Below are 72,089 nucleotides of genomic sequence, written 5' to 3'. Positions count from 1 at the left end.
ATTTTTTTCCCTTTACATCCATTTTCACATTATGTCAAGGATAACAAGAAAAATTTAGTGATAAGATATACTTCATGAATACAAGAAATTATGCATAGTAAAAATAATATCATACAAGAAAAATCATAATTCATTTGACAAAAAGATTATCAATTCATGCATTTGAATAAATATTTTTAAACCATCATCACTTCAACTCATCATGCATAATTTTAAAATGTAAAATCATCAAACATGATACAAACATTTATTTTCAAAACATTCATCATTATTTTCAACCCATTCAATTTCCTTTCTCCCCTTTGTCATTGTAAATAAGAAAGAAGAAGAGGGAAATTTTTAGTTGGTGCAATTCATTTCCTTCTTACATCAATGCACTAAGCATCACATAAATACAAAGGTAATCATATGAAAATTATGACATGAAAGATGAAAGATCAAGAAAGATCAATTTCTAAATGATTCATCTTAACAAATCTCCTTTTCTAGTAAATAACAAAAAGAAATCTTAAGAGATTCAAAAGAAATTTTAAGTCATGAATTCCGAAAAAGATATTCTCTTTAGTAAAACATAAAAAGAAACCAGGAGAAAAAGATCTCAAGATCTTTAATAGTTCAAAAGATTCATAAAATAACACAAATAGATTCATTAATCTCTTTTTGAAAAATCGATAAGATAGAGAAAAAGAAATTTTTCAAGGAGAAAGCTTTCCTCTTTTCACGTGTTTTAATTTATGTGATTTACATGTTTCAATATCACATGATTGATTTTATATAAGCATGCCCAAATTTTATGCCAAATAAAAACATGTATCAATGTTTAAAACTAAAAAAGCAACTTTCATTACGACAAATATTAATAAGCCATAACTCATCGAGCATAATTTTGAAATATAAACTTATTAAGTATGACTTCAAATCATCATTACATTATTTCATCAAGCAGAATTTCATAAAGTGTTTTTAATTAAAATCATTTTGTCTGTTGTGGTAATGCATTTGCCTTCTTTACATCAATGATTCAATCATATCATGAGATATACAAATCATAAATACAAAGGAATCATGTCATGAAAGATATAAGATCAAAAGTATAACACATAATTCCAAAAACATAGGATTTTAAATCATTATACATCATTAAATCATCAAGTGTGTTTTCATTAAACATAAAATATTTTTAATCAAAATCGAAAAGCAATATTGAAATCATTAAGATACACATTATTGCTTCTTAAAAACATACATAAGATTAATCTTATTATGTGTACAAGCATTAGATCTAACATTTTGTTCCTTTATCATAAAACATACAATTTTCATTATCATTTTCAAAATTAACAAAAAAATGATATATTTTTTTATTTTTTACTAACTAATTTAAAAAATAACTCATGAAAAAACATCAAGTTATTTCAAAATAAACTAAGGAGATTTTGATTACCTCATCATCGAAAGCAGATAAGGCATAGTTTGCCACCTTGCCTTTGTTGGTTTTTTTCTTCATCTTCGGATGAACTCGATTTGTCCCAGGCCACCTTGAGTGTTTTCTTCTTCTTTTGTAGCTTCTTCTTTTTAGGTTCATTTTTCTTCTTTTATTCTTGTTTTAAGAATTTTTTAAGCTTTATAGTTAAGAGTTCAAAGTCCTCATCACTTGAGCTTTCACTCAAGTGGTCTTCATTTGTTCTAAGTGTCAAATCCTTCCTGTTCTTTAAAAGGTTGTTCTCAAGTTTAATTGCCACATAAGTCATTTCATAGGTCATCAAAGACCCGATAAGTTCTTAAAGTAAAAATTTATTTAAATTCTTTATCTCTTGTATTACAGTTACTTTCGAATCCTAATTTATAAAAAAAGATTGTAAAACTTTATTAACAAGTTCAAGATTTGAAAAAAATTTACCAAGTGCTTTTAAACCATTGATGACATCCGTAAAACGGGTGTACATGTCTATAATGGTTTAGCTTGGTTTCATACAAAATAATTCAAAATAATGCATCAAAATATTGACTTTAGAATATTTAACCCTACTTGTGCCTTCGTGTGTGATTTCAAGAGTGTGCCAAATATCAAAAGTCGTTTCGCAAGTAGAAACCCAATTGAATTCATTTTTATCTAAGGCGCAAAATAGAGCATTCATAACTCTAGCATTTAAAAAAAAAAGTCTTCGTTTCTAAATCATTCCAATGGTTCATTGGAAGAGAAGACCTTTGAAAACCGCTTTCAACTATATTCCATAAATTCAAATCCAAAGAAAGAAAGAAAACTCTCATTCGAGTTTTCTAATATGTGTAGTCCGTCCCATTGAACATGGGAGGACGAATGAGAGAGTGACCTTCTTAAAAGCCGAAAAGAGTTATTTCTCTTGGGTGTTAAACCAAATGAGAAATAACATGGCTCTGATACTAACTGTTAGGAACGAGTCGACACTAAGAGGGGGGGGGGGTGAATTAGTGCAGTGGATAAAAATTACGTCGGTTCTAAAAATCTTTCGTATGTTGAAAGCTGATCGGAAAGATATTAACTTGGAAGCGTAGGGGATCGTAGTGAAAGTAATAAGAAGGCAATTTACAGTTAAATTAAATTATTTATTCAAATTCAAATCGTCAAATAAAAAGTCGATAGTGTAATCTTGTAAAGGTTCTCTCTTGAACTTGTCAAAAGGAGAATCGAGTTGTAAGGGTGGTTGATCTTCGCCCATTGAAGGAAGATCGTTAGTAGATGCTGGTGGCCTCGATGGAAGGGGAATCGATGGAGTGGATGTAGGTCATAACGACCGAATCACTATAATTTGGTTTGCATTTCTGTTTTGCTATTTATCTTAACTGCAAATTGCCTTACTTGCTTTACATCCACTACACTCTTCCATATGTTTTCAAGTTAACATCTTCTAAAACGGGTTTAATCGGAATGAAATTTTGAACCAACATAATTTTATCCACTGTACTAATTCACCCCCCTCCCCTCTTAGTGCCAACTTGTTCCTAACAAGTCCAAAATTGTGGTGCTAAAAGTTACAGCTACAAGATAATTTAAATCTCGAAATTTTTTATGATTTGAATTTTTTGGCTCCATCTTGAAGCCATTTGGGCTATAAATACCCCCGACTAAAGCTTGGTTGGTGCAAGAAATAAGTTATGAAGTTTGTAAGGGTTGTTACTCTCTTTGAGCATTGGTTGAGTCTCTTCCTCCTCCTTAAGTTTAAAAGTGATTCTCAAATGTATGAGGTGTGAGGTCTCTTATAAAAGAATGAGTGTGGAGGTGCTCTCCTGAGCTTGTTAAAAGGAGAAGTGTTATAATAAGGATAGTTGATCGTCACCCATTGGAAGAAGATCAATAGTGAAAGCCGATGACCTTAAGAAAAGAGGAATTGAGAGTGGACATAGGTCGGGATGACCGAACCACTATAAATCTGTTTACATTCCTTCTCTTGCATTAATTCATTACTGCATACTGATTTACTTACTCGCGACCCTTACTCGCTCTTTTTGCTAATCACATTTCCAATATGGATTTATCGATTGAACTTTTTGAAATCGATTTAAACTTTTTATAGCAGTAATTCACCCCTCCCCCCCCCCCCCCTTCTTAGTGCCATTACGATCATAACAAAAATCGATCATACATAGCATGTAATTAAAAAATGATCATCATATAGACAACATGGCTCTGATACCATTATTGGGAAACCATCAAAGGTGCATTACATGCGTAGTGAAAAACCCCAACAAGGAGCATTAGATCATCGGGTGATGACCGTGAGTATAAAACTTGAAATTACAAAACCACACTAAGAGGGTGAGATGTTCTCACCTAAGGGAGCTCGTATATCCCCTAAAATACAGATCCTGATCCAACGAATAAAGAAGTTCTATCGAACTCCTCTCTAACGGTGATCCATATAGTGGACGACAATGGCAATGCACCTCTTCCTCACTATGGGTTCTCTCCTCATGACAACGCACCACCATGTAGCAACAGTAAGCAAGAAGGGGTTGGCCCTCTTATTGTCCTCTCACTATAGGGAGGGGGCGTTGAATCTCGGATTTTGATGATGAAATCAATTATCATTTGTTTGTCTAATCTATATGTTGAGATAAGTGTGCAGGATTAACTATGATGGCAGTAAGACATGCAGCAGGTGTTGAGCCGGAGTTAAGAACAAGATCATGTTGGGAGTTCAAGAGTTCGTCGGAAGTCCAGACATTCGTCGGAAGATCTGCGGGAACCATCCGAGAAGTCTAGGAGCTTGCCATAGAAGCTAGTCGGAACTCATCAAGGAGATCATCGCAAAGTCCAGGAGCCTACCGGGAGTTCACCGGAGCATCGCCGAGGGTTCGTCAGATGTTTGCCGGAAGTTCGTCGGAAGCTCGCCGGAAGAAGCGATTGACGCAACGGAACACGAATTATAGTAATGATGTCTTAATTGTCATAGTTAGTTTGTAGATTAAGTTAGGATTAGGAGGTGATCCCACTAACTCAATCAGGGGCCAATTGGGCCCTTAATAGACCCAAATTGGGTCGAATGGAATAACCCATTCAGACCCAGAATTCCTGGCAAGCGGTGGCACCACCTAGGAGACTCGGTCTCCCAAGAGTTCTGGGCGGTAGTACCTCCCCTGTCAGGCGGTGGTATTGCTGGCAGTTATTACTGCCAGCGGTGGTACCGCCCCTGTCAAGCGATGGTACCGCCTGAACTCGGTCTTTGAGCGTTGGCAGGCGGTAGTACCACCTAGACTGAGCGGTGGTACCACTCAGTGATAGATGATATGCAGTAGTATTGCCCAATTATGGTGGTGGTACCGTCAGGACCCCAGAAATCCGAGAATGGATACTTTTAAGCTCCATTTTCAAACTCATTGGGGCCTATATAAACCCCACCCTTTTCTGCATGAAAGGGCACCGAAATCTTGCTTTAATCTTGAGTATTTGAGGGCTTAAAAATATTATAAAATCCAGAGTTCTCCTACTTCTTTCTTCTAAGTGTTAAGATCATTCAAGAGAGGAGTGAAACTTGTAAGGATTGTCTCCTAAGCCCATCAAAAGGAGAAAAGCTGTAAAAGGGTGGTTGGCCTTCGCCTATTGAAGGAAGGCCTTTAGTGGACGCCGACGACCTCGTCGGAGGAGGAAGCCGAAAGTGGATGTAGGTCATGATTGACCGAACCACTCTAAAATCTCGATTTGCATTTACTTTGAGCATCATTCTTTACTGCAAACCTCTTTAATTGTTTACTGCCTTTAAGCTATCTTTACGATCTTACTTCACCTTCAAAGTTAAGCATTTCCGAGTTTAGTTTTCAATGTACGAAAAGATTTTCCGAAACCGACATTTTTATCCACTACACTAATTCTGAAACCGACATTGATGATAGAATGAATTGCTAAACACTTGAAATGTTTGCATTAATGATAAGATATCTAGAGCTTAATTTGTAATTTTACAAATTGATATCTTACCATATGATAAATTGCTATGATTGCTATCCTTCACATTTGAAATATAAGACTTGAAAATGGATGTCATGCCTCGACATCATTTTTAAATTGCTACACCATGATACGAATCATGATGGGGGTATTGATAAGTTTAAATGAAATTAACTTATCAATATGTCTCTTGAATTCAAAGGCTTTGAATTCAAGAATGACTTATCTCAAGTATGACATATAGATAGTGGGAGTTAAATCAAAAAGGGGGAGATTGTTGAATCTCATATTTTGATGATGAAATCAATTGTCATTTGTTTGTCTAATCTATATGTTGAGATAAGTGTGCAGGATTAACTATGATGGCAGTAAGACATGCAGTAGGTGTTGAGTCGGAGTCAAGACTAAGATCATGTTGGGAGTTCGAGAGTTCGACGGAAGTTTGGACGTTCGTTGAAAGTTCTACGGGAACCATCTAAGAAATCCAGGAGCTTGCCATAGAAGCTCGTCAAAACTCGCCAAGGAGATCGTCGCAAAGTCCAAGAACCTACCGGGAGTCTGCCAAAGCATCGTAGAGGGGTCGTCGGATGTTCGCCGGAAGCTCACCGGAAGAAGCGATTGACGCACCAGAACACGAATTATAGTAATGATGTCTTAATTATCGTAGTTAGTATGTAGATTAAGTTAGGATTGGGAGTGATCCCACTAACTCAATCAGGGGCCAACTGGGCCCTTAACAGACCCAAATTGGGCCGAATGAAATAGCTCATTCGGACCCAGAATTCCTGGTCGGCGGTGGCACCGCCCAGGAGACTCGGTATCCCAGGAGTTTTAGGCGGTAGTATCACCCCTATTAGGCAGTGATACCGCTGATAGTTATTACTGCCAGCGATAGTACGGCCTGAGCTCGGTCTTCGAGCGTTGTCAGGCGGTAGTACTGCCCAGACTGAGCGATGGTACCACTCAGTGACAGATGATAGGCAGTAGTACCACCCAGTTATGGTGGTGGTATTGCCAGGACCCCGAAAATCTGAGAATGGATATTTTTAAGCTCCATTTTCAAACTCATTGGGGCCTATATAAACCCCCACCCTTTCCTGCATGAAAGAGCACCGAAATCTTGCTTTAATCTTGAGTATTTGAGGGCTTAAAAGTGTTGTAAAAGCTAGAGTTCTACTCCTTCTTTCTTCTAAGTATTGAAATCATTCAAGAGAGGAGTGAAACTTGTAAGGGTTGTCTCCTAAGCCCGTAAAAAGGAGAAAAGCTATAAAAGGGTGGTTGGCCTTCGCCTATTGAAGGAAGTGTTGAATCTCGTATTTTGATGATGAAACCACTTGATATATGTTTATGATTTAATCTGCGTTTTGAGTAACGCAAGATACTTTGATCAGGATGAGACAATTAAAGCAGGAAAATCATGTTATGCTGGAGGAACATGTCAGAAGATTGGACGTCGGGCCGGTGGATCGGTCGACGTATCGACAGAAGGCTTCGGGCCGTGGACTCGGGCATCGGGCCAAGAAGAGCGGGTATTGTGCCAAGGATATCGGAGTTGCAGAGCCAACTGGCCGATTGGGCAATAGGCCGCAGGAAAGGACGATGCGCCGAAGAATCGGACGAAGCGTCGAGGGACCAATGACATGCCGGACAACTTGGTTAATTGCTTAGGATTAATTGTCTCGATCGAAGTTTTTGTTTTGAGTGTGCATGATTAACTACGATGGAAGAAAGACATGCAGCAGGAGTTACGCCGGTATCAAGACAATGATCATGTTGGGAGTTCGAGAGTTCTACGGAAGTTCGGACGGTCGTCGGAGGTTCTGCGGGAACAAATCCGAGAAGTCCAGGAGCTTGCTAAAGAAGCTCGTCGGAACTCGCCAAGTGAATCGTCGCAAGTCCAGGAGTTTGCCGGAAGTCCGCAGGAGCATCACCGAGGGTTCATCGGATGATCGACGGAAGTTCGCCGGAAGCTCGCCGGAAGAAGCGATTGACGTACCGGAGCAAGTTACAGTAATTGTCTTAGGATTTATCGTAGTTAGCACTAATGATTAAGTTGAAAATGGGAGGTGATCCCATTAGCTTAATCTTGGGGCAATTGGGCCCCTGAAAAACCCAAATTGGGTCGAATGGATCAACCCATTCGGACCCTGGTTGCTGTGGGAGGTGCAACCGCCCAAGCCAGGAGGTAGCACCGCCTGGGCTAAGTCTCCCAGGGAGACTGGGCGGTGCAACCGCCCCAGCCAGGAGGTGCAACCGCCTGGGCTCAGTCTCCGAGTGAGACTGGGCGGTGCAACCTCTCCTGACAAGAGGTGGCACCGCCTGAGCTCAAGTTTCGAGCTCTGTCAGGCGGTGCAACCGCCCCAGTCAGGAGGTGCAACTGCCTGAGCTCAATCTTCGAGCTCTGGCAGAGAGGTGCAACCACCCCTGACAGAGGTGGCACTGCCCAGAGGCTCAGTCTTCGAGCTCTGCCAGGCGGTGCAACCGCCCCAGTCAGGAGGTGCAACCGCCTGATCCCGGAATTCCGGGAATTGACAGTTTTGAGCTCCAAATTTGAACTGGGTTGGGGCCTATAAATACCCCACCCATTCAGCACAGAAAGCACACAGACATACACCGAAATCTTGATCCTTTCTGTGATTCTTAGAGCTCAAAATTGTTGTAAAGGCCAAAAGTTCTTCTCCCTCTGTTCTTCCAAGTTCTGAGTTGTAAAGAGAGGAGAGAAAATTTCTATAAGGGTTGTCTCCTAAGCCCGTCAAAAGGAGTGAATCTGTAAAAGGGTGGTTGGCTTTCGCCTATTGAAGGAAGGCCTCTAGTTGACGTCGGTGACCTCGTCGGTGGAGGAAGCCAAAAGTGGAGTAGGTCAAGATTGACCGAACCACTCTAAATCTCGGTTTGCATTTCCTTTGAGCATTTTACCTTCACTGCAAACTTCTCAATAGCTTACTGCCTTCTGCGATTTTACGAACGAGTTTCTAAGTTCAGAACTTTCCGAATCTGCGTTTAGACGTAAATCAGCTTTTCTCGTATGATCATCATATTTCAGTTTACGTTTACGTTTTGATTTCAATCATAACTGTTTACTACCTTTTGCGATCTTACAAATAAGTTTCTAAGTTCAGAACTTTCTAAATCTGCGTTTAGATGTAAATCGGCTTTTATCGTACGAACGTCGCATTTCAGTTTGTGCTTGTATTCTACTTTCCATCATAAACTGCAAACTGCCTTCGTAGATCTACTTTAACGTCATCTCGCTTAATCTCAAGTTAAAGTAATCTTAGAATCGGCTTTCACATCGAAATCGTTTTTATCGAACGAACGCAGCTTTCGTTTTAATCGCTGAAAAATTTCCGCTGCACTAATTTAATTCACCACCCCCCCCCCCTCTTAGTGCTCTTGATCCTAACAGGAAGGCCTCTAGTGGATGTCGAACCACTTTAAAATTGCCGTGCTCTCTGGTTTGCATTTACTTCCTGTTATTTACATACTGCAAACTGAATCATTACTTGCCTACTACTTTCACTTTATATTCGAACGAGAACAAGATTTCAAGTTATCTTCCGAGTTCGATTTTCAAGTTAAGTTTTCGAATCGGTCTTTCGTCGGAAATAATTTTTTATCATACGAATGTTTTAATCGAGACGATATTTTACCACTGTACTAATTCACCCTCCCCACCCCACCCACACCCCCGCCCCTCCCCTCCTCTTAGTGCGCTTTTGATCCTAATAGGGGGCTCACAGCATGGGAGAGATGGGAGGAAGAGACGAGGAGGCCGGTGACTTTAGGGGTCTAGCCTATGATCCTTTGAGCACCACTTCTATTTATAGAGAGCTCCTTCATGAAAACCCTAATGGATCCTTCTTAATGGGTATTAGATCCCTATCCAATAACTACTGGCTTAATGGGTATTGAATCCTCATCCAATAACCCCTTTAAGCTCCATACTCTATTAGGTCTCACCTAATGAATCCATTAAAATAAGAGTAAAAGAGGCTTATTGGATATCCCATATCTAATCCTCTATTCGTCGAGTCGTCCACCATATGTGTGAGATCCTCCAGGCCTAATACTGAGCTGGCCATAAGTTGCACCCGTCAGAACCCCTTTTGACTCAGAACTTCTTCTGACTCAGTGAATTATTATCCCCATAATAATTCACTCAACTCATAGACTATGGATGTACTAAGCCACTATGCCATAATCTATAGACAATACAAGAGGATCTAATCCATTGGACCTATCTATCCTTAGTTACCATATATTTAAAGTCTCTCATCCATCTAATATCCTAGAGATTGTATACTGGGCATGGTGTTGTCAAGCCTATATGAGATCTATCCAATTCTCTTATCAAATTCTCCCAGAGAACTCATTCTCTCTCAATCCGAGTGGCCCTAGCTAGGGATTTGCTTAAGTGAAAATATAAGAGATATTCCTCTCATGATACCGAGAGTGGATGATCCTTTATTAATACCCAATTGCCTTTTAAAGTTGATTGTTATTCCCAATAACCTTTTGTACTATATCCAGAACTTCTAAACCTATAAGTCTGGTATCAAAGAATGAAGTACTTAAACAAGGCATCATTGATGCCTCAAGTCTAAGGATCATATACATAATTGAGACTACATAATCGTTGTCTGACAATAATGTATCATTAACAATCCAGTATTCTGTAAGCGAATTATTCAATGAACTCAGCACCTACACTATATCCCTAGTTAAACAACTATAAGACCAATAGCTTCCATCATATGGATGAGTATATAGTATATCGATATATTTGATTAGATGTTCTTTTGAAGTAACCTACGACCATAAATATTTAGAATTTATATTTAAAGGTGAATTGGTATCTCATCATAATCTAATTCTCATTCATAGACATCACAATCTATTTATTATATAATATAAAGTAAAAAAAATATCATAATTAAAAACAACTAAAAGAGATTATTATTGAATCTCAGATTTTGATGATGAAACCAATTGATAAGTGTTTATGTTTTAATCTGTGTTTTGAGTGACGCAGGATGCTTCGATTAAGATGAGACAATTAAAGTAGGAAGAATCATGTTGTGTCGGGGGAAAACATGTCAGAAGATTGGACATCGAGCCGGAGGATCGGTCTACATATCGATAGAAGGCTTCAGGCTATGGATTCAGGCATCGGGCCAAGAAGAGCAGATATTACGCCAAGGATATCAGAGTTGCGAGTCAACTGGTCGATTGGGCAAGAGGCCGCAAGAGAGGACGATTCGTCAGGGGACCAATGACATGCCGGACAACATGATTAATGCTTAGTATTAATTGTCTAGATCGAAGTATATTTTTACATATGCAGGATTAACTACGATAGCAAGGTATGAAGCAAAATGAAGTCCCGGAGTCAAGGACATGATTTCGTTAGGAGTTTGAGAGTTCGTCGGAAGTTCGGACGTTCGTCGGAATTCCGGACGTTCGTCGAAAGTTCTAGCGGAACCAACTGAGAACTCTCGGAGCTTACCAGAGAAGCTCATTGGAACTCGCTAAGAAGATCATCATGAAGTCCAGGAGCTTGTCGGGAGTCCGTCGGAACATTACCGAGAGATCGTCGAGAGTTCGCCGGAAGATCGTCGGAAGCTCGCCGGAAGAAACCAAGGCATATGGACTTGTTTAGCTTAGCAAATGTCTTAGGAATCGTAGTTAGCACGTAATTGGGTTTGGATTTGGGCCAACCCAATTAGGGGCCAACTAGGCCCATGAAAGGATTGTGTTGGGCCCAATGAGAGGCCCAAACAATGTCCCAAGAGGTGACACCATCGTGGCACAATCTTCGAGATTGTGTCAAGCGGTGGTATCGCTAGTCTGGGCGGTTGTACCACCCTTGACAGGTGGCCAAGCGGTGGTACCGCCTATCTGGGTTGTGGTACTACCCAACACAGCATCCCAGGTGGTGGTACCGCCCAGTGTAGTGTCAGATTGACACTAGCGGTGGTATTGCCCAACGCAGGCGGTGGTACCGCCCATGCTCGGGAAACCCGGGATGAGATGTTTTTAGGCTCCAAGTTTGAATCAACTTGAAGCCTATAAATATCCCTCTTATCCCTGGTTAACCCACACAAGCACAGAGAGTTCAAAAAGGGAAAAACATTATAGAAATCTCTTGTGAGAATCCTCCTTAAGTTCTAAGTGTTAGAAAAGTTTGAGAGAGGAATAAGTACTTGTAAAGGTTATCTTCTAAACCTGTGAAAAGGAGAAGAGGGGTGTAAGAAGGAGGTTGATCTTCGCCTATTAAAGGAAGATCGATAGTAGATGCCGGTGGCCTCGACGGAAGAGGAATCAACGAAGTGGATGTAGGTCACAACGACCGAACCACTCTAAAATCTGGTTTGCGTTTACTTCTTGCTATTTACCTTACTGCAAACTGAATTTCTCATTCACTACGTTTCCGTATAATTTCAAGTTAACATCTTTACGAAACCGGTTTTATCGCAATGAAGTTTTTGAAGACGTAATTTTTACCGCTGCACTAATTTACCCCTCCTTTTAATGCCGACACCTTTCCTAACAATTATATGATAAATTATATGCGCTAGGGTACCTATTGTACATGAAATCATTATCAATATATTTTCTTATATAAGTAGAACCCTTTAACACTTGTTTCCAACCGCTAATTGGCCTCCAGAGAGTTCATCAGAAATTTTTTCTTTTAGAAGTCAGATTTTTATTCTCCCTTGTTTATGATGTAATTAGTTTAATTAATAAATAAATATTTACTTTTTCAAAAAAAAAATTGCAACAAGAAATTGTTTACATTATCTTCGTGAGGACTTAATGGACTCGTCATGGCTGTTGTTGAGCATTGCAAACATCCTGAGCTTCCTTAAGTCACACAAGGCGTGTCAGAATTTTAATACCTCATCTCATTCGAATGTGTTTACATGCCATGCATGTAGGTATTCATTATCATCAAGAATTTTATCCTAATATGTGCAATGTTGTCTCTTTTATAATCCTTGTTGTCAATATCCTATCAATGATAATGTAATAATCTAATTATACTCGAATCTCAAATTATTCTATTATAAAAATTAACTTGCTACCATCAATTAAAGGTTAAAAACTTGATATCAATAGTATTCTGACAAATCCATTATACATATTCAAAGTTTTATAATGAAATATTTGCTCTTATAAAATTTTAATTTAATATATATGTTTACCATCCCTCCGAACAGGTGGATGAGTGAATTCTATAATTTTAGGGTTTCATCGAATATACGAAATAATTTGGGCTAACAGGATGGATATTAGTGTAATTTTTGAAATGTATTGATTAGATTGGATAAAATCTTGATAGATCATATAGATTGGATAAAGTCTTGATATATCAAATCTCATTTTCTGATATTTAGGTTAACAAGAATAAATAAGAATTATGGATATTAAATTATACTTAAATGTAGAGGATGATACAAAAATCCCGAAAACCCTTGCTGGCCTGCGCCGTTCTCTTCTCCTGGCTTATGGAAGCACCGCGTCATCCTACATCCGTATCCAGTGTGAGCCGGGATACCGAAAGACACCTTCCGATTGGTTGTTTTGTGTGGGTCCAACAAAGAGAGTTATGAGGACCTTTCTGGTAGCGCATTCTTTCGTGCGTGGTGAATGGGACCGGACACAGGTGACACACCCCTTCCCCACTCACCCACTTAAAAATGCTCCGACCGGCCGGCCATTCCCATGGCTTCTCCTCGCCCGCTACCCCGAGTATGTCCCCTCTTCGCTCTCTTCCTCTCTCTTCTCTTTCTCGTTTTCCTCCTCACATGGGCGGCCGGCTCTTCTCCGCTGGAGTCATCCCACCTATATCGAGTCCTCCACATCCAAGAACGGGAGCGCTTACCGCCCGCCATCCAGGTGGCCGCCGCCCGTGGCCTTCTCGCCCGCCCTATTCCACGTTTCCAGCTTCGAATTCGAGATCGTTTCCAAGGTCGGCAAGTTCTTGATAATGTCTCTTACTAAGACAGACGATCAAATAATGTGAATACGTAGAATTTATTTCCTAAACTTGTTGCAGGACTAAGCGTTTCTGCATTTCTTGAAAGGTTTGTGTTGAATCGAGGCTTTATGGGTTTGATTCTTGATGTGCTCTGTATGTGCTAGATCGTTGGTTCTTGGATTTCTTTAGGAGGGTTAAATTATCTGGTTTCTGCTGAATTGGTTTCCTTCTTCGTCCATTTCCCCGAGTCTTGGGTTCCTTCCTCTCTCTCTTGTCTTTCTCCTAGGCCTCGTCGCATGGACGAATGGCTCTTCTCCGCTGGAGTCCTCCAATCTATATAGAGTCTTGCCGACATCCAAGAACGGAGGCCCTCGCCGCCGTCATCCAGGTGGCCGCCGCCCCTGACCTCCTCGCCCGCCTCCTCCTTTATCACGTTTCCAACTTCGAGTTTGAGATGGTTTCCAAGGTCGCCGACGTCTTTATTGCTAATTTCTCTTACCTTAGACAGACGATCAAATAATATGATTCCGTAGAATTTATTGCCCAAACTTGTTATAGGACTACGTGGTTCTGCATTTCTTGAAAGGTTTCTGCTGAATTGGGCTTTTATGGATTTGATTCTTGATGTGCTCTAGTGTGCTAGACCGTTGGTTCTTGGATTACTTTAGGAGAGTTGAATTACCTGAATCTTCAAAGGAGGAAAAAATTGACAAGTGGAAGTATTGGCGTCATTGTATAGAGGATCATGGTATGTTATTCAAGAAATTCTTGCATTTCCATGCACTTTGGCAACATCTTCCACATTCAAGCATGTACAGAAAATTATTACAAATGTTTGACCACCTTGCTTATTTGCCACTTCTTGTTAAGGGTGGATTACAGGCAGGAATTTGTATCAACGGTTGATCTCCTGTGTAAGAATAGTAACTAGTGGCTACATAGTATCTAACAGTGACACTTCTGAATATTACAGTGGATTCAGTTGATAGTTAGATTACGTGGAAGCAAGAATGATGTAGGTCATGTAGCACAATTGTTTGTGTCTACAAGGAAAATTCTATGCATCAGTTTAGAACCTGATGACTGTTGATCATTTTAGTTTTCGTGATTAACATTAGGATGCAATAACATTTTCCAAGAACTAATTGCAATTAACAGAAAATAATTGCAAAGAACATAACTGAAGCTGCTGGATTGTTTCCAAGAACTCTCAGGAACCATTTTTGGTAAGTGCAGAGTCGTTCTTATGATGAACTAAGTAATACATCTAAAATCAACCAACACTATATTGTGTTAAATTGAAAATTTGGACCAGCGACAAGATAGACTGATCAATGAAGCAGCAAATGGTATAGATGCATGAAGAACAAAACAAGCCATTGTCTCATCGAAACATCTGAGAATGCAAAATCTAGGACAGATAGTGTGCAGATAACGTGAAAAATTCAGGACTCAGTTCGAAGGTTAAATCGACTCTAGCATCAAGGTCATAAAGACAAAAATTAGAAGGATAGAGATTTAAGTAACTGTTGTATATGGTTGGGTTATTTTGGTGCTTAGGTCCTCAAATATTCTTTTAGTAATTGATGAGGAACTTTGTTATTTCAAGTGGATGTAGCTACCATGACCTCGTTGATGCAATTGGAAGAAATGGAAAATTAGTAGCAAATGGTCATATCGAAAAACAATCTTGTTGATGTTAAAGTGCTACTGTTAACTTAATTAAAGGAGTCTACAAGTTAGTAAATATTTTGTGGGGAAAAGCAAAAAAGACAATTGTTCAATATCCATAAGGGAATTGATTTATAGGAGGTTTTTCAGCAAGATACAAAGGACTGGCTTTTGGCTGATAATTAAATTGGATCTGCACTCTTCATTAGTGTATTTTACTAACTCCTTCGTGATTAGACTATATTAAAAGATCTAACATTTTCTGATGTGTCATGGACAATTGAATCTTGCTAATACTCAATGATTATGCCTTTTAAGTGTTCTGCAAACTCATTTATCTTTAGAAAGATAATTGGGACATGGGTAAGGGAACTTAACATGTGTAACAAGTTCAAGTAGTTAATTCATGTTTAATATATTCTATTCAGTAATAGGTTCAAACAAGTATAAAAACTTTTGCTAGATGAAGGCGAATATAATATCCAATAGAGATACGTGGCAGATGAATACTTGAAATTTTAGATCGTTTAGTTGCGTCTATTTGTTGATTGGAGTATTGTGTCAATCCTCTTTCAAAGTTTTATATTAATCAAGATATCTTTTGTATCTATATGATTGTAGTAATTGTCAACATCCAGATCATTTAAATGTTCAATTTTCTCATCACTGTATTCTCTGCTAAATGGATAACACTTCACTGGACTTATTTTTAAGGAAACATGTGGTGGAGTAGCATGCTTCATTATTAGCAACCATTCATCATTAAGTACAAAAGGATTCCCAGAAATACTGTAAGTACCATTAATTGTTTTTCATATTTATATTGATTCATTCTTTTGTTCATTGATGGTATAGGTTGGTGATTTTGTAAATTGAAGATTAAAATGCTTATTTGCTTTGTTCTTTTATCAGATTGAACTTCACTGACAAAATATAGAAAAATCCATGAAGAATATGGTCCTCAATGAAATTGCTAAAGTATAAGATTAGTAAAACAAGGCTAGATTGGTAATATTGTTAATTGGTTACTACATTATTGTTTTGGTCTTCCTCATAAGATGTATGATGGCAACCTCCTTATTTTTGATGGATGCTAATTTTTACTACATTATTATTTTGTTTTTCCTCATAAGATGTGGGAGGGTGACCTTCTTATTCTTGTTGAATGCTAATTTGGCACCAAGTCATCAACCAGGGTGAATAAGTTGGGAGTCAAATTACTTAAATGTAGCTTGGTTGTGTTTTCTGTATGTTCTGTCATTTGTTGTGTTGGATACAGTATGCAGAGGTATTCTTTTGTACTTTGTTGACATTTTTTATTCATTGGGTAAAGATGAAAGGGAGCTTGATTCTTCTATATCTGATTGGTTTTACTTACTGCTTTCCTTGGTCGATGCTGAAAATCCATCTAGTTGGCTTTCTTTCTTCCTTCTAATGGTTCTGTTTGTTAGACTGTGTCCATCAAGATATTGTGTGGGACAACATCTGGATGTCTTGGCCAATAAATTTGTTTCTAATTTATGGAACTCCTTTCCATCAAGATTTATGGATATCGGAATTTTGGTACAGAATTATGCTACTATAAGTTTTTGTATATGGTTTTTCAATTTTTTTTTTGTTAGTGAAATATGAAAGTATTTAAAAAATACTTCAGATGCTTATCCTGTAATTGTGCCTCCTAGTTGAAATACTCTCTCAATGTTTTAACAGAATCCAAGGGACAAGTGGTGTTGAACTTTCTGCTGGTCTCCATTGGTACTTAAAACCAAGGTTCGCAATACCGTACCGTACCAGTATTTCGACCTGGGCTCGGTACCGTTACGGTACGGTGTACCGAGCGGTACACCCAGGTGTACAGAGCACTGTAGCACTGCAACGGTGCACTGCAACGGTGCACTGTGCTGCTACAGTCGGACCGGTACCGGGCGGTTCGCGTACCGCTGGCCTGGTACGGGCAGTACGATTCGGTACGGCAGACACTGCTTAAAACACTGGTGTCTGATACACATATCTTGGGAAAAGACCGGTGGTCTACAGTTGTCATCTCTACCAAAAGTGGGCTCCCTTCCGCATGTTCCTTCGGCTGGTATTTTGGTACAAAGACCTGTTCCGTTGAGTTACTACCAGAATGCTGTTACATCCAGTTGTAAGTTACTTTATATTTGTTTTTTAAGTTGATTTGGCGCTTAATAGCCCCCTTAGTTTGGTCTAGAAGTCCATTAATGTGAGACAGAAGTATCTATTTTCATCTTGATAGCTATTATTTGAAATTCACTTTCTAGTTTTTATATTACTTAAAAGCTACACATAAAGTTGAAACGAGTTTAATCTAGTCTGAAAATCCAAGAAACCAACTTTGGGCATGTGGACATTTTTTCTTTTAGTTTCGTAAATTTTAGTGAATACTACTACAAATTATTTGAGCATCTTATGTACTTCGGTACATTATTTATCCTCAAAAGAAGAGAAATAAATGGATAGTTTCACTGTTTTTACTATGATAATAATTAAGAAAATGGTTCTTAACATTGCTTAGACACCAACTCAAACTACAGTGCAGCAATGGCACAGCTGCCTGATTGTTATTTGAACAACATAGCTATTAGTTAAAATAAAATACGAAAGCTGGAACAAAGAGGTAAAATTAACGTGATTATAACCTCCATGAAGTTCCATCTTTATATCATTCACTTCAGAGCATATAATGGAGGTTCACATTTAAAAATGAAATAGATTTTTTTGTTTGATTTTTTTGGATTAAATTTGCTGAACTGAGTGCTAATTTGCTCCACTTTCTGCTTTATACATGGTTGCTTGTCACCATCTATAAGCATATCAGACTCCATAATTTGTTATAATCTGGCCTCAGGATATTTGTGCTTTCTATATGTTTCTAACTGAAATTTGGTTGGGCCAGAAAATGTTTGTACTGTATGTGGATTCAGCAGCTACATAGGTGCAGATGTTACATGTACAATCATGGTAGTTGCCTCCAAGTTCTAACATTTTACAATCATAAAAGTTAAACGTACTGAAACATGTGCTAAGAGATAGTCAATCTGTTAGAATGTCATAGTCCTTAAGTCCATCTAGGTCAATTAGCTATTTTTAGTGATTACATTATCTAGAATGTTTCTTCATTATGCATCTAGTAAAAAATTGTTTCGCAAAAGAAATGAGGATATGCTTAATAAATCATTAATTTCATGAATAGATTTCTCTCCACTATTAGTTGGGCAGCAGGAAGTGACATTTTCCAAGAATGGCAAGTTTGAGCCATTTGATTTATAGTCATTTCAGTGTCTTTGGACCATGGAGAGTCATCATCTGTTGTATGCTTAAACTCATCTAAAATATATAGTCAGTTACCATGACATATGTTTGTTGCCATTTAGTTCCATTCCTGGTGACCTCTTGACTGCTGACTACCTGGTTATTGACCCCTCCAGCAACTAGCTACCAAGTTGTCGGTCATCAACAGATAACTATCCATAACTGTTCGGCCATCAACGTGTCAGTGTTGTCAATCCATTTAAATTGTCTGTTAAACTTTTTTTAATGCAAATGGTTCAATTTACTTTAAACATTGAATTCTGTCATATAACAACAAGTTCAATTAGTTTATGGTTATATTTTGTAAATGCTTTCACTTCTCCAGCATTTCCTTGGTGCATTGAGTGCATTTTAACTGACACATTGCGTGAGCTTTTTACTACTTTGCGCTGCCCTTGTACTCGTTTTACATAATGTTGGCATGCCCTTGTGCTAATATTTGTCCATGATGGTAACATTCTAGTGTGAGTTTGTGTTGCTTGTACTTGCGACCCTTGATTTTGCTAGAACCTTTACGGTGTTTGGATAAATTGGCTAAGATATTGATGCATAGTTTATGATGTGAAATGCCAGCCCTTGGAACTGCCTCGGGTGGCATTCTAGGGTATGACACCCCAGTTGTATGCTATTTATATTTGTTTCTTCTGTGTTGTGAACTTTGTTTTTTTATTGTGTTAAGATTCGTATGCATGGTGGAGTTGGGAAAGATGGGAGAAGGAAATTGATTGGATGGTTCTCCAAGGGGTCAACTTACCACTTGCTTTCAATGGGCAAGAAGCCATTTGGCAGAAAGTTTTTGAGGTACAATACTTTTCTTTTTCTTTTATCAGTGTCCTTTGCTATTAGTTTGTCAAGGTATAATACCTCAATATATGTACCTTTTCTATCAAACATAGAGCAACAAATGATGTTTTGCCTGGACTGGTATGTACATAACAGTCCTGGTGTGTGAACCAGTATGTGGACTGCCCCCGTTTTGGACAGTTCAACCTGCCCATATAAAATGTAAAAAATATGTTTGCACCCTTGCCCTAATCGTGCACGTCATGACCTTGTACATTGTTGCTTTGCACCACCTAGCGCATACACCTATTCTCCTCTTCCTCCATTGCCTCCTTTTCTTCCTTCCTTTACTGTGCCTTCGCCTTCTCCTTCATCTTCACTCGTACATACCAGTGTACTGGTACCGACCGGTACAGGTCTGGCTAGGGAATGATATGCATCCAGTATGCACTAGATGACAATCCTTTTTATATAGTTTGAGATGTTAGCTCCTTACGGATGTAACTTTGCGTGCTGTTTTTTTGTACAAGACAATATTTTGCTTCTCATCCCTGTACCATTATTTTTAGCTCTCTCATCAGTCCATTGACGATTTAAGACTCTACTAACAATAGGTCAACTATGGAGTACAACTCACAATGAGGAGTTCCTTTGGTGATTTGACAGTATTTGATACTGGCTGTCAATCTAATGTCAATACCCTGGAGCAAGGTTTTAAATGCCGGTCCGTACCGACGTATTGAGCTCCACTCGGTACGGCACGTATCGGTATGTACCGTCGGTATGCCAGGGTATACAGATGGTACATCCAAAAACTTAAAAATACCTCCACTTACCATGCCTCAACAATGGTTGAAATCTAGGGCGGTATTGGTCAGTACGCCTCGGTACCGGTCTGTTACGGACAAAATTGTAAATATGGCTTTTAATGTAATGCTTATGTATGTTCGTGTATTTTGGTTTGTTCATGCGTTGCACAACATGTAGAGGGACGGTCGAATGCTTAACAACCCCATTTTGGTTGAGTTTGGTTAGGACAAGGGGAATAGATTTGAAGGTATATTTTGAGAATTGTCACAACAAATATAACATTGTTTTCACTTGTTCATATTACTTATGCCTTCTTACATGCTAGTGGGATTGGCAACATAAGTTGATTACCGGAGTCATCAATGGTGTAATGTTGACACCCGGGAATGAACAACAATAAGACGAGGGAAGAGGACATAATTCAAACTCTCTATTTGACTAACACAAAATGCAATAGGAACAATCCTTAAATTGGTATTTTACTAACTAAGGATTGGTTATTGGAAATTGAAAATAACTAGTAATGATGGATATAATAAAATCGTGACTATCTTGATGGTGTTGAGATGTGCCTTGGTGAATGGATATTTAAATTATACGAATATATTAATGATTCAATGGTTCAATGATGATATTGCCACTACTGACTATTTTAACAGAATAGTTAGTGACTAAATTCTAATATTTGTTTAATAAGTAAGTTGTTTATGATATAGAGTTTATTGATTTGTCTTATCTTAATTTTGTTAATTTTTATAAGAAAATTAGGAAGAAATTTAAAATTTACATTATATTAAATGACTTTCAAGATGCTTACACGTAGAGTCGAACCGGAGATCCATCAATTGTTCAACAACGCACTAACCATTAGGATATCAAATAAGAGATCTATCAATTGTGCTATAACGCACTATAACCATTAGGATGTCTCAACAGAGCCTCTTGGTCTGAGCTCATGAAGAAAACAAGTCAGTGTGTCAATAACTTTCAATAAAATAATTTATGCTTTGGACAATCTTTGTCATTTGAAATATCAGGTAAAGTTGCATTTGATCACTATTTGATTCAGCTTTTAGAAATCCTCTTATGTGCTAGTGATGGGCTGAAGCAACCTCAAAAATTTTGGCTAGTACTATTACACATTTATATGAAAATGAAGGCCAAACAAGCCTTTATGTTTGGATACCATCTTGATTTAAGCTATAAAACTTTTTTCTTTCTACCATTCCTTCTTTATCCTTTTACCTAATAGTAAAGCATTGGTGAGCATGGTTTGATGTACTGCCTAAAAGTGTACTAGATGAGCGGTACATACTGCTGATTGGTACGTGGACCAACCATTTTCGGATGGTAAAGATGAGCATTGGTGAGATGGTTTGACATACCAGTTGAAAGGGTACAAGATGAGCGGTATGTATCGGTTCGCCTGTTGATTGATATATTGACCAACCATTTTTGGATGGTACACTATAAGGTTGGTGTACCGGATGGTATGCCTCATGTATCACCTAATATGGTCACCATTACTGATCAATGCGGGTTGGTAACAGTTGGATTTCAATGGTACCAATCAACATTTGGGTCAAATTAGTTTCAATAGTTAGTTCAACCGTTGTGTCACGAATGATCGTCGTGCACTCGTAACAACTTCGTTCAACGAACCGTTCGTCGCTTTTGCATGCTTGTACAGAGACATGATAGCCTGTTTTGCCTTGGTTTTGTGTTTTTCTTGTAAAAAAATACATGTTCGAACAGGTTGCAACGCTACAGTGCAATTCGGGAAGTCGTATATGCTGGGCTTCATTAAAAAACTTGGCGGTCATAAATTTTGCACAAAGTCAAGGTTTGATAGGTTCTTTTTGGGCCATCTCAAAAATTCAAAAAATTGATCATTCCCAAAATATTTGCCTTAGGGAAGTCCTATGAGAATGGTTTCACAGAAAAACTTGATGGTCATAAAGATTGCGCAAAGTCGAGGTTCAATTGGTTTTTTATGCACCGTTTCGAAATTTTATTGACCATTCCTAACATATTAGCCCAAGAATATTTGGGCATAATGTTGACCATTCCCAACATATTAGCTCAAGAAAATTTGTACAAGCCAATTAGGTAGCCCTAGGGAGAAGCCACCGTCGCCCCTGCCCTAAGTCACCCTCGCACTCGCCATTAAAGGCACGGGAGTGTGTGTTGCCCGCGAGGTGCCCTTGCCCTCACTCTCTTCTTGCCTCCTATCGCAAGGGTCGCCTCTCTGCCTCTTCTTTGGTACAGGACTATCAATCATTGGGATTTTAGCCCTAGAGAAATTGTATATGCCTGGATTCTGGAAAAAAATATGATGGTCATAAAGCTTCTACAATGTCGAGGCTCGATTGGTTTTTTGTGCACTATCTCGAAAATTTAAAATATTTACCTTTCCCAACACTTTTCCACAAGGGAAGTTGTATAAGCTTAGGTTCAAAAAAATAAAAAATAACGATCATTAAGATTGCCCAAAGTCGAGATTCGATTGTTTTTTGTTCACTCTCTCAAAAATTTACAATATTGATAATTTCCTAAATATTAGCTTTCAGAAAGTTGTATAAGCTTAGTTTCGCACGAAAACATGGTCGTCATAAAGTTTGTGCAACGTCGGGGTTTGATCAGTTGTTTGTGCATTCTTGAAAATTCAAAAAATTGATCATTATCAACTTATTTGCCCAGGGGAAGTGGTTTGTGCATGATTTCACAAAAAATTATGTTAGTCATAATATTTGCACAAAGTCTAGGTTAAATCGGTTTTCTGCGCACCATCTCAAACATTCAAAATTTTGATCATTCCCAGCATTTTAGCATTATGGAAGTTGTGTGAACCTGGTTTCGCATAACGATTATAATATTTGCGCAAAGTCGAGGTTTGGTCGATTTTTTGAGCATTATCTCAAAAATTCAAAACATTGATCATACCCAACATATTATACCTGTGGAAGTTGTATAAGCCAGTTTTCGCAAAGAAAAAACGATCATAAAGTTTGCGCAAATTTGAGGTTCGAACAGTTTTTGCCCACCATCTTGAAAATTCAAAATAATAACCATTCCCAACATATTAGCCCAAAGGAAGTTAGTTGTATAAGCTTGGTTTCAGAAACAAACTTATAGCCATAAATTTTGCATAAAGTCGAAGTTGAATTGGTTTTCTACGCACCGTCTCAAAAATTCAAAAAATTGATCATTCCAAACATATTTGTCCATGAGATGTCGTACGAGCATAGTTTTAGAAAAAAAAATGTGATAGTTAAAAGTTTTTGCAATGTCGAGGTTCGATCGATTTTTTACATACCATCTAAAAAATTAAAAAAATTGATCACTTACAACATATTTGCCCTAGGGTAGTCAATATAAGCATAGTTTCGGAAAAAGACATGACAGTCATAAACTTTACGAAAAATCGAAGTTTAATTGGTTTTTTGCGCACCATCTCGAAAATCCAAAATATTGATTATTGCCAACATATTAGCTCCATGGAAGTTGTTTAAGCTTAGTTTTTCAAAAAAATATGACGGTTATAAAGTTTACGCAAAATCGAGGTTCGATCAGTTTTTTGCGTACCGTCTCAAATTTTCGAAATATTGATCATTCCAAACATATTAGCTCCAGAGAAGTTGTTTAAGCTAGGTTTTGACAAAAGACGTGACGGTCATCAAGTTTACAAAGAGTTAAGGTTCGATCGATTTTTTGTGCACTCTCTCAAAAATTTAAAATATTGACAATTCCCAAAAAATTTACCTTCAGGAAGTCGTATATGTTGGGCTTCGTTAAAAAACGTGGCGGTCATAAATTTTGCACAAAGTCAAGGTTTGATAGGTTCTTTTTGGACCATCTCAAAAATTCAAAAAATTGATCATTCCCAAAATATTTGCCCTAGTGAAGTCTTATGAGAATAGCTTCACAGAAAAACTTGACGGCCATAAAGATTGCGCAAAGTCGAGGTTCAATCGGTTTATTATGAACCGTCTCAAAATTTTATTGACCATTCCTAACATATTAGCTCAAGAAAATTTGGCATAATGTTGACCATTCCCAACATATTATCTCAAGAAAATTTGTACAAGCCAAGTAGGTAGCTCTAGGGAGAAGCAACCGTCGCCCCTGCCCTAAGTCACCCTCGCACTCGCCATTAAAGGCACGGGAGTGTGTGATGCCCACGAGGTGCCCTTGCCCTCAGTCTCTTCTCGCCTCCTATCGCAAGGGTCGCCTCCTTACCTCTTTTATGGTAGAGAACTATCAATCTCTGGGATTTTAGCCGTAGGGAAATTGTATATGTATGGATTCTGGAAAAACATCTGATGGTCATAAAGCTTCTGTAAAGTCGAGGCTCGATTGCTTTTTTGGGCACTATCTCGAAAATTTAAAATATTTACTATTGCCCAAGGGAAGTTGTATAAGCTTAGGGTCACAAAAAAAAATGACGATCATAAAGGTTCCCTAAAGTCGAGATTCGATTGTTTTTTGTGGACCCTCTCAAAAATTTATAATTTTAACAATTTCCCAAATATTAGCTTTCGGAAAGTTGTATAAGCTTAGTTTCACACGAAAACATGATCGTCATAAAGTTTGTGCAACGTCGGGGTTTGATCAGTTGTTTGCGCATTCTTGAAAATTCAAAAAATTGATCATTATCAACTCATTTGCCCTAGCGAAGTCGTTTGTGCATGGTTTCACAAAAAATTATGTAAGTCATAATATTTACACAAAGTCAAGGTTTAATTGGTTTTCTGAGCACCATCTTAAACATTCAAAATTTTGACCATTCCCTACATCTTAGCATTATGGAAGTTGTGTGAGCCTGGTTTCGCAAAAAAACATGACGATCATAAAATTTGCTCAAAGTCGAGGTTTGGTCGGTTTTTTTAGCACTATCTCAAAAATTTAAAACATTGATCATGCCCAACATATTAGACCTATGGAAGTTGTATAAGCCAGTTTTCGCAAATAAAGAAACGGTCATAAAGTTTGCGTAAAGTCGAGGTTCGAACAGTTTTTACACACCATCTTGAAAATTTAAAATAATAACCATTCCCAAGATATTAGCCCAAAGGAAGTTTGTTGTATAAGCTTGGTTTTAGAAACAAACTTACGATAATAAATTTTGTATAAAGTTGATGTTGGATTGGTTTTCTACGCACCGTCTCGAAAATTCAAAAAATTGATCATTCCAAACATATTTGTCCATGAGATGTCGTACAAGCATAGTTTTAGAAAAAAAACCTGATAGTTAAAAGTTTTTGCAATGTCGAGGTTCGATCGATGTTTTGCGCATTATCTAAAAAATTTAAAAAATTGATCACTCCCAACATATTTGCCCTAGGGTAGTCAATATAAGCATAGTTTCGGAAAAAGACGTGATAGTCAAAAACTTTGAGAAAAATCGAAGTTCAATTAGTTTTTTGCACACCATTATTGAAAATTCAAAATATTAACCATTCCCAACATATTAGCTCCATGGATGTTGTTTAATCTTAGTTTTTCAAAAAAATATGACGGTTATAAAGTTTACGCAAAATCGAGGTTCGATCAGTTTTTTATGTACCGTTACAAATATTCGAAATATTGACCATTCCAAACATATTAGCTCTAGGGAAGTTGTTTAAGCTGGGTTTTGCCAAAAGACGTGACGGCCATCAAGGTTGCAAAGAGTTAAGGTTCGATCGGTTTTTTTGTGCCCCCTCTCAAAAATTTAAAATATTGACAATTACTATTAAATTTGCCTTTGGGAAGTCGTATATGCTTGGCTTCGTAAAAAAAGGTGGCAGTCATAAATTTTGCACAAAATCAAGGTTTGATAGGTTCTTTTTGCACCATCTCAAAAATTCAAAAAATTGATCATTCCCAAAATATTTCCCTAGTGATGTCCTATGAGAATGGTTTCACAGAAAAACTTGACGGTCATAAAAATTGCGCAAAGTCGAGGTTCAATCGGTTTTTTATGCACCGTCTCGAAATTTTATTGACCATTCTTAACATATTAGCCGAAGAAAATTTGGGCATAATGTTGACTATTCCCAACATATTAGCCCAAGAAAATTTGTACAAGCCGAGTAGGTAGCCTGAGGGAGAAGCAACCGTTGCCCCTGCCTTAAATCACCATCGCACACGCCATTAAAGGCACGGAAGTGTGTGATGCCCGCGAGGTGCCCTTGCCCTCAGTCTCTTCTCGCCTCCTATCGCAAGGGTCGCCTCCCTACCTCTTCTCTGGTAGAGAACTATCCATCACTAGGATTTTAGCCCTAGGGAAATTATATATGCCTGGATTCTGGAAAAAAGTATGATGGTCATAAAGCTTCTACAAAGTCGAGGCTCGATTGGTTTTTTGTGCACTATCTCGAAAATTTAAAATGTTTACCATCCCCAACACTTTTGCAGAAGGGAAGTTGTATAAGCTTAGGTTCAAAAAAAAAAAAATAACGATCATTAAGATTGCCCAAAGCCGAGATTCGATTGTTTTTTGTTGACCCTCTTAAAAATTGCCGTCATAAAGTTTGTACAACGTCGGGGTTTGATCAGTTTTTGCGCATTCTTGAAAATTAAAAAAATTGATCATTATCAACTTATTTGCCCTGGCGAAGTCGTTTGTGCATGGTTTCACAAAAAATTATCTCAATCATAATATTTGCAAAAAGTTAAGGTTAAATTGGTTTTATTAGCACCATCTTTAACATTCAAAATTTTGACCATTCCCTGCATCTTAGTATTATGGAAGTTGTGTGAGCCTGGTTTTGCAAGAAAACATGACGCTCATAAAATTTACGCAAAGTCGAGGTTTGGTCGATTTTTTGAGCACTATCTCAAAAATTCAAAACATTGATCATGCCCAACATATTAGACCTATGGAAGTTGTATAAGCCAGTTTTCGCAAAAAAAGAAACGGTCATAAAGTTTGCGCAAAGTCGAGGTTCGAACAGTTTTTGCACACCATCTTGAAAATACAAAATAATAACCATTCCCAACATATTAGCCCAAAGGAAGTTTGTTGTATAAGCTTGGTTTCAGAAACAAACTTACAATCATAAATTTTGCATAAAGTCGATGCTGGATTGGTTTTCTACGCACCATCTCGAAAATGCAAAAAATTGATCATTCCAAACATATTTGAACATGAGATGTCGTACGAGCATAGTTTTAGAAATAAAACGTGATAGTTAAAAGTTTTTGCAATGTTGAGGTTCGATCGATTTTTTGCGCACCATCTCAAAAATTTAAAAAATTGATTACTCCCAACATATTTGCCCTAGTGTAGTCAATATAAGCATAGTTTCGGAAAAAGACGTGACAGTCATAAACTTTACGAAAAATCAAAGTTCAATTGGTTTTTTGTATACTATATCGAAAATTTAAAATATTAACCATTCCCAACATATTAGCTCCATGGAAGTTGTTTTAGCTTAGTTTTTCAAAAAAATATGACGGTTATAAAGTTTACGTAAAGTCGAGGTTCGATCAATTTTTTTGCACCGTTTCAAATATTCGAAATATTGACAATTCCAAACATATTAGCTCTAGGGAAGTTGTTTAAGCTGGGTTTTGTCAAAAGACGTGACGCCCATCATGGTTGCAAAGAGTTAAGGTTCGATCGGTTTTTTGTGCTCCCTCTAAAAAATTTAAAATATTGACAATTCCCAATAAATTTACCTTCGGGAAGTCGTATATGCTGGGCTTCGATAAAAAACATGGCGGTCATAAATTTTGCACAAAGTCAAGGTTTGATAGGTTCTTTTTGGACCATCTCAAAAATTCAAAAAATTGATCATTCCCAAAATATTTGCCCAAGTGAAGTCCTATGAGAATGGTTTCACAGAAAAACTTGACGGTCATAATAATTGCGCAAAGTCGAGGTTCAATCGGTTTTTTATGCACCGTCTCGAAATTTTATTGACCATTCCTAACATATTAGCCCAAGAATATTTGGGCATAATGTTGATCATTCCCAACATATTAGCCTAAGAAAATTAGTACAAGCTAAGTAGGTAGCCCCAGGGAGAAGCCACCGTCGCCCCTGCCCTAATGACACGGACTTAGCTGGTTTTGCCTAAGCCGTGCGGCACCCTTGCGTGTCCGTCCGCAAAGGTCAGCCTCCCCGAAGCCTCCCATTGTCCCTTAGGACCAACAAAAGAGAGAACGGGTTAAAGAGAACGCCTCAATCGGGATCCACAAGCAAACATGTCCGAAAAACACTTCATAGACAATGCAAATTACAAACAGACTTTACAAGCTCTGAACAGTGGCACAACAAAGGGTAAAATGGTCCATTACAGACCGAAAAGCTCTCGCACGTGTCCACATGACACAACCTTTATTTACAAGCCTAAAGAGGCCACCAACCCAACTAAAATGGGACTATTAAGCCTTCGGCCGCCCCTTTACATTCTGTACAAGGCATGAACATGCCAAAAGACACGGACATACATAAGCATTACATCAAACACCTTGTTTAGAAGTTTGTCCGTGACATTCTCCCCCACTTATCCCTTCGACGTCCTTGTTGAAGCCTTTGTGAACACTACAACTCTTCGCCTTTGCCGAGTCTTCAATCTTCCGCTCCAGCTGCAATGCGCCTCCTGGCTCCCAGCTGCTCTCTGCTGCTGTTTTTGAGTAGTCGAACCTTTGATCCGCCATGCTGCTTCAACTCGCCAATAACTCTGACTCTGGTGTGGGGTTAGCTGAGTTGTGTTAATCCTTGTTGATTCCTGCGGATCTCCCAGATGAAGGAAAAGACCATCCTTGCTGCGCCAGTCTCTCAAAAATTCCACATGCTGCTTGAACTGGGTGGATGCTTGTTGGAGCTTTAACGAGCATCGCCTCGCAAACTTCTGAAGTTTTGGGTCCTTCCTCCACAAAATCTGCTCATCGACTCTTTTTTCAGTTAGTTGTCACATCCAAGTAGGTTCGCATCACTTCCGCTTTCGATTGGCATTTCGTTGGGAAATGAAGCGGACAATCTACTCTCAGTAGCACTGATCACCGTTGGTGAGGATTTGACAACTATTGTCTTCCGTTATCTTCGAAGGGTCTTTGAACTTGTGCAGAGCTCCTCTGTTGGATGGATAAGAGAATTGGGGTACTCGGTTTCGCCCATTCTCTTAAGAGTTGAGAAGGCAAAGGTTACTTGACTTCGCCCGCCTCCTCGAGGTTGTACTTCATGCATCGAGCCGGTTACTGGTCTTCGCCTGCTCTTTGCTCACACTTCTGAAGCACTTGAAGTGTTTGCACTCCTTGCGTTGAGTTAACTACTGTGATTCACCTTCTCAATGCCATCGAACTTTTGGAATGCGGGAAGTTTTCACCCCAACTTGGAGTAATTTTCTCATTAGTTTGGTCGCCTTTGGGATTGTACCGTCTTCTCCATCAATCCTGCCGCCTACTCCCCTGAGTAGCAAAGGTACAGCACTGCGTACTGCCTGCTTCGTTCCTTGGTCGTGCACTCTTGCATGACCCGAAGTCCTTCACTTACGACAATCTTGATGAGAAACTTGTTGACACCGGTCTTACGAAGTTCCTCGGCCTCTGCCCTTCAGCCTTGTCTCGGTACTTGGAGATTGCCTCTGCATGCTCCACCTCCTCGGCCCCTTTCACGACCAAGTGCTCTCCCTCCATGAGAGTAAGGGATCAATGACTTTGACGGAAGTCCCACCTCTGCGGTACCATGGCACTGCCATGCCCATGGCCCTACTATCCGTCGCCTCGCATCTGCATCCCTTTTCTTCACGATCAGTAGATATGTCTCCGTGGCACTCCTCTGAGTCCACCTCCATTCTAACTGATGCTTGATTTTGGGTAGCTAAGTCCCTCTGGACTCATCGTCGCTTCCTCGCCCCTTTCGACCCCCTGCTTCAACACCTCCGTGTTCTCCAAGCAGCTCCTTCTGGTCGATGGAAAGACAGACTACACTCCCATGCATGGCCTCTGCCATCGCATTGTAGGGTTTGCACTGATTCTGTTCTCCTTAGCTTCCTTGGTTTCTAACTGATGCTTGATTTTGGGTAGCTAAGTCCCTCTGGACTCATCGTCGCTTCCTCGCCCCTTTCGACCCCCTGCTTCAACACCTCCGTGTTCTCCAAGCAGCTCCTTCTGGTCGATGGAAAGACAGACTACACTCCCATGCATGGCCTCTGCCATCGCATTGTAGGGTTTGCACTGATTCTGTTCTCCTTAGCTTCCTTGGTAGCAACGTTCGCTTACTCGGCCTTGTCCTCTGACTTGCCGGGCTCCCTTAAGCGAATATGAGCTCTGGAGCAGTCCAACTCTCCAGCTGCTTCGATCATACCTCTGCATGAACAAGTCCCTCCCATGGAACTCACTGGTACTTGCATTCGAACTTTTCCCTTGGTGGAACCCAGCCCCCATATGCTGATGACCAAGGTTTTCATCCGATGCAAAATTCGGTGCACGCCCGGAAGACCCGCCTCTGCGGTACCATGGCCTTCACTCCTTGAATCCATAGCCCTTCTTGCCGTCGTGTTGTTCACCAAAGCGGAGCTCCCAGTAGCTCCCGATCATACCTCCATATGATCTCATCCCTTACGGGACAATGTCGTGTGAATCGCATTGCCACGAACTGTTCCACCACGATCCGCTGCACCATGTCGCCTCCTGGTGACATCTCCATTGCATTCTGATCCTTGTGGAATAAACTCGAATTGTGAACCCTCCATGTGTGGCCTCTGCCCATACATCGCAAGGTCTCCTCCACCTTCGATTTTGTTCGCTCCTTTGGCAATCGACTTTCATCCACCCACTCTTGGGTCACACCTAGATGAAGCACCGCTCTAGGACAGTCCGTCGCCTAGTAGCTCCCGAAGTCCACCGACTTCACTGTAATTTGTGCACCATTGTCTGGATCCTGGGCCTCTACCCCTACCAGCACAATCTCCGCTGCGCACCGCTTCCTTCATAGCAACTCGAATGGCAACACTGTGGCATATTCTTCAAGAGTACCCGCCTCTGCGTCCTCTTATGCTCTAACTTCGCCTCCGCAAATTGAGTCGCCTTAGTTCCTCCCTCAAATGCTTCTCCGAGATAAGGTGCATGTGCCCTGAAGCTCCCTTCGTCTTTGGCACCATGCAAGATGAGTCTGCTCCGTCAGAATGAAGGACCCATGGAACAACATGATCCTGCTCTTTCCTCTGCAAGTGTTCATGTCCTTGACCCCTATCTAAGGAAAGCACTGTGCCTCTGCTCCATGTTCCAACTTCTCTGCTGGCTCCCTTCATGCGGCTTGGGTACTTCGCCAAGTTACACCCAGTTGCTCCGCTCCTCGTTTTCGCATTGAGTCGATGGTGGCCCTCGTGCCCACCATTCCACGGGTCAGCCCTCCCTTGAGTTCGATCTCATATCGACTCCAAGTGTGCCTTCATCTGTGTTGCTCCCCCACTTGATCTCGCAATGCATCCACCAATGCATTCTCTCAAGCGAGATCATGCGACGACTCCTCGCCGCTTGCTCAGTCCATCGAGCTTCGTGGAGTTGTTGTTTATTGAGGTACTCCTCCTCAACATGTGAAGTCCGTCTCACATGATTCTCCCTCTAGAGAGCCGGAACTTATCCCTCCTGGATAACTGTCCCATTGGAGCAACATCTCTCTTCGTTTCGGAGACCACCATCCCCTTGGACTACTCCGATCTGCTGAACAAACTGTGCATTGTTCTGCCTCCTGCAAACGCACTTGCTAGATTGCGACTCCCCGTCAATACAGCCCCCACTGCACCCCTCAAGGTCTAGCAACATGCTGAACTCGTTGCACACTTCAGCCTCCTCCGGACGTATCCTTCGCATGCCGAAGAGAAAGTTTCAATGCTCCATGGCGCCGAGTCTCGGCCGCCTTGGGATGGCCACGAACACTCCATCGTTCGCACACAAGCCCTTGCGTGAGTACCGAATTCTTCGAGTTAGCAATTCCCCTCACCTCTGTGAGCTTTGCACAACTCTTTCGGTCGCTGAGCAACTCATTCCACTTTGCAAGGTCTCATCCTTTGCCAAGCGCCTCGCTTGCCTTGAGCACCATCAAGTATAGTTGTCAACGTTGAGCCGTAGCTCAAACTCAGCCATCCCAACCTTTGTGCGCTCCACATTCTTCCAAGCTTGCCTGTTCTCGTGGTGCCTCTTGCGCGAAGGGTTGGCCATTCCTCTGAATGCCAATCTTAGATGCCCGCTCCTCTGAGCGACTCCTTTTTCCCTACATCTCCATGCCCGTTTTCCCCCAAACGGTCGCGCGTGTGCTGACTGCCCTCAACGCAGTCCCGCTAGGTCCCCCACGTTTGCATGCTAAGTGTTTCTATGAGTGCTTGTCCCGCTCTGATACCATATGACACAGACTTAGCTGGTTTTGCCTAAGCCGTGCGGCACCCTTGCGTGTCCGTCCGCAAAGGTCAGCCTCCCCGAAGCCTCCCATTGTCCCTTAGGACCAACAAAAGAGAGAACGAGTTAAAGAGAACGCCTCAATCGGGATCTACAAGCAAACATGTCCGAAAAACACTTCATAGACAATGCAAATTACAAACAGACTTTACAAGCTCTGAACAGTGGCACAACAAAGGGTAAAATGGTCCATTACAGACCGAAAAGCTCTCGCACGTGTCCACATGACACAACATTTATTTACAAGCCTAAAGAGGCCACCAACCCAACTAAAATGGGACTATTAAGCCTTCGGCCGCCCCTTTACATTCTGTACAAGGCATGAACATGCCAAAAGACACGGACATACATAAGCATTACATCAAACACCTTGTTTAGAAGTTTGTCCGTGACACTAAGTCACCCTCGCACTCGCCATTAAAGGCACGGGAGTGTGTGTTGCCCGCGAGGTGCCCTTGCCCTCAGTCTCTTCTCGCCTCCTATCGCAAGGGGTGCCTCCCTACCTCTTCTCTGGTAGAGAACTATCAATCACTGGGATTTTAGGCCTAGGGAAATTGTATATGCCTGGATTCTGGAAAGAATTATGATGGTCATATAGCTTTTGCAAAGTCGAGGCTCAATTGGTTTTTTTGCACTATCTAAAAAAATTTAAATATTTACCATTCCCAACACTTTTGCACAAGGAAAGTTGTATAAGCTTAGGTTCACAAAAAAAAAATGACGATCATTAAGATTGCCTAAAGCCGAGATTCGATTGTTTTTTGTTCACCCTCTAAAAAATTTACAATATTGACAATTTCCGAAATATTAGCTTTCGGAAAGTTGTATAAGCTTAGTTTCGCACGAAAACATGGCCGTCATAAAGTTTGTGCAAAGTCTAGGTTCAATCGGTTTTCTGCGCACCATCTCAAACATTCAAAATTTTAACCATTCTCAGTATCTTAGCATTATGGAAGTTGTGTGAGCTTGGTTTCGCAAAAAAACATGACGATCATAAAATTTATGCAAAGTCGAGTTTTGGTCGGTTTTTTGAGCATTATCTCAAAATTTCAAAACATTGATCATGCCCAACATATTTGACCTATGGAAGTTGTATAAATCAGTTTTCGCAAAAAAGAAACAATAATAAAGTTTGCGCAAAGTCGAGGTTCGAACAGTTTTTGTGCACCATCTTGAAAATTCAAAATAATAACCATTCCCAACATATTAACCCGAAGGAAGTTAGTTGTATAAGCTTGGTTTTAGAAACAAACTTATCGCCATAAATTTTACATAAAGTCGAAGTTGAATTGGTTTTGTACGCACCGTCTCGAAAATTCAAAAAATTAATCATTCCAAATATATTTGTCGATTAGATGTCGTATGAGCATAGTTTTAGAAAAAAAACGTGATAGTTAAAAGTTTTAGCAATGTCGAGGTTCGATTGATTTTTTGCGCATAATCTCAAAAATTCAAAAAATTGATCACTCCTAACATATTTGCCCTAGGGTAGTCAATATAAGCAAAGTTTCGGAAAAAGATGTGACAGTCATAAACTTTGCGAAAAATCGAAGTTCAATTGGTTTTTTGCACACCATCTCGAAAATTCAAAATATTGACTATTCCCAACATATTAGCTCTATGAAAGTTGTTTAAGCTTAATTTTTCAAAAAAATATGACGGTTATAAAGTTTACGCAAAGTCGAGGTTCGATCAGTTTTTTGTGCACTGTCTCAAATATTCATATTGACCATTCAAAATATATTAGCTCTAGAGAAGTTGTTTAAGCTGGGTTTTGCCAAAAGACGTGACGGTCATCAAGTTTGCAAAGAGTTAGGGTTCGATCGGTGTTTTATGCTCCCTCTCAAAAATTTAAAATATTGACAATTCCCAATAAATTTGACTTCGAGAATTCGTATATGCTAGGCTTCATTAAAAAACGTGGCGGTCATAAATTTTGCACAAAGTCAAGGTTTGATAGGTTTTTTTTGGACCATCTAAAAAATTCAAAAAATTGATCATTCCCAAAATATTTGCCCTAGCGAAGTCCTATGAGAATGGTTTCACAGAAAAACTTGACGGTCATAAAGATTGCGCAAAGTCGAGATTCAATCGGTTTATTATGCACCGTCTCAAAATTTTATTAACCATTCCTAGCATATTAGCCCAAGAAAATTTGGGCATAATGTTTACCATTCCCAACATATTATCTCAAGAAAATTTGTACAAGCCAAGTAGGTAGCCCTAGGGAGAAGCAACCGTCGCCCCTGCCCTAAGTCACCCTCGCACTCGCCATTAAAGGCACGGGAGTGTGTGCTGCCCGTGAGGTGCCCTTGCCCTCAGTCTTTTCTCGCCTCCTATCACAAGGGTCGCCTCCCTACCTCTTCTCTGGTAGAGAACTATCAATCTCTGGGTTTTTAGCCGTAGGGAAATTGTATATGCATGGATTCAGGAAAATCATATGATGGTCATAAAGCTTCTGCAAAGTCGAGGCTCGATTGGTTTTTTGTGCACTATCTCAAAAATTTAAAATATTTACTATTGCCCAAGGGAAGTTGTATAAGCTTAGGTTCACAAAAAGAAATAACGATCATAAAGGTTCCCCAAAGCTGAGATTCGATTGTTTTTTGTGGACCCTCTTAAAAATTTACAATTTTGATAATATCCCAAATATTAACTTTCGGAAAGTTGTATAAGCTTAGTTTCATACGAAAACATGGCCGTCATAAAGTTTGTGCAACGTTGGGGTTTGATCAGTTGTTTGCGTATTCTTGAAAATTCAAAAAATTGATCATTATCAACTTATTTGCTCGGGCGAAGTCGTTTGTGCATGGTTTCACAAAATATTATTTCAGTCATAATATTTGCACAAAGTCTATGTTAAATCGGTTTTCTACGCACCATCTCAAACATTCAAAATTTTGACCATTCCCTACATTTTAGCATTATAAAAGTTGTGTGAGCCTGGTTTCGCAAAAAAACATGACGATCATAAAACTTGCGTAAAGTCGAGGTTTGGTCGGTTTTTTGGAGCATTATCTCCAAAATTCAAAACATTGATCATGCCCAACATATTAGACCTATGGAAGTTGTATAAGCCAGTTTTCGCAAAAAAAGAAACGGTCATAAAGTTTGTGCAAGGTCGAGGTTCGAACAGTTTTTGTGCACCATCTTGAAAATTCAAACTAATAACCATTCCCAACATATTAGCCCAAAGGAAGTTTGTTGTATAAGCTTGGTTTCAGAAACAAACTTATAGTCATAAATTTTACATAAAGTCGAAGTTGGATTGGTTTTGTACGCACCGTCTCAAAAATTCAAAAAATTGATCATTCCAAACATATTTGTCCATGAGATGTTGTACGAGCATAGTTTTTGAAAAAAAACCTGATAGTTAAAAGTTTTTGTAATGTCAAGGTTTGATCGATTTTTCGCGCACCATCTCAAAAATTCAAAAAATTCATCACTCCCAACATATTTGCTCCAGGGTAGTCAATATAAGCATAGTTTCAGAAAAAGACGTGACAGTCATAAACTTTGTGAAAAAAAGAAACGGTCATAAAGTCACCATCGCACTCGCCATTAAAGGCACGGGAGTGTGTGCTGCCCACGAGGTGCCCTTGCCCTCCGTCTCTTCTCGCCTCCTATCGCAAGGGTCGCCTCCCTACCTCTTCTCTGGTACAAAACTATCAATCATTTGTATTTTAGCCCTAGGGAATTTGTATATGCATAGATTTTGGAAAAAAATATGATGGTCATAAAGCTTATGCAAAGTCGAGGCTCGATTGATTTTTTGTGCACAATATCGAAAATTTAAAATATTTACCATTCCCATCACTTTTGCACAAGGGAAGTTGTATAAGCTTAGGTTCACAAAAAAAAATGACGATAATTAAGATTGCCCAAAGTCGAGATTCGAATTTTTTTTGTGGACCCGCTAAAAAATTTACAATTTTGATAATTTCCCTAATATTAGTTTTCGGAAAGTTGTATAAGCTTAGTTTCGCACGAAAACATGGCCGTCATAAAGTTTGTGCAACGTCGGGGTTTGATCAGTTGTTTGCGCATTCTTGAAAATTCAAAAAATTGATTATTATCAACTTATTTGCCCTAGCGAAGTCGTTTGTGCATGGTTTCACAAAAAATTATGTCAGTCATAATATTTGCATAAAGTCTAGGTTCAATTGGTTTTCTGAACACCATCTTAAACATTCAAAATTTTGACCATTCCCTACATCTTATCATTATGGAAGTTGTGTGAGCCTGGTTTCGTAAAAAAACATGACGATCATAAAATTGCGCAAAGTCGAGGTTTGGTCGGTTTTTTTAGCATTATCTTAAAAATTCAAAACATTGATCATGCCCAACATATTAGACCTATGGAAGCTGTATAAGCCAGTTTTCGCAAAAAAAGAAACGGTCATAAAGTTTGCGCAAAGTCGAGGTTCGAACAGTTTTTGCGCACCATCTTGAAAATTCAAAATAATAACCATTCCCGACATATTTGCCCAAAGGAAGTTTGTTGTATAAGCTTGGTTTCAGAAACAAACTTACAATCATAAATTTTTCATAAAGTCGATGTTGGATTGGTTTTCTACGCATCGTCTCGAAAATTCAAAAAATTGATCATTCCAAACATATTTGTCCCTGAGATGTCGTACGAGCCTGGTTTTAGAAAAAAAAACGTGATAGTTAAAAGTTTTTGCAATGTCGAGGCTCGATCGATTTTTTGTGCACCATCTTAAAAATTCAAAAAATTGATCACTCCTAACATATTTGCCCTAGAGTAGTCAATATAAGCATAGTTTCGGAAAAAGACGTGACAGTCATATACTTTGCGAAAAATCGAAGTTCAATTAGTTTTTTGCGCACCATATCGAAAATTCAAAATATTGACTATTCCCAACATATTAGCTCCATGGAAGTTGTTTAAGCTTAGTTTTTCAAAAAAATATAACGGTTATAAAGTTTACGCTAAGTCGAGGTTCGATTAGTTTTTTGTGCACCGTCTTAAATATTCGAAATATTGACGATTCCAAACATATTAGCTCTAGAGAAGTTGTTTAAGCTGGGTTTTGCCAAAAGATGTGACGTTCATCAAGCTTGCAAAGAGTTAAGGTTCGATCGATTTTTTTTGCTCCCTATAAAAAATTTAAAATATTGACAATTACCAATAAATTTGCCTTTGGGAAGTCGTATATGCTGGGCTTCGTAAAAAAACGTGGTGGTCATAAATTTTGCACAAAGTCAAGGTTTGATAGGTTCTTTTTGCACCATCTCAAAAATTCAAAATATTTATCATTCCCAAAATATTTGCCCTAGTGAAGTCCTATGAGAATGGTTTCACAGAAAAACTTGACGGTCAGAAAGATTGCGCAAAGTCGAGGTTCAATCGGTTTTGTATGCACTGTCTCGAAATTTTATTGACCATTCCTAACATATTAGCCCAAGAAAATTTGGGCATATTGTTGACAATTCTCAACATATTAGCCCACGAAAATTTGTATAAGCCGAGTAGGTAGCCCTAGGGATAAGCAACTGTCGCCCCTGCCCTAAATCATCATCGCACACGCCATTAAAGGCACGGAAGTGTGTGTTGCCCGCGAGGTGCCCTTGCCCTCTGTCTCTTCTCGCCTCCTATCGCAAAGGTCGCCTCCCTACCTCTTCTTTAGTTGAGAACTATCAATCATTGGGATTTTAGCCCTAGGGAAATTGTATATGCCTGGATTCTGGAATAAAATATGATGGTCATAAATCTTCTGTAAAGTCGAAGCTCGATTGGTTTTTTATGCACTATCTCGAAAATTTAAAATATTTACCATTCCCAACACTTTTGCACAAGGGAAGTTGTATAAGCTTAGGTTAAAAAAAAAACAATGATAATCATTAAGATTGCCCAAAGCCGAGATTCGATTGTTTTTTGTTCACCCTCTCAAAAATTTACAACATTGATAATTTCCCAAATATTAGCTTTCGGAAAATTGTATAAGTTTAGTTTCGCACGAAAACATGGCCGTCATAAAGTTTGTGCAACGTCGGGGTTTGATCAGTTGTTTGCGCATTCTTGAAAATTCAAAAAATTGATCATTATCAACTTATTTGCTCGGGCGAAGTCGTTTGTGCATGGTTTCACAAAATATTATTTCAGTCATAATATTTGCACAAAGTCTATGTTAAATCGGTTTTCTACGCACCATCTCAAACATTCAAAATTTTGACCATTCCCTACATTTTAGCATTATAAAAGTTGTGTGAGCCTGGTTTCGCAAAAAAACATGACGATCATAAAACTTGCGTAAAGTCGAGGTTTGGTCGGTTTTTTGGAGCATTATCTCCAAAATTCAAAACATTGATCATGCCCAACATATTAGACCTATGGAAGTTGTATAAGTCAGTTTTCGCAAAAAAAGAAACGGTCATAAAGTTTGTGCAAGGTCGAGGTTCGAACAGTTTTTGTTCACCATCTTGAAAATTCAAACTAATAACCATTCCCAACATATTAGCCCAAAGGAAGTTTGTTGTATAAGCTTGGTTTCAGAAACAAACTTATAGTCATAAATTTTACATAAAGTCGAAGTTGGATTGGTTTTGTACGCACCGTCTCAAAAATTCAAAAAATTGATCATTCCAAACATATTTGTCCATGAGATGTTGTACGAGCATAGTTTTTGAAAAAAAACCTGATAGTTAAAAGTTTTTGTAATGTCGAGGTTTGATCGATTTTTCGCGCACCATCTCAAATATTCAAAAAATTCATCACTCCCAACATATTTGCTCCAGGGTAGTCAATATAAGCATAGTTTCAGAAAAAGACGTGACAGTCATAAACTTTGTGAAAAATCGAAGTTCAATTGGTTTTTTGCGCACCATATCGAAAATTCAAAATATTGACTATTCCCAACATACTAGCTCCATGGAAGTTGTTTAAGCTTAGTTTTTCAAAAAAATATGACGGTTATAAAGTTTACGCAAAGTCGAGGTTCGATCAGTTTTTTGTGCACCATCTCAAATATTCGAAATATTGACTATTCTAAACATATTAGATCTAGAGAAGTTGTTTAAGCAGGGTTTTGCCAAAAGATGTGATGGTCATCAAGTTTGCAAAGAGTTAAGGTTCGATCGGTTTTTTGTGTTCCCTCTCAAAAATTTAAAATATTGACAATTCCCAATAAATTTGCCTTCGAGAAGTCGTATATGCTGGGCTTCGTTAAAAAACGTGGCGGTCATAAATTTTGCACAATGTCAAGGTTTGATAGGTTCTTTTTGAACCATCTAAAAAATTCAAAAAATTGATCATTCCTAAAATATTTGCCCTAGTGAAGTCCTATAAGAATGGTTTCACAGAAAAACTTGACGGTCATAAAGATTGCGCAAAGTCGAGGTTCAATTGGTTTATTATGCACCGTCTCGAAATTTTATTGACCATTCCTAACATATTAGCCCAAGAAAATTTGGGCATAATGTTGACTATTCCCAAAATATTATCTGAAAAAAATTTGTACAAGCCAAATAGATAGCCCTAGGGAGAAGCAACCGTCGCCCCTGCCCTAAGTCACCCTCGCACTCGCCATTAAAGGAACGGGAGTGTGTGCTGTCCACGAGGTGCCCTTGCCCTCAGTCTCTTCTCGCCTCCTATCGCAAGGGTCGCCTCCCTACCTCTTCTCTGGTAGAGAACTATCTATCACTGGGATTTTAGCCCTAGGGAAATTGTATATGCATGGATTCAGGAAAAACATATGATGGTCATAAAGCTTCTGCAAAGTCGAGGCTCGATTGGTTTTTTGTGCACTATCTCGAAAATTTAAAATATTAACTATTGCCCAAGGGAAGTTGTATAAGCTTAGGTTCACAAAAAAAAAATGACGATCATAAAGGTTCCCCAAAGCCGAGATTCGATTGTTTTTTGTAGACCTTATAAAAAATTTACAATTTTGACAATTTCCCAAATATTAACTTTCGGAAAGTTTTATAAGCTTAGTTTCGCACGAAAACATGGCCGTCATAAAGTTTGTGCAACGTCGGGGTTTGATCTGTTGTTTGCGCATTCTTGAAAATTCAAAAAATTGATCATTATCAACTTATTTGCCCGGGCGAAGTCGTTTGTGCATTTTTTCATAAAAAATTATGTCAGTCATAATATTTGCACAAAGTCTAGGTTCAATCGGTTTTCTGCGCACCATCTCAAACATTCAAAATTTTGACCATTCCCTGCATCTTAGCATTATGGCAGTTGCGTGAGCCTAGTTTCGCAAAAAACCATGACGATCATAAAATTTGTGCAAAGTCGAGGTTTGGTTGGTTTTTTTAGCACTATCTCAAAAATTCAAAACATAGATCATGCCCAACATATTAGACCTATGGAATTTGTATAAGCCAGTTTTCGAAAAAACGAAACGATCATAAAGTTTGCGCAAAGTCGAGGTTCGAACAGTTTTTGCGCACCATCTTGAAAATTCAAAATAATAACCATTCCCAACATATTAGCCCAAAGGAAGTTAGTTGTATAAGCTTGGTTTCAGAAACAAACTTATAGCCATAAATTTTGCATAAAGTCGAAGTTGGATTGGTTTTGTACGCACCGTCTCGAAAATTCAAAAAATTGATAATTCCAAACATATTTGTCCATGAGATGTCGTACGAGCATAGTTTTAGAAAAAAAACGTTATAGTTAAAAGTTTTCGCAATGTCGAGGTTCGATCGATTTTTTGCGCACCATATCAAAAATTCAAAAAATTGATCACTTCCAACATATTTGCCCTAGGGTAGTCAATATAAGAATAGTTTCGGAAAAAGACGTGACAGTCATAAATTTTGCGAAAAATCGAAGTTCAATTGGTTTTTTGTGCACCATCTCGAAAATTCAAAATGTTGACCATTCCCAACATATTAGCTCAATGGAAGTTGTTTAAGCTTAGTTTTTCAAAAAAATATGATAGTTATAAAGTTTACGCAAAGTCGAGGTTCGATCGGGTTTTCGTGCTCCCTCTCAAAAATTTAAAATATTGACAATTCCCAATAAATTTGCCTTCGGGAAGTCATATATGCTGGGCTTCGTAAAAAAACGTGGCGGTCATAAATTTTGCATAAAGTCAAGGTTTGATAGGGTTTCAGAACAAATAGATAGTTTTGTTAATTTTTATCCCTGTTTCTATTGATCCAATTTGAACACCAAGAACTTATGTATCATGTAATAGATATTTTGTCATTAGAAAGAATTTCAAGGTTATTGCTTAAGATGCATTCTATTGTACCATATTTGTTGCCAATGAATATTAAGCATTAAATCCTGGAGTAGGAAGCTTTTCCTATTTCAGTTAGATGATGCCTAGTGATTATTTGAGTTTCTTGTGGTTTTATAATAAACAGATATCAACATTTTATGAGGCATGATACCCTCATTATCATGTGTGGGCACCTTGTTGGGGTGATACATACTACTTTGCATTAGCCAACATGTACAATATGCCAGTTCCTTAAATTATTTTTTCCATGAATTAATAGATTTTAGGCTTCTTTCATGGTTAAACGTGATGCTCTTGGTTTCACAGTAACATCAAATAATCTTTTTGGGTTCTAAACTTCTACAGGGTTGGTTATTTTAATATGGCCCGTTCTGGAAACCACCTCAGATGAAGGTAGTGTTTTTGTTGACCTGCTAGTTTAGATTTTATTAATACTTATCTCTGTCATTATCTTTTTATTTACTTGAAATTTTGTGTTCATGTCCATTTTATACCAAATATGTTTGATGCCTATGTTAATCCTTATAATAAAGTTTTCCTTGATTTGCAATTATGTTGCAAATGTTCTTGTATATGGAGGTTGGCAAAATCATGGGATCAATTTAGAAATATCATGTGTGCTTATTTAATATACTATGACAACGAATAAAATGGCATATGATTTGAGAATTTGTTTTATGATGATCATTTGTATAAATTTTAGTAGGCCATCTTTTGAACTGATTTATAGGTTTATAACTAGGATGAGATTGTAAATAAGATGTTCTCGAGAAGTGAGAGATCGGCATTGAAGAATGCTTATCAAGTATCTCTGGATTGATTTAATTGAAGGCAAACAAGAAAAGAAGCATATGGTCCTATCAACTGCAAAACTGCATCACACAATGTAATATTGAATAACTTTTTGGGATTGAATTTGTCGATCATTTCCTGTCACTTGACTATATAGAGTTTTCTTGAACTACATCAACGCTATTGTTTCTGGTGCATCAAAACTTTTTTTTCTCGATATTGGCACAATTTTTTATAGTTATCTACACCACGTTTTGATAGTAAAGTGATGTTAAACTTATGCTATCATCAGAACTAGTTACTTCTAAGTTATCATTGTTAGGCTTATACCATCATAAGATGTTAAACTTATAAATTGTTGCCACAATTTGGTTCAGAACCTGCAATTTAACTTTTCTTTTATTGTTAGGCTCTCTTGCATTCAGTTCCAATTGGGCGGATGGTAGTTCTTGATCTATTCGCTGAAGTAAAACCAATATGGATTACATCAAAACAGTTTTATGGTGTTCCATACATCTGGAAAGTTCTCTATTTCTCAAAATGTTGGTTTTCGTTAATTTTCTTGTAGCAATATGTAAAGATTCCTTTTTTCCATAATCTTGATCAGCAGCAACTTATATTAATTTTCTGCAGGTGCATGCTACACAATTTTGCTAGAAATATTGAGATGTATGGTATTCTCGAGCAATTGCACTTGGACCTATTGAAGCTCGTACAAGTGAAAATTCAACCATGGTTAGTTGCCCTTTTGTGGTACGTAAAATATAATTTATTATGTGCAGCTTATTTTGTGATAGATGGTACCTAGTCCCAGGGTTTTTAATTTCAAATAATACTGTTTGGTACGGGCGATACGTACCGGTCTAACAGCATACCGGTACATGGACCGCTCGCTATTGGGCGGAACACTCAATATCATCCCGTATCAGATGAAACAGGGGCATATCGAACGGTAACAATTGAAATTTCGATCGTTATCGCCCGACACAGTTACCGCTCGACATAGCACGGTAACGGTTGATTTCGACCGTTACCTACATTTTTTTTTCCTTTTGAACCATTATTTGGGCTAGTTCCACATTGTGAATTTGCTGGTTGTGCCAAATGTCATCAAGGTTCAACAGTTTAAAACATGCCATTACAGTGGTTAGTGTTGTGCTTCTGACCAGTGATATAGGATTGTTGGAATTTGTTATTTTAGTTCACTAGTGAGTTAAAATTATTCCTTAATCTAGGTGTGGTAGCCATAATTTATTTATATAGTTTATTATATTATTTCTTGCATTTGTAGAAAATTACTGGGAAATGTTTGAATATATAAACACCATTTTATGACAGTGTTCACAATTTTAATTTTGTAAAATCTGTAGTGAATCACATCTCATGTTTTCACTATGAAAATGATTGGTGAAGCACGAACAAAATCTGTGCTATCTATTAAAGGAACTCTTATAAACTGGTAGTGTCAATCTTTTTCTCAAACATATCTTTATTAGTCAAAAAATATATTTTTCGGTACTGAAACCTTTTTGTGAGCATCAAAGGATATGAGTTTGACTACTTGGATAAAATAAAGTTTGTTTTTGCAGATTTAAAATTTTTATTTTTAGCTAAAAAAATGTTCCCTGTCGCTTTCAACAAGTAAAAGTTGTAGCAAAATTTGTTATGATTTCTGTTATAAGTTATGGAATTTAGAAGGAGCTATATATTAATATCATCTCTTAATCCATATATATCCTTGAGGAATATCATTGGTATGTTTTATGTTTGTCTAATGTTTCGCTGGTCTAAAGGTTGGCGTTGGAATGTCTATGGAAGGCATTGAGCAAAATCCTGTTGTTTATGATCTGATGTCTGAAATGGCATTTCATCATAAACCAGTAGATGTCAAGGTAATATTTACTTTTGTGTACCCGTCTCTTTACCTTATTGAATACCACCCACATGTTTTAAGCTATAATTTTCCTTTCTCGCCTCCTATATGGTGTAATGTATAAATTGAAGATATCCTATAGGTTAGTTACATAGAATAAGTTCAAATAGTTTTCCCAAACAGGTACATATATAATTTAAGATTCTTTTTTCGGCTCAGCAGTTAAGTAGTTCCTGCTTCAATGGCAGATTAAATCTAGTAATCTATAAACTAGAATAGTAGCACTAGAAAAGAAATTTAATTAAAATTTGAAACTTTGTGAAGGACAATATCAAGTTAAATGCATTTTTGTTGTATTGGGCAAATAGGAATTTAATTTTGATTTGTTTATTGTAGGTCAAATTGCAAGCTGTAGATTAAACCTTGCCTTGTGAACAAAATTTTGGCCAAATGTGATCTCAGATGGAGCATGTTTCTTTTCTTTGTGCATGTGTTTTGATTGTACAAATGTGATTTGCGTATCTGTTTATTAGTTTTCACTTCTTCACTTTGCCTACTTTCTTTTTGATCCTTCATTTAACCTTTGTTAGGTCGGATACATTTAAATATGTCCAGCTGGCAAGGTACTTGACCTATTTCTGGGTTTTTATGCATCATTTTTAATATTGAGGAGCTTAGGTGGTCATTTTTTGGTAGAACAAAATTTAGCATTTTCTTTCTGTTCTAGGATATATAATCCGCTTATTGCCATTCTTCCAATTATGTAGCAAGATATAGTTTCTTAGTCATCATGCAAACTCAGCAAAATAGTTTGTTCCATCAATTCAGGACAGCTTAGTAATTGGATTTCAGAATCTGATAATAGTTAAAAGCATGCCTATTTTTACTTGTGGAAAAAGAATAATGGAACTAGAAGCTCAGTGAGGAAGAATCACAATGTGAAAAAAGATCCATGTTTCACTTTTAGCAGATTTATTTGGTAGAAATAATTAGATCATCTAGTTTGATTGTTGCCTAAATTTCCTACAACTAACATTCTCTTTTGTTCTTTGTCAATGAACAATTTTAGTTGAGAAGTAAATTTGATGGAATTTTAATGATGTAGAATTCATTATATACATTGTTAAGTGATAAGCATATGAAAGCTTGATATACTGACTGATTATTTCAAAATTTAGATCAGACCCATCAAGAAATGTTTTGGCTTTTCTTTTATCATTTTCTTTTCAGATCTGGGTTGACTTATATGCAACAAGGAGATATGGAAGGTCTGTTCCAACACTACAAGATGCCTGGCAGATACTATATCATACTCTATATAATTGGACAGATGGTGCCTATGTGATTTTAATATTTGTTTTCTCTATTGTAGGCTAATTTATGACTCAGTAGATCCTCATTATCCACATATAAACTTCATATTCATCTAAAGGTTTTCAGAGTCGAATCTTCTTGCTTGAAATGTGGTGCATTGTGGCTTTAGAAAACTAACCATTCTGAGTGTTCACTACAAAAGATGATTCCATTTTTTGTAAATTATGGTTTTTGATAAAATTATGTACCACTTTTGAATCAAGCAAACTTGAGGTCATTTTTTGTCATTGCTCTACTTGGAATACCAAAAATAGGGTTTAGTTAAGTCTTCGTGATCAAAGTTGACGGCTTTGGGAGGGATATAATTGTTCACAGGAGGTTACAATCTAGGATTGCAAAAAAAGAGTTCAAATACAAATAATTCTTCATCCATAATTTTGTCAATTGCCAATAGAAGTCACAGTCTATGAATGCCAAAGATCATTTGTATACATACAACCAAGAAAGGACTCCATATTTCTTTTACTTTCTTTAAAATTAGGATCAGGAAAAGAATCCAATTGTCTTCTTTTGATAATAAGAAACTTGACAGTTGACACAATAACACCAAATAAGTCAAAAGACGAAGATATTGTGAGAGCTTGCCACCATCGGTGGTGATCACATTGAAGTGATCAAGAACCATAAAGGTACCAGTAAGGAAAATCTTTTAATATTTGATCACTTGAATTAATCATTACTCTGTCAATTGGTAAAATAATAGCACAATTAGATATTGCCCTATATTGACTTTTTAGTTCAAAAGATCATGATGTTTTAAGCTGCTTTAGTTGCAGCATCACTACTGGTAACTTCAATGTTTTCTATCCTTATTGGGTTTGGTATTCAGAGAAACACTTGGATTTTAGTAAAAAAGGAGATCTACACTCTTCCTCTCTAACAACAGTAGAAAGAGTGCTGCAACTTAAGTCCGAGGAATCAAAGAGATTTTACCACTGATGTTGATAATACATCAATGATGGTATTTACAAACCTGGCTTTAGATTAATTACTTTCTAGATAAAGGTTGATGAGGAAATTATAACGAAAACTATTTTCATTTGGACAGCAAATATCAAAGGCATGAAAAAAAAGAACCAGCTTTTGGATGTTTTATATAATTATGCGAAGGTTATTCAGTTTTTGAGCCAATGGTAGCTTTCATTTACGAAATTATTTCTTGATTTGTACAAAACCTAGTACTCTAGAATTTTCTTATTGAAGAACAAAATAAAAGAAACATAAAATCCTATTTTCCTAATCGTAGTTGTCTCATTTGATAATCTTTGAATTACTTCTACTCAAGGATCACCGTTTTGGGTACTGGACCCATTTTGGTAATCTGCTCAGACTAGTACATATCAATCAGTACTGGTGTACTCTGTGTATCGGTGTTCTGGAGAAGAAGAAAAAGGAGAAGAAGAAGGGGTGGTAGAGGAAGAGGAGGTAGGAGGAAAGAAGAAGAGGAGATGGTGAAGAGGAGGAAAAGGAAGAGGAAAATGGGCATTCCTATGAGAAGCAATTAGGCCAAAGGTGGTGTTTGGTGGTGGTGTGCAGTGAGGCCCTGGTGTGCCTGAGAAGTGGAGGTCACATTGAGAAGCAAAGGTTGCGCTGTGCGTGAGAAACAATTAGGTTAGTTTCGTTATATATGGATGAACTGAATCGCCCTAAACAGGGGCGGTCTGCATACCACATACCAGTTGATGTCTGAACCAGTACGTACTGCCTGTTTCGTATCAGTCTAAGTGAAACACGTCATTTGCTTCTACATCTTTTCATCTGTTTTCTTATCTCTTTATTATCATTTTACTTTTCTTCCTTATCTTCTTTGTTACGGCCTTCATCTTTACTATCGGTCATGATGGTTAATGTCCCAGCAGAGCATTAGAAATCTTTTGCCGCTTTTATGGCTTCAAGACTATGAATTAAGTCCCAAATAAAAATAGTTTGATAAGCAAAGGCAAAGAAAGAGGTGCTGAGAGCTAAAAGACCAAAGAGAGAGAATTTCATGATCAAGGGCATTAGAAACTTAAAGTTTGCTTGTGATTGGATTGCGCAACTAGACCATAGTCCAAATTGAAGTGGTTCAAGCTAAGCTTTCTTCCAGATTCTAATGGGTAAACCATTGCTTGAATTGGTTTAAATTACCACATGAAATTACAGTTTTACCTCTTTGAGATTATTATCAATAATTAAGTGCATCACTTTTGGTGCTTTCATGCATTTACTTACCAGTTATTAGTTCTAATGCTTTTTGATGTATCTATATGTCTCAACCGCTCAACAACAGGACAAAAATCGAGATGTAATTGTTGCATTTCCAGATGTTGATCCATCTGTCATATTGATACCAGAGATATTTGAACTTTTGAAGAGAGAAAGCTTGTGCATTTTAGTCGACAATTATCAGAAAGAGAGCCACTGAAGGAAACAGCTAATTCTTATGATCAACCACATTTATGGTATTCAACTGCTGATGTCACACGCGCATTAGTTCTTTTCCTAGAAAATGGGTATGACGTATCAGATAGCCAGACTTTCAGGTGATTTGCGATTCATTTGTTTTTGCGTAAAGCTTGCCATGACTAGAGCAAGGAATTGAAACACACTCTGATAGTTATCTGCTTATATGTTAGACTTGCATAATGCTGGTATCTATCTCTTCCATCCACATCTCTGACATATTACTGGTATTTATATGCTAGACTTGCATAAAGCTTGTCATGACTAGAGCAAGGAATTCAAACACACTGTGTTAGTTATTTATTTATATGTTAGACTTGCATTTTGTTGGTATTCATCTCTTCCATCTAAATCAGCATATTTGCATCTTAATATTAGTTTCAAAAGCAGCTGAAATTTGACTGATGGTAGTGGCAAAATCCAGTAGAGTTCTGATTTGACAGGTTTAAGCAATGTACATTGGTAGACGGTTGTGGTTCCGTAACTACAAAATTATGATGAGTCAATTGCTCAATGAAACTTTTGGATGAAGTCAGTAAATTTTCCTTTCCTTCTTATTCCCCCTCTTTTTGTCTTTTTATCTCTTATTTGTTCTATTTTTTCAATTACTAAGTGACTAAGATGTCTTTGTTTCTAAAACAAGATCTTGTACATGTTGCTAGAGAATGAGGTTTTGCATGTGAATTTGGTCTTTGGTCCTTAGCAGGTGTGAAACTGGCATGATATGCAACATTGAGGCTTAGATCGTCCCAACCACTTACTAAATCATTGTCCAATAACCAATTTTCTTTTATGGTTAAAGATACTTCCTTTCTCATGTAAATTTACATTGTTCATATTGCTCTCAATGTCCATGAATGCAAGTTCTTTATCCAGTTGTACATTATTTTATGACAATGAAAGCTTATCAAGTTATAACCCATGTAAAGCAGTCTAGACAACAGCTCCATGACTAGAATTGGCTTGTGTTTGTTATGATACATATAATATTTTGCTGCTTCAATGGGTATGACTCTTTCTATCAATTCTTGTTGTTCTCATGTGATAAACTTAATGGATAATTATATAAAATGATAAATATTGTAAATTATCTGCATCCTTATCCATTTTTTCTCCCTTTCTTCCACATAAAAATATTATACAGTTCAATATTATCATAAAGTCAGCTACAAACAATAGTATACAGTTCAAATATTTATACATATCAATAATAATTTTTTGTAAATCATGTCAATATTAGGAGCTTTTAACATACATGATACAACTATATTTTGATAATGGATCTTATATGAATTTTAGTTTCCTATTATTCCGGATATGATCTCATGGATCTCACCCGTCGGGCATTAGCAAAGTATGCAAACAAAGTATTCTTGAAGATTATAGAAGGGTACCAACTCAGTAATTTAAAACAAGTGACCATATAGAGCCAGCACTTTCTTGACCTCGTGAAAGATTTGGACATGCTTTTGTCATGCCATGATGGATTTCTGCTTGGACCCTGGTTGGAAAGTGCCAAGCGTCTTTCAAGAGACCCAGAACAGGAGCAACAGGTAAGATTCTTGTTGTCACCTGTTTGCCCTCCTCAAATTTGAATACTTGTATGCCTATTTAAGTAGGATTCTGCCATTGTCATGCTTCTATGGTGCAATTTGAATGGAATGCATGGACTCAAGTAACCATGTGGTTTGATAACACTGAGACTGAAGCTAGTTTGCTTCGTGATTATGGTACATACAAATTCAGAAACAATTTTCTTTATCCCCTTTACTTTGGTGTCATCAATCTGTTTTAATGTAATACTCTTGTGACAATCTCATTTGTGCAGAAAACAAGTACTGGAGTGGTCTTCTACTAGACTACTATGGACCAAGAGCATCTATATATTTCAAGTACATGATAGACAGCTTGGTGAAGGGGGAGAGTTTCCCATTAGAAGACTGGAGGAGGGACTGGATAGGCCTTACCAACAAGTGGCAAAGCAGTAGAAATTTGTTTCCAGTGAAAGCTTCTGGTGATGTGTAAATACATCTCGATGGCTATATGACAAGTATTTTTGTACTGATAACTTGCAATCACTTTATATGGGTTCAAACTATGATGAAGCTGCTAATTTTGTGATCTTTTATGTTTGACACACAATCTCCTGATGATAATTTCGTTCCCGAAGTTCAAAAGAATCTTATTGCCTTGGTTTTTTTATCAAAACAATTATGTTATGAGTTGTTTGTTCCATAATGGATTCCTAATCTATTTGTCAAGAAGGCATTGTCTAGGCAATGATATGTCAATTTGCCACAATTTGAGTTTCTTATTACTCTGTAACACCAAAGTCAACTTAGTACTTATGAGCACTTAATATGTTTGGTGTTCTCACTGTTTATGGACTATGGACATTTCAAAATATATTAATGGGAACTTTTAGTACCAAACAAGAAGTTCATCATTTTTTATGATAAATGCTATTGTTGACTACTGCAATAATTTTAATTTCTTTTGAGTTTCCTGACACCTGAACCGACATAGACCAAACTTACCAGAATTGTCATGGGCACTGTCAAGCTACAGCACTTTTAATTCAGTTTTCAAAGCATGCTTGTGACTTCTGGGCATAAATATTACGATTTACACGTAAAAATTGCTTTGCTTGATTCACTCAAAAGTGTTTAGAAGCTTTTTAAGTTCAAATCGGCTTCCAAGGTAGTGCCTTCTCAAGCTTGAAATTTATCTAAGCATCGTCTAGTTCCTGGCAGAAATCCTGGTGAACTTAATTAGCTAGTGATTGTAGTTTTGTAGCACCTAAAACTTAATCTTTCGAGCCAAAAAGAAATTAAAATATAATATGTTCAATATATTGTTAGATGAAGAGTGGTGATAAGAAACCCCTAGAGGCTAGAAAAGTAGGTCACGATGGTTTCTATAATATTACATGAAACATACCCTGAATCATGTTAGCTTCTTAGTTTCCTCTCACTATCTTGTCATAATTAACGATCATAGATGGACTAAGTAGCCCTAATTAACACAAACAGGTTGCAGTAACAGGGAAAAGCTTAAGTTATCTTCATTAATTCATATGGAGTTTAGGTTCGATGATTCGTACCATCTCTTGAATGAAAATTTTAGACACGGAAGTTAAACTTATTTTGCAATAAAAATAACTTAGAATGAAAAATTAATCCACTCTTGCTATGAACTTAAAAACACCTAAAAAAAAAAAAAAAAAACTAAAGCAAAGAGTTTTCAAGCGATAATCACTCGAAAGTTCTCGTTCGACATATGTAGATAGATCATAACAGAATGTTTGCTATCCGTTCTTCTTTTCTTTCCTCCTCTCACCAATCTAATAGCATCTCTAACAGGGGCTACAAAAGGGATGTCCTCTATCAAGGTTGCTTTTGCGTCTTTGGACATCAAAGTTGCTTTTGTGTCTTTGGACGTTGGAGATGAAGATGAAGTACTACTAAATAAAGTAATCTCTTGATAGAATCGGTTATTGCTGGCTTGGGTGCTACTTTGCTGGGATCTTCATTATCAAGACCTCCTCTTGAGGCTACGATAGAGGGGTAGGAAGATTTTTAGGCCTTCCAGTAGTTGATAGTGAAATAGGTGTTAGGATCTCAATGGCATTTGCGGGGGAGTGGTGAATTAGGGCTATAGAAAATTTTAACCGATTTTAAGGCTTGATTGTAAAATCTGTATCAAAAACATAACTAACCAAATATTGATTGCAAGTAAGGATTGTAAGTAAAGTGAATAATAATAAGTAAGCAATCACAAACAAAAGTCACAAGCAAGAGAAGAAATGAAAATTGATTTATAGTAGTTCGGTCTTCCTTATTGAATTACAAATTTTGATGATGAAATCAATTGATGAGTTTATGAACTAATATATTTTTAAGATAAGTAACGTAGAAAATACTTCGATTATAAAATCAAACCATTGAAGGGTAAATTATCAAAGCAGCAGAATCATAAGTGTAAATTTTTACTTCCTTTACAAAGCGTAAGCCGGTAAAATTTTACATCATTTTACAACATGCAAGCTAGCAACTTTTTGAGATATTCATACATCATGAGTATTGCCTCTCTTGAGATGTGCAAGATAGCAATTTTGCTTCATAGCAAGTTTTTCTCTTTGAAATGTACAAGCTAGCAATTTTTCTCCTCCATTTTGTCATTAAAGGAAAAAATGAAAGAAGGGAAGAATTCAAAGGTACAAATATTTTAACCATCACATAAATGAGAAATCAAGTCATGAACCCAAAAGTCCATGAATCATTTTAATAAATCTCCTTTTAAATAGAAAACAATCTTGATTCATTCAATAGAAAATTTAAATTATAATTGCGAGAAATCTAGATCATAACTTCAATAAAGCTTCTCTTTAATATATAACAAGTAGAATCATAGGAGAATAATAAAAAATCTTGATTCACATAAATAAAATCTCAACTTTTCACGATTTGATAAATATTCTCTTACACTAGGCGGTACCACCACCTAACATAGTCTTGGAGACTATGTCTGGGTGATACTATCACCCAAACTGGCAATACCACTACCTGAAACAATCTCGGAGATTGTGCCATTGACGATTCCACTTGTTGGATCATTGTTTGGGCTTGGTACCGCCAGGACCCAGGAAACCTAAGACGAGAACTTTTTTAGCTCCAATTTTAAAATCATTTTGGGTCTATAAATACCCCAGCTATTCTTGCATTGAGTAGTAAGAGTTGAGCACAAAATTGAGTTGAAAAAGGGGGAAAGAATACTTGAGAAAAAAAAATAGGAAACTTTGTTAGGATTTAGGATCACTTCTTCCTAGTATTTAAAAGTTCGTCTAAAGGGAGAAATGAGGTCTAAGAAAGAGATGCTTATAAGGGTTGACTCCTAAACCCGTGAAAAGGAGAAAGAGTGTAAAATGATAGTTGATCTTCGCCCGTTGAAGAAAGATCGTTAGTGGATGTCAGTGGCCTCGATGGAAGAGAAATCAAGAGTGGATGTAGGTCACAACGACCAAACCACTATAAAAATCTGGTTTGCATTTACTTTAAGCTTTTCATTTTAATTACAAACTAAATTCTTACTTTCACTACGCTTCCGTATGTTTTCAAGTTTAATATATTTCCGAAACGATTTTATTGAACGAGATTTTTGACTTGACGTGATTTTTATCAATACACTAATTCACCCCCACCCCCTCCTCCCTCTTAGTGCCGACTCAATCCTATCAGTTTTTTATTTTTTAGTTTTTTACTCCCAATTGTCGCACAAAGATCAGATATGATTCTTTTGAAAAAAAAATTTTATTTTATTTTTTTGTTGTGCATGTGATGCTCTCTATAGTTTCTCAATAGAAGATACACTCAACAATTGGTGTCTTGGGCTTTGTAGATCAACGTTTGATACTCGAGGTATAGTCTTCCCCAACCTGATCCCGAGATAGGTCTTAGGGGTAAAACTTCTTTAGGTTTGTAATGTGCCACATTCTCAAACGTCTGACGCATATGTTCCATCTCGAATGACTTCGATGATTCGATATAGCCCTTCCCAGTTCGATGATAACTTTCTTCGAGACCTGGTTGGGTCACTAACTTCAGCTTTATAGACCACCAAGCCCCATAATACAACTAATCGAGAGCAAACACTTTAGTTATATAACTTAGCTACCACCTTTTTTTATCTTAGTGCTTGTGTATGTGCTTATATTTTGACTTCGTTGATTAGGTCAAGTCCGACTCGAAGTCCTTCTTTGGAGGTTTTCTTGTCAAAGCTCTCAACCCGAGGTATCAAGAAGACTATTTCGGGTGGTAGGATAGCCTCGGTGCTAAAGGTTAAGTTGAATGGTGACTCTCCCAATCTAATCTTAGGTGTCATCTGGGAGGCCCATAGGATACTCAATAGTTCGTCCACTCAAGTACCCTTAGCTCCGTCTACCCACATCTTTAACCCTTAAAAAATGACTCGGTTAGTGACTTCAATAAGATTGTTAGTTTAAGAATGAGCCACCAAGCTAAACCTTAGTTAAATCTTATAAGATTGATAGAATTCCTTGAACCTCATATTATTGAATAGTGTTTTATTGTTGGCGATAAGGGCCCTTGGGATTCTGAAGTGGGTAATGATATTTTTTGGTTTACCAACGAGATCTGAGGTGTACAAAGATGTTTATCCGTTACTTATAATATAGACCTTTATGATGGGACTCAAGCCCTCTAATCTTTTTTAGTTGTTAGTAGAGAGGCCACTAACGATAGTACTCGAGATACTCTAGTGGGCTAATCAATATATTATTGTTAGGGCAATGGTCCCGGGTAAATGCGAAGAGATATGTAAAAGACCGATACAAGATAAGCTACAATTCGCATCGACCCCAAGGTTGTCGTGGCGAAGAAGTGACCTACCCGAATTACCTCATTCGAGGCTCAAGTCAACTGCTAGTTATAGGTGCACTACAAGTCAATCACGTGAGTGATGGCACATGTGACATGATATGCATTCTTTTTTCTTATTATATTATGACATTTTAACACTTTATATTGCTTATTGCATATATATATATATATATATATATATATATATATATATATATATATTGTGATGTCCATGGATCTGTGTAATGACAATCAGATCATGATAAGATCACGATAATGAGACAGATTCACCTTTAAACATGAACCCTAAATAATCCTAGTCATTAGTTACTCAAAAAGGACATCGAGATAACCGGACATACTAGTATACCGTATACTCGTCCATATGATAGAGGCAACTGATCTTATAGCTGCTCATGTGGGGACACTAGGGATACAGTGTAGGTGCTCATTGAAGAATGAGTTCACTGATTGATTTACTCATAGAATGCTGGATGGTTGATGATGCTTTATTGTCAAATAGCGATTCCGTTGTTCTAGTGGTGTACCTGGTCCTTAGACTTGAGACACCAAAGATGTCCTATATGAGTACTTCACTCTTTGATACCAGACTTATAGTTTTGGAAGTTTCAAATCTAGCACAATTGGTCATCAGGAGTGGTAGTCAACCTTAGAGGGCTCTTGAGTGTCGATAGAAGATCATCCGCTTTCGGTGTTATGAGAGAAATATCCTATGTGTTCTTGCTCAAACAAATCCCTGGCCAGGGTCATTTAGATTGAGAGAGAGAGAGTTATATGTAAGAATCCGATTAGAGCGAGACTCGAGTAGAAACTGTATGGGCTTGACAGTACCATACCCGATATATGGTCTTTGGGCTATTAGATAGATGATGGACTTTAGATACATGGTAATTGAGGACAGATAGGTCCAAAGGATTGGATTTTCCTGTATCGTCTAGGGACTGCGGCGTAGTGGCCTAGTACGTCTACAATCGATGAGCCGAGTGAATTATTATGGAGATAATAATTCACTGTGCCAGAAGGAGTTCTGACAAGTATGACTCATGGCCAGCTCGATATTAGGCCTAGAGGGTCACACACATATGGTAGGAATTACGACGAGTAGAGGTTCAAATATGAGATATCCGCCGGACCCCTTATCTTATGGGATATCCAATAAGCCCCTGAATTATTGGATCCTATAGATGAGATCCAACAAGAGCCAATGAGAGATTATTAGATAGAGATCCACTTATCTAAGAGGCTTGGATAGTTGGATGAAGATCCAGTACCCAATAGGGTAGGATCCATTAAGGTTAAGTTGATAGGGGCCTCTATAAATAAGAGAGAACCAAACACCCATAGGCCAAAGGTTTTGCTAATGTCCACCATTGCTCAAGTAAAAAGTGTCATGATTGATATATATAGTTTTGCTAATGTCCTGTATCTTAATACTTCTAAAATCTCAAACTCTCAACTAATGACCTCACCCCTATGACTTCTTCGGTGATAGGGTTCACTAGTGATTTGATCTCCCCTCTCAACACTGTAAACCTACATGTCATATTTAGAGATGAGCCATACTCCAAAATGGTGATGATCAAATTTTTTTATGGTCGATATCCCCTTGGTATACAACATAATCATAGGTCAACCTATATTGAATAGGCTAAGGGCAATGGTGTCGACCTACCATATAATGATGAAGTTCCCAATTAGAATTGGTAATAGAGAGCTAAGAAGCAACTTAAGGGAGTCATGCTAGTGCTACCTTATGGTGGTCTCCTTACTAAAGAAGGCACGATCTGAGGCCTACCTATGGACCCTTGAAGTTTTGTCAAATCCCTCCTGCACCCGAAGCTAGTGGAATCATTGATCAAGGCAACCCTAGATAAAGCCCGTCATGATTAAGTTGTCAAGGTTAGGGTAATACTTCTCGAGGAGAAACGAGTGTAACTCATCAATTTCCTTAGGGAGAATGCCGAGGTGTTCACATGGTTGTCAAAAGATATGCTAGGAATCAACCCAAACATGGCCTAGCACCAATTAAACATTTCTCGTAGGCACAGCCAGTGAAACAAAAACCCCACAAGTTTGCTCTTGATCACCAATAAGCAATTGATAAGGAGGTAGACAAACTGTTAGAAGCAAGGTTTATAGATGATGTACAGTACCCCTATCCTCAATAGGGGATGTGTGTTGGTTATACTGACCTCAATAATGCATGCCCAAAGGACAACTATCCTCTTTCCCATATTGATCGGTTGGTTGATGCTACCTTAGGTTATGAGCTCCTTACCTTTATAGATGCATTCTTGAGATATAACCTAATGACACTAGAGGATCAAGAACAAACTTCCTTTATCATAACCGATGCACGTATTATTATTGAGTCATACCATTTGGGTTGAAAAATGTAAGGGCGGCATACCAAAGGAAGTGAACAAGATGTTTAAGTACTAGATTAGGAGGAATATTGAAGTGTCTATAGATGACATGATAGTATGTTTCAATTTAATCACACCGTTTAACTCTTCTATTTCAATCACATAAGAAAACCTAGAATAAAAAAACTTGGCTTTGATACCACTTTGTTAAGAAAAACTATTACAGTGGAATAATTATTTTTCCTCTTTGTGTATCAAAATGGATTCCTCACCAAAATATCAACTTATTACCAAAAATAATATTAACCAAAGTAGCATAAACAATAGAACAATAAATCAATAACAAAGTAAGATAAATTTTTATATGAAAAATCCATGGGAAAAACTATGAAATCGTAGTCCACTTCAAACCTCCACTATCACCAATAAAAGATCGCAATAACATCAAGAATATAAATCTTAGCTCAACAATAACATATCATCATCACCATAGATTTCATCAAAGAAAAGGTTTAGGTCTCACCAAGTAGGTATATCAAAAAAGCACCTCAGGGAAGACAAATCGTAGATTAGCACCATTAGGATTGTAGAGCTTGTTGTAAGGATTTTTCACATAAAATTTGGGTTAAAATCGACGAAGTTTAGCCTCTTGATCGTCTAGCAAAAACCTCAAAACCCTAGCTTTCTCTCTCCCCTCTCTCTCTCTATTTGTTTTGTTTTCTATATTGTTCTTTTTCTGTTCACCCACCTTTGATGTCGCACATGATCCTACATTTTTTCTTCCTTTTTCTTTTTTTAAATAATTGATCAGATTTGGGCTCAATCCTCCTACTGTCCAGTCCAAGCCCACCTAGGGCTAGATCCAACAATTCTCTCCCTCCAGCTCATATGGTGGGCTGTACTAAGCTCGCTCTTTGTCGAATCTCGAATTTTGATGATAAAACCAATTGATAATATTTATGATTTAATGTGCATTTAAGTGACGCAGGAAGCTTCGATCAAGGAGAGACAATTAAAGCAAGAAGAATCATGTTGGGCCGGAGTAGAATATGTCATAAGATTGGACGTCGAGCTGGAGGATCAATCGACATATCGGCAGAATGCTTCGGGTCATGAGTTCGAGCATCGAGCCAAGAAAAGCAAAAATTGTGCCAAGGATATCGGAGTTGCGAAGGTCAATTGGCCGATTGGGCAATAGGCCGCAAGAGAGGACGATGCGTCGAAGATTCGGACGAAGCACCGATGAACCAATGACATGTCAAACAACATGATTCAAGCTTTGTAATAATTGTATAGATCAAAGTAAGTTTTATTTATGCAGGATTAACTATGATAGTGATCAAGGCATAAAGCAAAATGAAGTCCCGGAGTCAAGAACGACACTTTGTTGGGAGTTCAAGAGTTCGTCAGAAGTCCGGATATTCATCGGAAGTTCTATCGGAATTGATCGAGAAGTCTAGGAGCTTGCTAGAGAAGCTCGTCAGAACTCGCTAAGAAGATCGTCGTGAAGTCCAGGAGCTTGCCGGGAGTCCGTTGGAATATTACCGAGTGGATATACACCCCACCCTTTCCTGCATGAAAGGGCACCGAAACCTTAATATAATCTTGAGTCATTTGAGGCCTTAAAGTGTTGTAAAAGCTAGAGTTCTCCTCCTTCTTTCTTCTAAGTGTTTAGATCATTCAAGAGAGGAGTGAAAACTTATAAGGGTTGTCTCCTAAGCCTGGCAAAAGGAGAAAAGCTGTAAAAGGGTGGTTGGCCTTCGCCTATTGAAGGAAGGCCTCTAGTGGACGCCGGTGACTTCGTCGGAGGAGGAAGCCGATAGTGGATATAGGTCACGTTGACCGAACCACTCTAAAATCTCAGTTTGTATTTACTTTGAGTATATTTCCTTTATAGCAAACTGCCTCTCCTCCTTACTCTGCTTTAATCATGTTTACATATGTTTTGATGTAAATATCTTCCGAGATCGGTTTTACTCGTACGAAGACTTTACGAAACCGATGCTTGTCATTTGTGCACTTTACTTTGCTGCAATTCACCTTAGTCTTCTCTTGCTCTTTCATGAAAGGTTTCAAGTTCAAAGCTCTTCTGAAAAGGATTAAGTTGAAACCATTCTTATTGAATCGGTTTCAATCAAAATAAGTTTTCTAAAATAATAAAAGTTTTTTGCTGCACTAATTCACCCCCCACCCCCCCCTCTTAGTATGCTCTTAATCCTAACAATTGGTATCAGAGCAAGGTTCACTCTTAGTTGGATTAAAACCCAAGAGAGATGACATTTGCCGGGAACCAAGAGGGTCACTTAATTACACGTCCGTCCATGTTCAATGGGACGGATTATACCTATTGAAAGACTCGAATGAGGATCTTCCTTATTTCTATGGATTTTGAGCTTTGAAACGTTGTTGAAAATGGTTTTCAAAAGTCTTCTCTTCCAATGAACAATTGGAATGAGTTGGAGAAGAAGACTTTTACGTTAAATGTCAAGGCTATGAATGCCTTGTTTTGTTCACTAGATAAAAATGAGTTCAATCGTGTTTCGATTTGTGAAACGGCTTTTGATATTTAGCATACACTCGAAGTGACTCATGAAGGCACAAGTAGAGTGAAAAAGTCAAAAATCAACCTTTTAGTACATTCTTATGAACTATTTTGAATGAAACTGAGTGAGACCATAGAAGATATATACACCCGTTTTATGGATGTCATCAATGGTTTGAAAGGACTCGGTAAAGGTTTTTTAGATTTCGAGCTCGTTAATAAAGTTTTAAGATCCCTTCCAAAGAGTTAGGACCCTAAAGTCACGACCATTCAAGAGGCCAAAGATTTAAACAACTTTCCTCTTGAAGAATTAATTGGGTCACTAATGACCTACGAAATGACATGCAAAGCTCATGAAGAGCATGAGGATACCCTTCCAAAGAACATGAAGGATATGGTACTTAGAACTCAAGAAAATCACTTGAGAGAAAACTCAAGTGAGGAGGACTTTGACGATGACTTGGCACTTTTAATAAGAAAATTTAAAAAAATTATTAAAAGAAATAAATTTAAAAATGACACTAAAAATAAATTTGAATCCAAGAAAGACCAAGTAATTTGCTACGAATGCAAAAAGCTGGGACACTATAAAAGTGAATGTCCCCAAGCCAAGAAGAGAACACCAAAGAAGAAGGCGCTCAAAGCAACATGGGATGACTCAAGCGTATCGGAAGAAGAGGAGCCCAACATCGAGCAAGTTGCTCATTATGCACTAATGGCCATTGGAGAGGAGGTATCAAGTTCAATTGATGCAAATTTATCATTTGATGAATTATTAAATGCTTTCCATGATTTATTTGATGAATGCAAAACAATTAGTAAAAAATATAAATTATTAAAAAAGGAGCATGATTATCTTGTTAGTAATTTTGATAAATTAAAAATTGAGCATAATGATAGTTTAGCTCTATGTACGAAATGTCATGATTTAGAAATAATTCAAAAGGAGAACTTGCTACTTAAGGATACCTTGAAGAAATTTGAGGTTGGTAGCAAGTCCTTGAACATGATCATAACCAATAAGAGTCATGTTCATAAAAGAAGTGGAATCGGATTTGTGAGAAGCTCTCACCAAAATACAACCACCTTCATTAAAGGCCCTATTTTACAGATTTCACACTAAAACAAATGCAACTTTTGTTATAAACATGGACATAGAGCTTTCATTGTCCATTCAAGAAGGTTAGTCCAAACAAATTGATTTGGGTTCCTAAAGGAACCATAAAGAACTCCATGCAACATGATAAGTAATTTAGATCAGTTTTTGAGGCACCCAAGGTCAATTGGGTACCTAAAAATCATCCTCTTTTTAGAAACGTATACCATCACAAGCTAGGAGCAAGAGATGGTATCTTGCTTTTTGGGTGCTCAAATAGATCCAAAATGACTCATAACACTCTCTAGCTAAAATGACAAAAAGAGGATTAGTAGAATTAAAATTATAAATTACAAAATGATACTTATATTCCATACGTTAATGATGGAATCTTGTGTGATAAACACTTAAGTTTGATCCCTCAAAATTTTGAAACTTGTAAACTCTTGTGCATAAATTCCCCTTCACATATCCTCTGGATTTTCGAATTTATCAAATACATTCGTCCCTCAATTTTTTTGGATCCAACTATATCTTACAAGATTATGAACTTATGGCTTGCGATGCTTGCATGATGAGTCATAAACATATTAAAAACATATAAGCTCTATATGACATTTGAGTAGAGTATGCATTTCACAAGATCGATCATGAATGTACGAATTTTCTCATCTTGTGATGTGAATTTTTACATGATTATGTAATTAGGGATGTGTGCTCCACAAACAAACACTCCCTTCAAATTGAAATCACCCACATTAGCCCACACACCTTTGTGAGCAGTGTTCACTGCCTGTAGGCGTTGGCACTGCCCAGTTGGCGGTGCTACGGGTGGCATGCGGTTGCACCACCCAACCAACAGTGCCACCGCCCGCAATCTGCCCCCTTTTAAAACCGAGCTAGGGCCGGCGGTAGAACCGATCCCAACTCTTTTTACACTCTCCCTTGCAGCTCTAAACCCTCTTTCAACTCCATTCTCTCCCTCTAGCTGCCCAAAACTCTCTATTTCCTACAAGATCAAGGATCAATCCTACATTTTCTTGAAGATCTCAACTAAGGTATTCTCTAAAAGGCTTTCATTTCTCTTTTGTATCATCTTCTCTTGCTCATATTTATCTTCATAATAGCAGTATTTATGGGCTCTAGAAGATCCTCTAGGGACAAAGGGAAGAGGAGATTAGAAGAAAACTATGATTTCACACTTTTTGATTCAAATCAACATGCCCTAAAATTTGTATCCATAGAATTTAAAAATGTTCATAAGGGAAAATATGTTGATTTAGATGAACTAAGTGATTTTGAACCTATTCAATGGTTTGCAAATCTAGACATTCTCTCAATCCTACAAATAAGTGAACTTATCTACCCTAGACTTGTTAGGTTGTTTTATAATAATCTTCATATAGATGAAGAAGATAGGGTGTCGACCTATGTATTAGAATGTCATATATCCATTATAGATAGATCAATTTACGACATTATAGAAATCCTCGTAAAAGAAAGATGTTATTATTTTAGAGGACAATGGGATGATGAAACAGTTGAGACCACTTACGTTAATGCCTTAGGAATAATTTTTGGCAATCCCAACCTAATGATAATTCTAAAAAGCTGTGAGCATTTACTTCCATTAAGTACCAAAATACTTTATCACATCTTGATTAGTATTATTCTCCTTAAACAATATCATCATAACGAAGTAAGTCAAATGGAGCTAGGTACCATGTATTGTATCATGAAGAGACAATAACTATTTTGGTTACCTTATCCAACAAAACATGATAGAAATATCTAAAAAGGACATGATGCTTCCATACGGTGGCATAATCACTAGAATACTCCATGCCTACGATATTACAATTCCACCCGACGAAAAAGTTATAAAGCTAGATAGATTTAGCATCATAAATAAAAATCTTCTTCGACGGATGAGATGTATATTTAGAAATGGTATATGGGTTAGAATGCTTAGAAGAACCGATCCCCCTTAACCTGAACCAGAACCGGAAACACCAATCTTTAGGGGTAATCTATCTTGGTCCCTTTGAGGAATCACATCCAGTAGAGCAAGTACCTTCTTCATCTATTGAAGACATAGGGATTCGGATGGATCGCTTTGAAGAAAGATAAGATCGACTTGAATATCACCAAGATCAAATCCCATCTGAGCTATAGTAGATTCATCGACAATTTGACACATTATTTAAACATTTTAACTTTCCACCACCTGAATGAGTATATGTATGTATTTAAAAAAAGTGGACACAATTCCTTCTTGTCATGTTATAATATTATGTTGTTGTAAACTTTTTATGCTACTCACTTTGATGATCGCAATGCCACTTACTTTGATGATCACAAGTCCTTGATATGTTTAACTATTGGTATCTATGACTTGATGTACTATTTGGTGAGCATTTGTGGAGTTAGAAATATTGATTTGTCCGAATGCATGATTTTGTTGTATTTCTCTTCCGAATTTAATGTATTTCTTGAATGATGTTTTCATGAGCCTATGTCATATCAAATTTATTTCACATCCATGCTCCATCACTTAATGATTTTTGATACATGGAATTAATCGACAAATGCATCTCTCATGGACTTATCTTTTATGAATTTTTATTGAGAAATGGATTTGATGTAATGATTCTTTCACATGAATTCCTTCTTGATGAAGGAAGATTTTTTTTTAGATGAACACTTGCAAGAATTTAATTTCACATGTATATCTTGATCCTTGTGAAAAATGAAGCATGATTTTATCATTTTTAATGAAAAATGAAATGAAACTCTCTTATCGTTTTTAACTTCATTCAAAGTTGGTTCTCAATGATTTTTACCTTCTTACTTTCCTCCTTCATGCAAAACTTCGATGATAAATAAAAGGGAAGAAGTAATGAAAGCTTTCTCTTTAATGAACTTTTGAATGATACCATGTCATGAATGCTTGAAATATGATTGGTGTGATTTTTTTTATATGACATGAATTTTTACCACACTTGCATTTATAGTTGAATCGTTCTCCTTTTTGTTGATGACAAAGGGGGAGAAATATGTGGTAAATTAATGATAGAATGAATTGCAATGCACTTGAAATGTTTGCATTATGATAAGATATCTAAAGCTTAACTTACAATTTTACAAAAGTTGATATCTTGTCATATAATGAAATTGCTATGATTGCTATCCTTCATATTTGAAATATAAGACTTGAAAATAAATGTCATTCCTTGACATCATTTTCAGAAAGTTTCATCATGATAGAAATCAAGATGGGGGTATTGATAAGTTTAAATAAACTTAACTTATCAATATGTCTCTTGAATTCAAAGGCTTTGAATTCAAGAATGACTTTTCTCAAGTATGACATATAGATAGGAGGAGTTAAGGTTAACTCCGTCATCAATTGATTGTCATTATCAAAAAGGGGGAGATTGTTGAATCTCGGATTTTGATGATGAAGTCAATTGACAATTGTTTATCTAATCTATATGTTGAGAAAAGTGTGCAGGATTAACTACGATGGCAGTAAGACATGCAGTAGGTGTTGAGCCGGAGTCAAGGCCAAGATTATATTGGGAGTTCGAGAGTTCGTCGGAAGTCCGGACGTTCTTTGGAAGTTCTGCGGGAACCATCCGAGAAGTCCAAGAGCTTGCCAAAGAAGCTCATCGGAACTCACCAAGAAGATCATCGCAAAGTCCAGGAGCCTGTCGAGAGTCCACTGGAGCAATGCCGAGAGTTCATCAGATGTTCACCGGAATTTCGCCAGAAGCTCGCTAGAAGAGCAATTGACGCACCAGAACACAGAATTGCAGTAGTCATATCGTATTTGTCGTAATTAGAGTATAGATTAAGTTATGATTGAGAAGTAATCCCACTAACTTAATTAGGGGCCAACTAGGCCCTTAACAAACCCAAATTGGGCTGAATGGAACAACCCATTCGGACCCAGAATTCCTAGCCGGCGGTGGCACCGCCTAGGAGACTCGATCTCCCAGGATTTTTGGGCGTGGTACCGCCATCAGTTATTGCTGCCAACGGTGGTAACACCCCTGTCAGGCGGTGGTACCGCCAGAGCTCGGTCTTCGAGCATTGTCAAGCGGTGGTACCACCAAGTGACATATGACAAGCGATAGTACCGCCTAGTAATGGTGGTGGTACCGCTAGGACCCCGGAAATCCAGAAATGGACACTTTTACGGTCCATTTTCAAACTCATTGGGGCCTATATAAACCCTACCCTTTCCTGCATGAAAGGGCACCGAAACCTTGATATAATCTTGAGTCATTTGAGGCCTTAAAGTGTTGTAAAAGCTAAAGTTCTCCTCCTTTCTTTTAAATGTTTAGATCATTCAAGAGAGTAGTGAAAACTTGTAAGGGTTGTCTCCTAAGTCCGGCAAAAGGAGAAAAGCTATAAAAGGGTGGTTGGCCTTCGCCTATTGAAGGAAGGCCTCTAGTGGACGCTGGTGACCTCGTAAGAGGAGGAAGCCAATAGTGGATGTAGGTCACGTTGACCGAACCACTCTAAAATCTCGGTTTGCATTTACTTTGAGTATCTTTCCTTTATAGCAAACTGCCTCTCCTCCTTACTCTACTTTAATCACGTTTACATATGCTTTGACGTAAACATCTTCCGAGATCGATTTTACACATACGAAGACTTTACGAAACCGACGCTTTTCATTTGTGCACTTTACTTTGCTGCAATTCACCTTAGTCTTCTCTTGCTCTTTCACGAAAGGTTTCAAGTTCAAAACTCTTCCGAAAAGGATTAAATTGAAACTATTCTTGTTGAATCGGCTTTAATCGAAATAAGTTTTCTAAAATCGTAAAAGTTTTCTACTGCACTAATTCACCCCCCCCCCCCCTCTCTTAGTGTGCTCTTGATCCTAACAAATACTTGCTGCAGAGTGGGTTTGAGAAGAAGAAGAAGAAGAAGAAGAAGAAGAAGAAGAAGAAAAAGAAACAGCTTTGTCTTGCTTGAGGTTTTACATCAATTTCCTCACATTTGGAAATCAAACTTTTCTAAGGCAAATGTTCTAACCCCATCTCACAGAAATCCTAATATCTGTTTCTATTTTAATTCTACATAATTCGAAAGATTTCAGCTTAGCACCAAATATTTTTTTTTGTTTTGATACAAAGCCATGAATCTTTAATTTTTCGGTAATCTGACCTCTATGCATTATTTCGGACTTAACTTTTAGTACTAAACTCTGATTTAGGCAAAGCCTAATCCATTTGAAAGTAGACTCAAAGATCTTTATTTTGATACCTAAATTGGATAATTTAGAGTTTAAATGCCTACTCAGACTTCTATTTCAATTAACCCTACATATTCTATAAAATAGGGATTATAATTTCTGACCTTTCGTTGCTTAACTGCTTATAACTTTCTGTTGGGAACTCTTATTCATGCAAAGTATAATTTATTAGAAACTAGACTCAAAACTCTTTCTATGCTTACTAGATTTAAAATTTTTATAATATAAATTCAAATCGAAAACATCTATTTTCGTCGACCCTATAGATTTAGTAAAATAGAGCTGATGTTTTCAGACCTTTTGCTACAAAATTATTTGTAACTCCTTGTTGCAAACTCCAATTCATGCAAAACTTAATTTACCTAAAACTAGATTGACACATATTTTGAATAACACCTATTTTATATAAATTTGAGTATAATTAGTTATCTAAATAATTTATAGAATGTGCCTCTCAAATTCTGTCAGAATCGAGCTTTGGTCGATTTCACCTATTTTTGTTTTTTCTCTTTGAAAATCGATTTCAGTAAAAAAAAACCCTTACTTTAGTTGAGCTTTACATTATTGCCTTAAATTTCTGTATACTCTTATCCTTTATTTATTTGCATACCTAATTTTATTATGTAAAGTTCATGTTTGTATCACAATGTTTCGTATTAAGCACACATATTCCATTGTTCCGCATTTGTTTCGCTTTAAATTCGCCTCTTCTTGTTTCTTCTCTTTGAAAAATCAATTTCAACAAAAACCTTTACTTTAGTTGAGCTTTACATTACTGCTCTAAATTTCTATATACTCTTGTCCTTTAATTATTTGTATACCTGATTTCATTATGTAACGTTCATGTTTGTATCGTAATGTTTCGTATAAGCACAAGCATTCCGTTGTTCCGCATATGTTTCTGATATGTCCCAATTTTATTGTTCACTATCCTTTTGTACTCTAGTATTTGTGGGATAAATGTGAACCTTTGCCAGAAATGGTAAAGGGAGTTATGCTTAGAGCCTGCAATGCTCTGCCAACTCCCTATGACTTCACTCAAACGTGGGTGGATGGAGCTCGCAGACATGGGAGACTTATGTTTGGTGGTCATTCAGAAATGGATGGACCATATTATGTTATGATCCCACTTCAGCTTCTATGTGTTTGACATGATATTCAAAACTTTGGCTGTGTTTCTATGCATGCTGTGGATAAGAATGAAATGAATGCAACATCATGTGAAATGTTTATGTCTTTGTTATGCCTTGAAAATTACCATGTGCTATGGATATGCTCCTTATGCCAATGATATGCTCCAATTATCTTTTCTCGATTGTATGAACAAAACATGCTTCGAATGAAACGACATTATAATTATGCATTCAAACAAAACATGCTTCTATTTCATCTTGTATCTTTGTTTTGTATTTTGATACCTTATTTGTTTGAAAGCTATCCTCTTTGCTATGGATAGGTTAATTGCTTGCTAAGCTTTATATGCTCACCCTATTGCTATTAAAATTTTTCAAGATAGCTTATCGCTCGCTAAAATGTGTAAATTGGGTTGAGGCAGTGGGAAGCTAGGAGATTTTGAGGCAAATCTTTTGTGCATGATAGTTTGATGTGTTAGAATCGAGAGCTCACTAAGGAGGGGGGTGAATTAGTGCTGTAGATAAAAACATCAACTTTGTAAAATCTCTTCGTACGTTGAAAACCGATTCCAATGTAAAAGTCGTTTCGTAAAAAGAAACTTTAACAGTGTATTTGTAAAGATAGCTTGAAGGCAGTAAACATTTAAAGAGGTTTGCAGTAAGGAAATAGCAAGAATAAAATGCAAATCGAGATTTAGAGTGGTTCAGTCAATCTTGACCTACATCCACTTTCGGCTTCCTCCTCCGACGAGGTCACCGGTATCCACTAGAGGCCTTCCTTCAATAGGCGAAGGTCAATCACCTTTTACACCCCTCTTCTCCTTTTATTGGATTTACGAGATAACCCTTATAAGCACTCACACTCATCTCTTATAGAAATCTAACACTTAGAGTAGAGGAGGGAATTCTAAAGAGATTGGAGCAACGCTTCTTTGCTTTTAGACTCTCTATGCTTGTGTACTTCAACCAGGGATGGGATGGGAGGGAAATCTAACCCTTACAAACTATCCTCTCTATTCTTGTGTACTTCAACCCAGGCACGGGCGGTACCACCGCCTTTGCTGGGCGGTACCACCGCCTAGTGTCAATTTGACTAACATTGGCCTGGGCAGTACCACCGCCTAAGTCTGGCAGTACCATTGCTTGGGGGTTGGTGTTGGGTGGTACCACCACCCAAACTAGCGGTACCACTATCTGGCACCCTACCAAGGGTGGTACAACTGCCTACACTGGCGGTACAACCGCCTACACTAACGGTACCACCGCCTGACATAGTCTCGAAGACTATGCCATGATGGTGAGGCTTTTTGGGACATTGTTTAAGCCTCTTATTGGGCCCAACACAGTTCTTACATGGGCCTAGCTGGCCCCTAATTAGGTTGGCCCAAATCCAATCCCAATTACGTGCTAACTACGATTCCTAAGACAAATTCTAAGCTAAACAAAGTCCGTAAGTCTATTTTTCCGGCGAGCTTCCGGCGATCTTCCGGCGAACCTCCGACGAACTCTCGGCAATGTCCCGGCGGACTCCCGGCAAGCTCCTGGACTTCACGATGATCTTCTTGGCGAGTTCCGACGAGCTTCTCTGGCAAGCTCCACGACTTCTTGACTGGTTCCCGTAGAACTTCCGACGAACGTCCGGACTTCCGACGAACTCTCGAACTCCCAATGTGATCTCGATCTTGACTCTGGGACTTCATTTTGCTTCATGTCTTACTATCGTAGTTAATCCTGCATATGTAAAATACACTTCGATCTAGATAATTAATCCTAAGCATCTAATCAAGTTGTCCGGCATGTCATTGGTCCCTCGACGCTTCGTCCGATTCTTCGGCGCATCATCCTCTCTTGCGACTTATTGCCCAATCAGTCAGTTGACTCCATAACTTTGATATCCTTGGCACAATCTATGCTCTTCTTAGCTCGATGCTTGAATCCACGACCCGAAGCCTTCTATCGATATGTCGACTGTTCCTCTAGCTCGACGTCTAATCTTCTGACATGTTTTCCCCCGACACAACATGATTCTTCCTACTTATATTGTCTCATCCTGATCGAAGCATCCTGTGTCACTCAAAATACAGATTAAATCATAAACACATATCAAGTGGTTTCATCATCAAAATACGAGATTCAACAATCTCCTCCTTTTTGATGATGATAACCACTTGATGACAGAGTTAACCTTAACTCCCGGAGTTTAAACAAATGTTAGGACCCTTTTTCTGAGCTTTTGAATAATGTTTATTAAGTCTGTTTAGTCCAATTGTTTATTGAGTCGGTTTGGTTTAGTTAGAGTCAAGTAGAGGTTTATTTAATATTTATTTATTATTAGAGTTCAAGTCCTAATGAACTCTGGGTGGAACTCTATAAATAGGGATGTAACTGCTTCTTTTCAGTAATCTATGAAAAATACTATTCTGTCTTTTGATAAACCCTAGGAGGCCGATCCTCTCGAAGTGATCAAGGAGGGCCGATCCCCTCGAAGCGATCAAGGAGGCCGATCCCCTTGAAGTGATCATTATCATCCCTTTCTCTTCTTTTCTTCCACGATAAGACTTTAGGGTCTTACCAATTGGTATCAGAGCAATGATCCTTGGCGCAGCCTGCCGCAGCCTTGCTTCCCTTCTTCCCCACCACCACTACAAGGCAACTCTTTCTTCACCGTTGTCGCTGTTTCCCCGGCCAGCGACCTTCGACCACCGCTCGACCTTCTCGCTGCCTTATCTCGTTAAAAAAAAAAAAAAAGAAGAAACACGAGAGGAAGAAGAAGTCGCAGCCACCCCTACGTCCCCTGCTTCCGGCCAGGCCACCCGCCGCTGTTGCTCTTAGGCCAGCGCCCACCATCGCCCCGCTTCCCGACCGACGACCACCACCGTCGCTGTTCCCCGGCCAGGAGATGACGCTGCCAGCGTCCATCCCAGCCCTACTGCCACCGCCCGCCTCCCCTTGTGTCGCAGCGCAACCGCTCGACCTCTCCTCCTCGGTGATCGTTGGTGACGCTGCTCTATTCCTGCAGCGTGCCACGACCCTCGCTGCCTCCTTCTCCACTGCTGCCGCTACGCTCCGGCCAGCAACGACTGCTACTGCCAGCCACCACAGCCTTCACCTCAACCCCCTCGATCTGCATCGTTGCTGCAGCCCCCTTGCTCTACATCGTTGCCGCAGCCGCCGGTTGCCACCACTGCAGCCTCAACCCCGGCCGCTTCAACGCCACCTCCCTCTTGTTCTGCCTCCGCTACTATAGTTGTCGGTTGCCATCACCGCAGCCTCAACACGGTCGCTCGGCGATTGCTTCCTTGGGTCACAACAGCCGCAACCGTCACCTTTCAGCCTTGGCGCTCTCATCTCACGCAGTGACACAAACATAGGGCAGCCACTCTTCCTCCAACGCAGCGACCGCAGCACTGCCCTTGGCGTCCACCTCCTCGGCAACTTCGCATCGACAGTGTTGATGCCCTTGACCGACACCAAAAATAGAAGTTGAGATTACAGATTTATAGTCTTACGCAATGGCCACTGATAACTCGGTGAAAGCACAAATGGAAGCATTGGAAATCAGAATTGAGAACCGACTGCAAGAAACACTTAATGATTTCAAAAAGAGTCTACTGGAGAGCCTTAGCAAATTTCAACAAAATGGAGGCTCAAGTTCTACATTGCACCGATCTGGAAATACTAGAAAAGGGCCCCAAGATTGTGACACAATCTACTCATACATGAAGGTGGATGGACAGCTCTCAAAAATTTGTCAGACTTCTATAGTGTTGGAATATCAGAGTAGGTTTGAAAGATTATCAAATCAAGCTAGAGATTGGTCAGAACGACAACTTCTTGATATATTTATTGAAGGTCTTATTCCAGAGATCTAGTGTGAAGTTAAGGCTCGTCAACCTCGCACTATGATAGCTGCGATATCATTCACACATCTACATGAGAAAAAAATCAACAGGGAAAATCATGGAAACAAAAGTGACAATAACCAGATGATCAGTAAGCTACCATCCCTATCTATTCCCAACCAAAGCCTTGACACCCAAAGACTAACCCAAGAAGAACTTAAGGAAAGATTAGCAAAGGGTTTGTATTATGATGAAAAATGGAGTATGGAGCACCGATGTAAACAGGGGCAACTTCTGATGATTGAACCAATTGGAGAAAAATCGAAAGCTAAGAATGTGGACTCCGATCATGAAGGTATAAATTCTAATGAAGATGTTGGACCTACCATACATACAATGCATGCATTAGCCGACTACTCTAACCCGTAAACTATGGAAGTTGGCGAAACTCTGGAACATCAGCCTGTTATAGTTTTAATTGATACTGGTAGCACTAACAATTTTATGGACAGTGAGATTGTTGACCGATTGGCCCACCACATTGAAGACTATGATAGATTCGAAGTAAAGATCGTTGATGGACAGATTTTCACTTGTGATAGCAAAGGTTCAAAGATAAAATTGATTATACAGGGCCAGAAGTTTCATGCAATGATTACTACACTGAAAGACCGACCCATTATTTACACTATCAAAAAGTGGAGACCATACTTACTTGATCAACGGGTTGTGATGCGTTGCAGATAGTCTATGGCTAGTGCTGAAAGAGAAACTCCCCGAGATTGATGCTGCTTAGCCTTGAGGACAAGGCTGATTTGAAGAGGGAGGAACTATTAGGACCCTTTTTCTGAGCTTTTGAATAATATTTATTAAGTCTGTTTAGTCCAATTGTTTATTGAGTCGGTTTGATTTAGTTAGAGTCAAGTAGAGGTTTATTTAATATTTATTTATTATTAGAGTTCAAGTCCTAATGAACTCTGGGTGGAACTCTATAAATAGGGATGTAACTACTTCTTTTCAGTAATCTATGAAAAATACTATTCTGTCTTTTGACAAACCCTAGGAGGTCGATCCCCTCGAAGTGATCAAGGAGGGCCGATCCCCTCGAAGCGATCAAGGAGATCGATCCCCTCGAAGTGATCATTATCATCCCCATTTCTCCCATTTCTTCGACGATAAGACTTTAGGGTCTTATCAACAAACTCCCCCTATCAATATGCTTTATTGATAGAAACTCTTGGATTCAAAAATCCAAGCAAACATGTCATGATCAAATCATGACATACCATCAACATACTTCTCCCCCTTTGTCATCAACAAAAAGGAGAAGTTCCAACTATCATGTGTTTAG

General features: G+C 38.1%; 1 long non-coding RNA gene across 14 annotated transcripts; it reads left to right on the top strand.

Annotated features, from left to right (window-relative positions):
* Positions 1-13,142: 13,142 nt before the first annotated feature.
* LOC135595811 (uncharacterized) lies at positions 13,143-50,218 on the top strand. 14 transcript variants are annotated; one of them, XR_010480674.1, is made up of 11 exons: positions 13,145-13,400; positions 15,795-15,871; positions 16,791-17,226; positions 19,093-19,214; positions 41,960-42,007; positions 42,816-42,948; positions 43,040-43,141; positions 44,200-44,298; positions 44,870-48,175; positions 49,395-49,825; positions 49,924-50,218. It is a non-coding gene; the product is annotated as an uncharacterized LOC135595811 (long non-coding RNA). The 14 variants fall into 14 exon arrangements; XR_010480673.1 differs by having other exon boundaries at positions 43,040-43,159; XR_010480665.1 differs by having other exon boundaries at positions 13,143-13,400; positions 43,040-47,749; positions 47,923-48,175.
* The last annotated feature ends 21,871 nt before the right edge of the window (positions 50,219-72,089 follow it).

The sequence above is a fragment of the Musa acuminata genome, chromosome BXJ1-2 (assembly GCF_036884655.1).
Source record: "Musa acuminata AAA Group cultivar baxijiao chromosome BXJ1-2, Cavendish_Baxijiao_AAA, whole genome shotgun sequence".
In the NCBI taxonomy this organism is placed as follows: domain Eukaryota; kingdom Viridiplantae; phylum Streptophyta; class Magnoliopsida; order Zingiberales; family Musaceae; genus Musa; species Musa acuminata.
This window is presented reverse-complemented; position numbering and strand designations above follow the sequence as displayed.